The following is a 55,358-nucleotide window of genomic DNA, read 5'->3' on the forward strand; positions in this document are numbered from 1 at the left end:
ATGAACTAAGTTAAATAAACTCAACATTGTACATTGTTTTCTTTGGATACAAAAAATTTGTGTATTTTTTATTTGCAGTTAAGTATTTATTATATTGTGTATTTTCATGAGTAAAAGCAGATTTTTCAATTCTTTCAACGGCTTTTTTCATCAAAAGTTAGTTTACATTAAATCTTTAATGTTGTTTCAGTTGTTGTTGTTCTTAATGTTGCAGTTTTGATAGTCTTGATATCTAATACTCAATATCAATTCTAATAGTGTTACATTTTTAAAACATTAGCGAACATAACATGACGGAGAAATAGGACAAATAAAAACTGAGGACTTTTCATCGTCCTCTGCAAGCACAACATTTGCTACAGAGCTTCTGTCTAAGAAATTTGTCCAAACTACCAACAAGAGAAATGGTAATTGTCGATGATTTGCATTTAGTTTTAAAATTGTCTTAGCATATTGTTGTCCATTTTTTTCTAAGTCAGTATCTAATGACTTGGGAGTTCTCAGTTTCATTTGGGTATACTTATTTTGTTGTATGCATGTTGATATTTTCAGTATTACCTGAATATTCTGGAGAAATGGTATGGAGATAAAATATCAGATCCTGTAAAACGTGAAACCCATAGATTATTGACAGAGTATTTTTCACTAGGTGAATACGATGTTGAAGAGAAATTTTGATCTTTTATTTTAAGAGTTACGTTGATTCCTTAATTTAATGATTTGGGTCGCAGTTTTACATGTTTATCTACTTTTAGAGTTTCTTAATTTATGTTTAGTAAGGCATAACTTCAAAGAGGAGTAACTTTTATTTATGCTTATTAGAACTTTATTTTAAGTTTATAAATTCAAAGTATGACTTTATTTTCTTCTTTTACATTTATGTTTGAACACAAATTTAAATGCCAATAAAGTAAACAAGGAATTTTTATTGGTAAATTTGTTCACATGAGTTAACATATATAGCTTATTTAACTTGTAAACTTTTTTACGTAAAACAAATCTAGAAAAGTGTTACGAGTTTAAGTAAGAATGATTTAAACATATGTACCTTAAAATAATAGTGTTTACTTAACTAGATTATACTTAAATGGTTATGACTAAAAAACATTGTAATATGTAGTAATACACATTTTGCAGCAGTTTTCTTTCCACGACGGTTCTTAAAAAACCGATGCTAAATGCAAGGCTGATTGCAGCCCCAATCCCTAACCATCATTATCTGTCGGAATTGTTGTAGTGACATTAATTCCTCATCGGCTTAAAAAAAAAAATTTCATCACAGTAGCATTGGTCATGAAATATATTTTTGTCTTTGAATAATAATAATAATAATAATAATAATAATAATAATAATAATAATAATAATAATAATAATAATAATAATTTATAAATAAAAACTAGAAATAAATAACATTAATTGATAAATTTAATTAGTCAAACTTTGTAATATGGTTATATTATTAAAGTTCAAATGTGTAATTAATGAGTAGTCAATCAATAATATAATAAATATTCGGGACACAATAATAATTAAAATTATTTTATTTATTTTAATATTTATAAATATATATTTATTATATTTAAAATTATAATATTATTTTAATAGTAATTAATAAATATTAGATATGATAATTTTTAATTATTTAGATTGATTTTTTATTATTTTTTAAATATTATTATAAAATAAATATGATGAATAAAGATTTCACTCGCACAAAGTGTAAAGTGTTGGTTACAGACGCTATTAAATAACCTTTTAAAAATTTTGAATTTCTTCTATCTAAGTATTGAATTACTTTATATTAACATAATAACCAAACATAGCAAGTTATAGAAAATTTGAACACAAATAGATCCATTATCTAATATTCGACATTTACTTATGATCTCAAAACTATATTATATGTCAAAATAAATTGGTAAGATAACGTATAAAATCATTTAAAAATTTTATGAAATTTTATTCAAGTGAAGTATGAATATTTTGTTAAATTATCGTATGTGTATATTAAATATATTTTGGACATGATAAAAATTATTTCATAATAAAATAAGATTAAAATAAAAGATTTAATGGAATTAAATTAAAATTTATATATATTTTATATAAAAAAAATTAAAATTTAGGGAGACTAATGGACCATTGCTCTGTTTCTCATAGTGAGGTTCCGTCCCTGCTTATAGTTGTCTTGTACGTATGTGTTTTATATTCAACTATTTTTTAATAAAAAATAATTTTTTATAAATATTTGGATACACTTAAATATCATTACGTGTTAACGTATATAATATTATTTTTGATCTTTAATTTAAAATAAATTTAAAAATAGTATATATTATTATTATTTATTAATATAAAAATTATCTTACATAATTTATATAATTAAAAAAGATATTAAAAATTAATTTGTATTTTAATATTAATAAAAGAGAAAAATTAGAGGGTCATTAGAATTTATTATTTTTGGTCACCAATTAGTCATACTTAAACTAAAGGAATTGAGTTGATAGTTAAAAGTGATGATCAAAAAAATAAATTCTGATAGTTCTTTAATATTTTTCATAATAAAATTATAAAATATTATTATTGTAATATCCTTATTAGAATATCATGCTTAAGTCATGATATCACTAATAATAAAGATATTATGTGTATCCATTGTATTACTTATTTATATATCAATAGGAGCCTTTAAAAATTAAACTTAAAATAATATAAGGCATTTTTTTTATGCATACCAACATACATTTCATATTCTAATTATGAGAAGGTGCTCAATAATTATTACAACTCAAATAGCTACATTCATTGTTATGAATAAAATACATCAAATATACTTTTATATACATATTTTTATATATATAACAAATAATACAATTTCTTACCCCTCGTAAAAGAATGAATTCTAAAATAACAGCGAGAGAAAAATAATTAAATTCAAATTCACTCTAAGAAAATAAAGTGATGCACGTCCAATGCCTAATAATCTCTGTAAAGGCTTTATTGTCAGTTTCCTTAAAGATATTGGGATATAGAGGGGTGAGAACCAAATCACATTATCTCAGTAAAAAAGTTTTAGAATTGTCATAAGAAGATACAAAACATAAATTGCCTTATGGCAGTTAATCAGTGCTTGTCGTATGAATATTTCTCTTAGAAATTCCTTGCCTTCCAACTTTTATGATTAAACTGCTACTCTTTCCTAACTCATATTCCTCAATACCATTTTCTTCTCTAAATTATCATTTTCTCAAAATTAACTAATTTAATTTCACTGTTATTTACTTTCCTTATATCTGATCATGAGCTATGTTACTCACTTTCTATTTCTTTTCATATTTACCATCCAATCAATCTCTTTCTTAAAAAATTACATAAGTTTGCTACGATTCCAAACCATCAATCTCAATCACAAACAAGCAAGCAATCAAACAAACAATTTCACATATTCTAATTACACAAGTACAAACAAACACATTCAAGTAATATACAAATAAATGCAGTATGATGCATGCCTATCCTACTGACTGTGAACTCACGTGTCAATTATACTTCCAGACGTGACACATTCGGTAACTAAACCAGACATAATCTTGTTGTTTCATATCCCTAGGAGGAATATAATCGAGGGAGTGTGCCCTACCACCTCCTGAAAGTATCACCATGGGAGAATAAATTAAGGAAGAGTGATCTACTACCTTCCTCTGTGAGGTCGTGCCATATAAAACGAAGGAAAGTACTTTTCTACTTTGTAATCATAGAGAATGTGGGCGGGACAAAACCACCACTCCCCACATCCCCACTTCCAAAGTAGACAAGCAGGACAAAACCATTATCCTTGCCAGGTACAGGTGTCTAATCAATAGTCATATCTCATAATCATGCAAGCGAGACAAAACCTCCATCCTTGCCAATTCAGTTGTCATAGCACAATCACAATTATAATCAAACATAACCATAGTTATAACCAAGATAATAATTAATATCATAAATCTTTATAATCATATTTGTCACAAAAACAATCATCCTTAAACTGTGAGCGGGACAAAACCATCGTCCTCACTGTAGGCAGGACAAAACCTAACAACGCACTGAGCAAGCAGGACAATACTACCAACCTTGCCAGACAAATAATCAATATCATTAATCATTTCTCAATTAGAATAATCATATCTCATCACGCAAGTAGGACGAAAACCACATCCTTGCTAATTAAACAATCATATCACAATTCAAATAACATACTTTCTTTAATCATATCCGACTTTTTCTTTTTAAAATCATACTTTGATCTTTACTTTTAACAATAATATATTAGGTCCACACTATGCCTGAAATTACATTCCTTACTCAATTATTCTTAAATTCATAGTTAGGCTCCATATCCTTCAAAAACTCAATCAGACGTCATATTCTGTTGTCAGATAATAAAACATATCATTCATTCTTAAATAATTCTTAGGTTGATCCTAAGACTCAAATTCCACTTTTGGTCCTTAGTACATTTCTAAATTTAACCAAAGTCTCATTCTTTCAAATTAATCTGACTAACAAAAATCTTAAACCTCAAGGGTCGTAATACCTCAACCGACCCAAGAAAAATTCACCATTCTCGGTTACTCTTTTCTCAAGTATAGTCTATGTACATATATAACAATTACTCATTAACCATAATTATTATTTATGTTAATCAACCGCATATAATCATCATGACTTTTAGAGATAAAAAGTTTAAAAACTTAGTAAAGTTTGTGCTAATTACTCTCACTTGTAGTCTTCGAAAAATTTTGACATAATCTCCCTTAAAAATTGGATTTTACCACCATTAAGGTTCTCTTAAATTCAACCAACCTCTCATATCATATATCCTCAATCCTCCACATCAATCAAATATCTATTCAACTTCTTCATCCTTATATTATGCACAAAACCATAAACTCGACGTAATAACCGACCATTCAACTTGATTTATCAAAACTAAAATCAAATATGAATAGTTTCTTAGATTTATGAGATAAATTCCAAATTTCAACCAATCATAACAAGGTTAACAAACACTTCACTCACTTTCAAAGTTTTGCTATATTAATTATAAGCCAACCAGGCCGATACTTTTACTCAAATGAACTATATCACTCATCCAGTGGCCCAAGCAATTAAATAATCACAACTCATACTTTCAAATAAGAAGCAAGATATTCACAGATCCTAATCCACCCACCAAGAGGTTTTAACCATTGTTTTCGATTTATTTTATTACTTTAATATCCATCCTCATTTAACCAATTCTATTTCTCTAAAACAGTCAAATTTAATTCATAAGACTCACACAATTACTAAAAATAATTTTTAGCAACCACGCGGTGGCGACGGCATCTCCAACAATTCAAAGAATGAGAATCAGAGGCAAGAACATCCTTACTAGCAGTAGCAGCACCAACCCAACTAGCTTCAGTAGCAAGGACGATGGCTTGGTTCACCACCATCGGTGACTGCAACCGCAACCTCCAGCGATGGCGACAATGGCAGCAGCAACGAACGGCTCCCTCTTTGTCATTTTTCTCTTCTCTCTCACGTGCAGTGACGACGATAGGACCTTTGGCGAAGGCAGCGATAGACACAACGGGGGCACGAGACATCGCCTCATTCTCCTCGGTCATGTCTTCTCTCTCAACGCCTCTCTCACACACCTCATATTCGATCTCTCTCTCTCTCTCTCTCTCTCTCTCTCTCTCTTTCTCTCTCTCTCTCTCTCTCTCTCTTTCCACCATTCGAAAATGACGGTGACCGTAGCTCCTAGTCCCGCCGGCGGCATCTCTTCCCTCTTCTCCCTATCTTCTTTCTTTTTCTTCTTCTCGTTTTTCCTCTCTCTTTGTGTTTCTTTCTTTCTTACTTCCTTCAGAGAGTATGTGTTCAGAGAGTATGTGTGTGTGTTTGAATTTTAGGGTTAGAGTTTGGTTTGGGAAAAAAGAGGGGTAAGAGTAGTTTGAAAATTTTATAAAAATTAGGTAATAAAATAATAATTAGAATCAAATCTATAAAATAAAAATCCTTTTTGAAACACAAAATATTTATTTGTCAACTTATAAGTTGTTTTAAAATAACCACTAATTTAAAAGTAGAAATAATCTAATTAAATTTTTGTTCGTTAAATTAAAGTATTAAATCCTAAATCTCAATTATTCAAATTAAATCATATAAGGTCCTCATATTTTTCAATTACTAAAAGTTTAAATTTTAAATATGCCAAATACCCATTTATTATAAAATTGGATAAAAATTATATTTAATTCAAACTCAATGTATCAAAACTTGATTTAGTTACATTTGATAAAATAATTTCTGAAAATAAAATCTTCAACAAATAAAATAAATCAAAACCAATTCATAATAAACTTCCAAAAGTTTGGGATCTTACAATTACAATTTGTCTAAAAATTATTTTATATTTTATATATTGTGTCTCTATATTTCACAAAAAACTTAAAATTGATATATCTGTATCGTGTACCATGTCTTTGCTTCATAAATTGATCTATACATTGAAATGTTTAAATTTAATATATTCAACAATTTAAATGTGACAAGCCTTAGACTTAGCGTCAACGGATTCCTACACATATAAACGTGATTAGGGATGTCAATGGGGCAAGGGATGCCTCCCTGCTCTTTGTCCCTGAACCTTAATCCTCACCCTGTCCCCGCCCCGATTCTCGCCATGAGAGAATATATATTTGCTCTCATCCTTGTTCTCCGCATTCCTCACAGTCCCCTTGGAGCCTTATTTCTCGTCTCCCATTCATCCTATACAAAATGACAAGAATTGTCTCAGAGCAAGAACAGCAAGAACACAAGAAAACAACCACAGCAAAATACAATAAACGCAGTGCAATAGATTCAGCAAATAGAAAGAATTAAATAAATTCAGCAAATAAGAATAATTAAATAGGAACAATTAAACAAATTCAACAAATGTACACCCAAAAAAATTCAATAAACTCATATCAAATCAGTAAATAAACACAACATTCAGCCACTATGGCAAAAAATCAAGGAAGAACAGGAACAGAAACAAAGAGAATCAAATAGAAATACGAATAAAAATAGAGAATCAAACAAACTTACATCAAATTCAATGGAGGAGGAGGAGGGGCAACCAGTTGTGACAACAAACGCAAGTGAAGGAGATGGTGCAACAACAAGACCCGAGTGATAGAGCAGAGACGGGATACGAGCAAAGGGGACAATGACAACGAACGCGAGTAAAGGAGATGGCACAACAATGGGACACAAGCGGCGATGTAGAGACAGGATGCGAACGAAGGGGACGACAACGATGAACGCTAGCGAAAGGGACGACATAATGGCAAGACACGAGCGGTGGAGCAGAGACTAAACGTGATATGAAGGGAGATGGCTGTTGAAGGGAGATGGTGGAGCAGTAAGTGACGATATATGGTTGCTGATGTGGGGTGTCGCAGTAGTGTCTAGTGAGAAATGGGAGAGCGCAGTTAAAAGAGTAGGTGATGGCACAGTAGTGTACAAATTTGGATTATGGTTTTTATTTTATACATATATATGTAACATGTGAAAAGACTAAAAAATCTATAGTATAAATAAATTATCAAGGATAATTAAGTAAAAATTTACATATTTTGGAGATCAATAATAACGGAACAGGGATCCCCCGCTCGGGTCCCCATGCCTGTTTCGGGGGAATTCGGTCCCCATTCCCGTCTTTACGAAAAAAATTTCTATCTTCGGGTCCCCATTCAGGGCGGTATTCACGGAAATCCTTATGTCTTAGAGAATTTTGCCACCCATAAACGTGATTCTCTACTCTTCAAATGGAAAAAGCAATCACATGTAATTCATGTGTATCCAAATTTTTTCTTGTACTATTTTAAAATAAAAAAGACTTTGCAACAACCTCATCATTATTTCATTTTTCTCTTTCTACATTAAAAACATTTGATAGTAATAAATATAGAAGAATATAAAAGGAGATAACATTCATTTTAATTTCTTTCTTTAATTTCTGAAGGGAAGAAGCTCAATAGTCACAAAAACAATGAGTCTAGGCCATTGGATTGATCATTGATGTTCAACATCAATGAGCACGTGTCACTTCAATCTCACTATAAAACCCCCATAATACCCTCATTCTTTCCTCGTACATTCTCTAACTTTGTGCCTTCCTTGGTACACAATAGTACCTCTCTCACTTTGTCCATACTAACCTTTTTTCTCTCTAAGGTTTCATGGAGTTTAATCAAAATTTCTTTGAGGATTTCACTTATCTTTCTGGGACTATTTATGAAAATCCATGCATAAAGACAGAGATATCCACCATGGTTCCCATGCAACAAAAATCCCTCCTTGTATATCCTCCATTGAAAAATGAAATTTTATACAAGAACGATTTCCACCATCTTCAATCCTTAAAAGATATTACAAACACATTCTGCTCCATGGCATTTGTACCAAACAAGAACCAAGTGGAGGATATTCATGCTTTTCCAAACAACCACAATAGCTTATGGGATTTATCTCAGAAAAACCAAGTTCAAATTGATGATGCTTTCGTACCATCATTAATTTATGATGCATCTCTATTGGTGCCAATGAATTTCAAGCTCCAGGATGAGCTTTCAACCTTAACTCCAACGGAAAATGCTCACTGGAACAATATTCAAAATCCTTTTCTCAACAACCAAATGCCCCAAAAAAAGGGACTAAGGAGGAAAGGCAACATTCAACAAAGTGTTACCGAAATAATCAAAGGCCAGTGGAGTGCAGATGAGGATATGTATAACATATAATCCAAATTTATTCTTTCTCTCTTTTTCTCATACACAGATAAATTGAAGCAAAATGCTATTACGAACCGTTAGATAATTTGATATGTTTAATTCAATCATCTAACTGATTTATAATTCTATCTTCACGTGAAGATATTTTTATGGTAGTAATAATCACCTTGTTGAATGATGCATTCAACAAAATTCTTCTTAACAAAGTCAAATTTTCAAGAAATATTTGTTTTGCTTTCAGTGATATTTATTATTCTTGATGAAGTTCATTAATAGGTTTTTCAATTTGTTCCTTTTGTTGATATATGCTAAGAATTTGGGTTTTTATGTGTTCATGTAGGTTACTAACACAGCTAGTTGAACTCTTTGGGTTTAAAAATTGGACCTACATAGCAACACTAATCAGCGGTAGGATAGGAAAGCAATGTAGAGAGAGATGGTTCAATCATCTTCAGCCGGATATTAAGGTTAATTCTTTTCCTTTCTTATTAGCTTGTCTACATCATCCTCACTCTAACAACTATGATGTTATTTTATTTTATTTTTTGTTTCAATCCCACTTTCCATCATTAATAATAAATATTATTTTGACGCTAATATTTTTTAAATAATAAAATATGTATTTTGTTGTTTTGCTGCCTTCTTTTTTTTCTCTTTCTCTTTTTCTCTTCTTTTCTTTTCTTCTTCCTCTTCTAGTTCATGATAGTTATTTTTTTATGTTTTGAAAATCGAATTGTATATTGAACCATTCAAACTATTGGCAATTCAAAAGTTTAAAATTTTAAATGAAATAATTGAGTTAGAATAATAAATACACACAACACAAAACATAGATAATAAAATTATATTATCTAATTATATAAATATATGTAAATAATTTAAATAATTCTTAATTATTGAAATAAGAGAATTATAAATTCGTATTGAATAATTACAAAAATAGATTGAATAATTCACTTTATTGATTAAAATTAATTATATAATCGATGGTAATATATTTAAAATTATTATATATCCAAATTAAACTAAAGTAAAAGATTTTTTTAATATGAATTATCATCATTTTCAAATATAAAATATAAATTTGTCAAAGATTCTAAACCTACAAGTAAAAGTATGAACCTTGGTTAAAATGAAAAGATAAATAAAAAGAGTGGTATTTTTTTTACAGTAATGAGCTATGCTTGGATATTTGGCCCATTACTCATTGATGCTAAAAAAGAATAAAAGATAAATAGGTCTCTAATTTTTTTGTTTGTGGGTATTTAAGTTCTTTAATATTGAAAAATATATTTAACTCCCTCAAATTTAGCGATGGTAATGAGTCTCCATGAGACGAATACTAGCCCACTGTCTCCCACCCCATAAGACAAAAAATTTTCCGTCCTCGCCCCATAGCCGTGGCGGGTAACAGGTACCCACCATCCGCCAGATATTCAAGTCCCCATAGATATTTACGGATTTTTTTAAAAACAAAACAAGGTAAAAGAAAACAGCAAAAATTAACAAGAAACTTTAATTTAATTCCAATCTATATAGAAATACTACAATTATGTAGAACAATCAAATAATTTTAATTACATTATAATTAAATCAGATTTGTTTCCATCCATTCTAAATCATTTTCCAACAAAATACAATTTATAGTATAATAAAATCAAATATATTCATGCATTATATTTATAAAAACTACACAAAAGATATACAAATCAAACATTAACAATATGTATAAATCAATACAATCTTTATATATATATCATAGACGATGATGATGATTGTTGGGAAAAAATCAAAATTTTTTGGATAATTATATAATTAAAAGAATGCAAATAGCTTGTTGGCCACTGATGATGACAAATCTAAGGGTGATGGACCAGAGGCACGACTGTTGACGAAAAATCTGAAGAAGCTGGTAATAACATAGACATGGATGGAGTAGCTTCGTCTTCGTTGAGCAGAGGCGGAGGTGGCAACAATGCTATGAGAAGCAAGGTGAGCGACGGTGAGGGAAAAAGGTCAGAGATGTCGGCGAGGGAGGAAGGGAGAGGAAGAAACACAGAGAGGATGAGATGGGATTTAGGTTAGGATGTGAGAGTGATAGTGAAGGGATGAGTGAGTGAGTGAGGCAGAGGCTTGCGAGAATTAGGTTTCCATCATAATACACACACACACACAAGGATATTTATGTAAATTCATTCCCATGGGTATTATACGGGTATCACGGGGAGGGTACCTTTTCCCCTGTCCCCGCCCCATTTATTAAAGGGATACTCATTCCCCGCCCCTGCGAAGGGGGGATGACCCCCAAACATGTCCCCCGACGGGTAAATTCCTATGGATACTCATCCGGCGAAGAAAATTGTCATCCCTACTCACATTTGAAAACACGTGACATTTATATTCTTTAACAGTGATGGGTTAAAAAATATAACGAAAAATGCTAACTAGAGGGAGATTGATGATGTGTCAGTTATGGTGATGATGTGGATGGTTGGCAAAAAGTGAAAGGGCAAATACACCTCTGGTGGCTCAGAACGACACCATTCTAATCCCTCACCCCCACTTTGTTTCTTCATAATTCCAATAACATCCATAATTGACTCCAACAATTACATCAAACCCTACGAGAAAACAAAGATGCTCTTTCTCCCTAAAAAAAGAAAGTCTTTTAGTTCATACTTCATAGTGCTACTGTGCTAAGTTGAAAAATGGTGATTGGTGAATGTGACGCTTAGATTTTTTTTGGCGAAAAAGCTTCTATTGTCTATAGAGGGAATGAAACTTTTCGATGTTATGTGTATTGGTGTTTAAACAGATGAGACAATACATGGTGTTGTGTGATGTTAATTATTTAATGTTTTGTGTGTGTAAAAGAAGCAAAATTTGTTTCGAGTGAAATGATTTTAAAATTTTTGAAACATGAGTTAGGGTTTGAATATAATTTATAGGGTTTAATGTGTGATTGTATTATTCTATAATGGGGTTTACATAGCATCATTATTGAAGGTTTGTGTCAAAGTTGTGTGAAACTTAGCTTTTTGTGGTGTATATATTTTTAGAAAGTCAGATACACTTATTGAAAACTTTGTTTATATTATGCTACTCTTATTAATGGGATTATAATTCTCTTAGAATTGCTTCTTTTGATAATATTTGTGTTTTGTTTAGTTATTTTTATTGAAAAAAAATTGGAATTATGACAAAACGCATTTAACATATATAACCAACTTGACAAATTTCATTACAATAGCAACAAGTACCACATTCATTTTCACCCATTTAAGACATATACATCAACATATACAACAAATAAATTAATCACAATTGATCACAAATTCAGGTGTTTCATCATTTTTGAAGATAACATCTTTTTTCCAAAGCATTCAATTTTCTTTTCAACTCTTTTCTTTCAAACAAATATTCTTCAATGTCTCCACATTCACCGTCATAGTTGGTACCCAAAGTTTGAGTCTCTATATCCCCAATTTTTCCTAGGTGCACATCAAGTTAAAGAAAAAATTACAATACCGTTGTTTAACCTGCATCAAAATGCCATACAACCAACCAATTATACACTTAACAATTTCATCCAAATATAACGCAATATCAACTTATCTTGAAGTATGGACACTCAAGAAACAGTCTATTGGTGATTGTTCTGGACTTATAGAGAATGACATAGACATCGTAGAAGCACTTTGGCGCAATCCCATCTCTCTCATCTCCTATTGGCACAACGCAATGACTCGTGGTTGAAACGGAGCTCTCTTGTCTGTCTCCACCACGCCTTGTGCTTGAAGAGATTTTATCACTGGCCATAGACAATCCTTCTTCAACTCCCTCCCAAACAAGTGGCAGAAGTAGAAACAATGGTTTTGGCTTCAATAGACTTTGAAAAAATAGAGCTCACTGTCAAAATGGCAACATTTTACGTAAAGAACCTATTTGTCCTCTTGTAGTTGCCAACCATCCACATCATCATCATAACAAACACATCAGTAATCTTCCCTCCAGATAAGTATTTTTCATTAACTTTTTTAATACTAACCCACGAAGGGATATAAATGTCACACATTTTCAAAGATGAGGGAGCTAAATATATTTTCCAATACTGAAGGGCTTAAATATTCGTAGGCAAAAGGTTAAGAATCTATTTATCTTTTATTCAAGTTTTTTTTGGAAAAACTCTAATTCCATTAACCAACTTGGGTTGGTCTAATAGTTAGCTTACTAGTCTTTTTAAACAAGTATAAGTGAATTAGTCCGTAACCTGCTAGATATGGGATGCCATGAAAAACCGAAAAAATCTTCTAATTTTATTATGTATTGCACACAACCCCAGTAGGTCTTCAAATTGTGTTCTAGAACTTTTTGTGGAAAAATATTAAAAACCTATAATTAAACTGAATTGGCTGATTAGCTTGTACCCATGAGCAAAACACTGCTTCTCACTCTCAATCCAAAAACAAAAGTAGATTAGGATGTCAGAAAAGTAGACCTAGATGGTACCAGAAATGGACAGGCGATGCAATCTGGACATCGACAATCGACACCCTAATCTTTTTCGTTGTTTGAGTATAGAGAAAAGTTAGTGAAGAAAACACACACACACTTATTGGAAGCTTAATACTATGAACGAGTGAGCGATGTGGAATACGATTTCTAATTTAAAGCGTGTGAGCACATGCATGTGTGTTGATAAGGATTTAGTAGGTCTGCATGTGATGATATCTTTTTCCATATCTTCTTTCACACGGTAAATAAGCCCCTCTAAAATCATCAAAGAGAATAAGTCTAAGAGTAATGGAGGGTTGATTTAGGCCTGTTTGGATAGGTTCATAAGTGACTTTTTTTTAACTTTTAACTTATGAAAAGGTGTAGTATTAATGTCTGGTATAATTTTCAAAACAAAATTGCAATTTTCTAAAAAACTATTTTAGTGCTTAAGGAGAAGTTAAAAAAATGACTTCTCTCATAATAAAAAGTCTTTTATCACTTTTCTCTTAAAATAAATACTTTTAGAATTAAAAAACCAAATACAAAATAACTTATTTATAAGTTATTTTTAATATAAATATTTATTATTTAAACTATTTCTTTAAAAATAATTTAATTAAGTTGTTTACCCAAACTGAGTCTTAGGAAGTAGTATCATAATTAGTACTCAAACTCTCCTTAGTTAGATTACGGGTCCCTGTGTTATCTTTTCTATACATATGAGAGATCTTTTTTTTGGTCAAGTAGATTGGACAACCTCCAATCCTAAGTATCACAAACATACCAGAGATCTTCACCTCCCAATCTCTCCTTATAATGTTGCGGATCCTTGTCACTAGCAACCAGTGAGTCCACCTCCAGCAGCACCTTGCGCAGTCCCAGCAATGTGGGTCATGGCATTGGCCCAAACCCAATCCATTTAGTGGTTAAAGTTTTCGTTTTTACTCTAGAATATATCAATTTTAGAAACTAGTTTTGGGAAAAAAAAATAATTGTATCATATATTATCGAACTATTAATACGTACTCATTCGTAGCAACTTTTTTTAATGAACCTCTTCAAAGAATATTGATCCAAAAAATACCCATGAATAATTGAGTTTAAATTAATACTTTAAAGTCCATTAAGATATGGATCAGGTTAAACCTAAATTTTTTTCATCATTTTCTTTTCATTTTTGTTGTTTTTGAACAAATTTTAATATTATTTTAACTATAAATCACTACATCGATAAGACGATAAGATATTCTTTATACAAAAATGTTGGATCAAAATAAAACTTTTAAAAATACCGTTTATCTCTGAATTATATATTGATCCATGATCCATCAACATCTATTATATTCTTCTCCCCCTTGAATAACTTGCCCTTTCATTCATAATGGATTCAAAAGTATTGCCCAGAAACTCAGTGATGTGCTTTGTTCCATCACCCACAATATTAAATAAAGTTTTATAATCGAATGACAATATAAAATGAGTTTGCTTTGCAACTTATTAACATTAAAATTGACAAAAAATATGCACATTTAATATCATAATCAATTTTACTCATCAATTATTCCATAATGTTCAATTTAAAAGATAGGGAGATTGAATGTTTTGGTAATCTTAGGAAGACAATAATTAAAGTTACGTTATTTAACATAACATTATAATTCTATGTGTATAACATTTAGAGTTAGGTATACATTAGAATCGGTTATTAAAATTAGTTATCAGGTAAAATATATATTGAAATATAAAATATACATTAAAAATAAATTAAACTATACATGTATTTGTATATAAATATATAGTGACTGATTTTAATATACAAATAACATTTTTGTTAAATAAAATAACTTTGGAGTATTTGGATTAATTTTTTATTTTCTCCCAAATATTATATGGATCGTGTCTATTATGATTTATTGTAGTTATGTTTATGCATTTATGCTATTTGTATCTTGTCTTTTATTAACTTTGTCTATTATGATTTTCTATTTGGATTAACTTTGGACTATTATGTGTAGAGTTTCATATATTGTATCTATATTATATTGAACCTTTATTTTATACACATATAGAAGGACTCCTGGGATGAAGAAGAGGATAAACTACTAATTGAAGCTCACAAGCAAGTTGGAAATAAGTGGGCTGAAATTGCAAGGAGGCTCCCCGGCCGCACTGAGAACACAATTAAGAACCACTGGAACGCCGCTAAGCGAAAGAAGAGTAGCAAGAGACAACCCAGGAAGAAGAAGAACCAGACTTACTTTGGGGAATCATTGCTTGAGCGCTACGTCAAAGAGGTCACTGCAGCTGATGCGGCAAAAAAGCAGCTAAAGAAATCCATGAAACAGTTGAAAATAAAGAATGAGGATTACAACCTGCAGCAGAATGCATGCATCACTGGGTATGGTGGCAATATACCAGTGAAGTTCAGTTCTAATGAAATTGGGAATGGTTCTGTTCTGATTGATGGCACAGAGAACTATGTTCCAATGGAGCTTGATATGATTGGAATTGAGGCCTACATGAACTAGGCGTGGATCTCGTTTAGTTGGTAAACTAGAAATTTCATGCTTTTAATAAAGATGCATTTATATGCAAGGTCGCCGGATATGGAAACTGTTCATCTCTGTTTTGTTCTGTTTTTTATTTTTATTTTTAGTTTTTTAATCTTGTGTATTGCGGCATGGATTTTATTTTGTAATGTGATGTCGTACCTTTTTTATTCAGTAATTTTCGTTCTCGAATGTTCTTTTGAGTATTTTTCATTTGGATGAATTAGTTTGTGTTGATTTTTGGTGCAGAACTGCAGATACAGGGCTATAAGTCCATCTTTCCCCATGTTTTTATGTGTGTATCATGCTAGAATATAAGTAGTACTTCATGGCTATCCTTGGTTTTCTGATAAAAAATTTTGGCGCTAAAAATCTATTTAAGCTAAACTCCGTGTTTGCAATTCACATGTAACTTATTATTCTACTCTACTTTCTCCATGTTTTTAATGCAATTGTTGAAACAATAAGCATCGAATAAACAACTTTTTACTTATTCTACGAGCACTGAAGAATCTATATTTGTTCATAATATTGTCTAAAATATCATATTAGTTTATATAATTTTACATGAAATAGCACTAAAGTAGTACAGAAAAAAGAATTAAATCGTTCTAAAATAAGTAAATAACACCTTCTTGTAAATCACAAATTTTTCAAACAACCGATTATCAAACATTGAACTTGTGAACAAAGAAATTATTATTAGAAACAATAAAAAATAACTTTAGACTATTTGAAAAAACTCCAAAACAAAGTAATATAAATCACTCAAAGAATTTATACTAATTCAACTAAGACTTGTCTATTTCGCAAATTTTAATTCCTTTACAAGATAGTCTTTACCACAAATCTTCTCGAGTTCGACTTCATACTCATAATATCTAGCTTTTACACAACTATTCTTTCACCAGATCTTCTCATGCTAAACTCAAATATCGCTGTTAATTCAATTACAATACAAATGATTGAGTGTGTTATAAACCTATCATAGATTCAGAAACCTGATTTTCCATTATATTAAATGTTATTGAAACACTCAGAATATCTTGTTTTTTCTAGATGCATGACAAAAGGAACCAAATTTAATAACAACAAATAACATTTTTAGAAGAGTATTTTTATAAACAGAATATGATGAATGAACACTTTGATAATGCGACAGAGAGGATGATTTCATTTTTAGCACTCCTGTTCTTCTATACTCTGATTTTCGTTGAATTTTCTTTCATAGCTAAGAAACGAATAGGATCCATTAGAAATCTCACTTTTCTGGGCCAGAAGGACTTGCGTCAAAAAGAATGTTTTATGTTTCAGCCAGCTTTCTCTTTGCAGAGCAGTCCCCTGCCAATACTTGTGCAAACTCGAAACGTTTCGAATTCGAAATCTTTGTAGGTGTTGAGCTTATGGTTGTACCTGATATTGACTGGTAAAATAGGAGAAAATCATTTTTCAAGAAGAAGCATAAAGTATACAGATAGGAAAAATGGAATTTATTATCATGAAAACCATGAGGCAGAGACCTGGGTAAGGTTTGATCACGATTTCCCAAAACCGACAGCATTCCTTCTTTCCCTCCTGTTTTGTATCTTTTCAGGACTTGGTACTCCAATCAGTTGTTCATACTTCATTTCCAAGGCCTGTAATGATTATTCCCAAGCATTAAAAACATTTGTATCTGAAGATGAATGATTTATGCTTCTATTATATTCTCCTAACAATCATATCCTAAATTACCAAATAAAGAAAGAACTGAATATTTTTTTAAGATTCCAACACATTAGGAATATCCACATTGTACTTTGGTCAGTATTTAGGATAATGTCCAAGACAATTTCAGGATGTTATATTATAACATAGTGTAGACATGGAAGATCTTACACAGTTTAAGCACTAAAAACGTAATAAACTATGAAATGTTTGTTTGTATTTGAAGCAATGAAAAGCTTCAAAACATTAGATTATTTGAAGAAAATATAGAAATAACAAATATATGGAAATAAACCTCCCTAGAGGACTGCCATCAAGCATTAAGTTCACATATGTACAATGTGAGAGATAGGCTGGACAGTTTAGGATAAAAATTGGATACCAAATGACCTTTAATGGGGACAATTATAGTTATAGATATCGATGTATAGATACAAAAAACTATGAATAATAAACTTTTAAGTGAAAGAGAAGCTATGGTAGTCTTGGTCACATCCACCAAGATAGAATACATGACATGATTGATATTTTCAAATAACGGCATACCTTTGCCTCATTTACTATCTCTTTGAAATATTAGTATTATCTATGTCATCATGATGTATTTCTCAGGTCATGGGAAATCAACTATTGACAGAATACAAAAAGAAAGTTCAGTTGTTCTAACCTGTAGCTGTTCACGGATATTACCGAGAACTTCTTCAGTCATTCTCTCAAAGAAAAGAATCCCCTGCACAGATTATTATAGGTAAGCTGTACCCACGTGTTAACCAGCAGGTAGTGACACAAAATCACGTCAGTAAACCAGAAGCACCAAGCCAGTAGTTCACGTAGAAGGTGCCTAACAGCCCTGTTCTCAGCTAGCATGGGAAATATGAGAGTGGATGATTTGGTGGGATTGGTGAGCCATATAATGTGGGAATTATTAAGTGTTGACAGAGGACTCAGCTGGATTGTGCTAATGCTATTATTAAATTGACAATTTGACATTTCAACTACACATATGATGGGTCTTACGAGGAGTTACACTTTAAAATTAGTTGGAAAAGAATTAGGGAAACTTGACCCCTTAGTGCTAAACCATACAAGTCAATCATGGATTCTATTGCTAAGTGGTTGACCCCAAAACATTATAGCAGAATGGCCGCTATTTTGGGGGGACAACGATAATTGTATGCATGATGCAATAATTGATTAAGTTTGAAACACAATAATTGGTTGTAATTCAATTCAATTCTCACTTTATAAATTATGGGTTCTAAATTATTTTTTATTGTAATTTAATTCAATTTCATTTCAAATTAACTCCATCCTTTTCTTTTTCTTTTTTTGGCATTCTACACACACCCTATGCATTTTGTGTTCCATATAATACAGGCAATTGAAGTGAAGAACATTGACTAAACAAAACCTAAGTGTTTTGGGTTTCATGTTCCTTGTCCATTGATGAAACATCAAGGTTAGTTGAAAATAATAAATTGAGGAAAAACCATTCATGTGAAACCATTTAACTAATAAAGTTGAAACTAACCTGCAGATGATCAAACTCATGCTGGAATACTCGAGCAGGAAGCCCATCCAACGAGAATGAAAATCTATTTCCATTTACATCACGTGCATCAATCTTCACTGATTCAGCTCGCTAAACCACAATAATAAGAAATTTTAAGGAGGTGAAAGAGTGAATAAATACTTCAGACCATCAGCAGAATAATCATCAAACAAATGAGAATGACAAGTAGGTTATGTTGTCTCAGTTGAGCACAAGTTGACAGTCCTCAAAACAGCAGACAGACTTCATCTACAGAAGTCATGACTTAAGTATGGATAACACTTGAACTAAATGAAATAACAAATTTAAGGACACAATTTGTGCTAATAACTTTTTCAAGGGGAAAATAAAATCCCACATGTCAACACTGAAGCTCACTAGAATGATCACTCGAGTGTACTGATGTAACAATTCATTCAAGGAGGAGCTTAAAGAAATTGCTACAACATAAAAGCTTGGTCTTAGCTTTCATGGGAAAAGCTTGATTATATATTTTATATTAATTACTAGGAAAAATTCTTTCATTTCAGCACAAGAAAAATTCTAAAACAGTCTCATTCCTTTGTTGTTTGTCATGGCAAGAAGAAAGGAACACAACGATAAACAAATATGTAGACAAAAGATATTTTATTGAAAGAGAACAAGGTATCATAAAATAAAAGAAGGAAAATATTCCTAGGTGGATAAACCATGCAACAAACTATGCTAATCCTTTTGTATGATCAATAAAGGAAAACCACTAATATCCAAGTAGATAACCAAAGAGATACAAAATAGAAATCCTTTCTAGAGTCAAGTCACCAGAAAAGCACAATGCAGATTCAACAAATTTAGAATTATCGTTATACCAAAAAGGGCCATAGATAAAATTAACTTTCTACTTTCCCTTTACAATTAATTATACAAAAACTAAACACACATAATGAATTTTATTTCCATAATCAGGAAAATGGAAATGACATTCATTTATCAAAAGAAAATAACAAATGAATTTTTGTTTGGTGAGAGTGAGAAAGTAACTATAAGTAGATGAAAGACAAATAAGAGACTAGTTTCAAAGTTCATAAGAGAGAAGTGTTTAAAAGGAAGGTGAAAATATGAAGTTTTATGAAAGGAATCATTTTGGGCAGGCAAAATAAAAAAGGGCGCAACTCCAACAAACAAACTATTATAAAAGCACACAGAGAAAGAGAAATTGTGTTTTCTACCTTCACATCAGCATATATTCCAGGAAATGATAGACACCCTTCATTTAAAATTGACAGTTTCTTTGAGTATTTGCTAACTCTTGGGTTTACAAGAACAATTTCCTCTCCTTCCCCAGGTTCACCCACTGGATTGAACACCATCAGTTGAACATTAATTCCAACTTGGGGTGCTGAGAGACCAATACCATCGGTTCTGTAGAAATGAATGGTGTTATCATTTGTAAGATTACAGTAGCCCTAGAAAGTTTTTACTGTTAGTTTATTTCAAGACTTAAAAAGGTTACAAAGGCATCTATGAGTTTGACAGACCCAGAGAGAACCAGAATTTGATGGGAAGAGAGAATAAGAGCTAACCAAAGACAGAACAAGGAAATGAAGAGGACAAAACTGTTAGAAATCAGGATAGAATCTATCATATCAGAGTATCAAATATGATCTGTTAGGATTAGTATTGATTTTTGTCATTTTTTCCTTATTAGTATTAGGGTTTTACTATTATTATAAATAGATGCCAGTATTCCTCCCATGTAAGACACAACATCATACAAGAGTGTATTCTTTCTCTCATTTGCTGAATTACTCTTTTCTCTCTTATTTTCCTGGTTGATTATGGATTAAAAAAAAAACTGGGATATCAGAAAGTATTATAGAGTGGGCCTAACTCCACTGCATAAGCTAGCTAGATGGAGTAGAGGGTTGCCCAAGGCAGGCTTCCAGAGCTTATCTCTAGACTCTAGGAAATTTGGCACTGTTAATGCACCCCCTCACATGACACATGCACGAGTGGACAAGGACTTGGAAAGTGTAATTTGATTGATGTGGCATATATGCAATAGCCAAATAACAACAATAAGCTAGGCTCTAATGCATCATCCACCAACCTATGTTATATACTTGTATATACCACTGTTTTTCTTCATTTTTTCCCCAGCTTTCTATAGCAAGTAGGGAATAATGTATCGTTGTCTAACATCACTATTGTGTGTTTGGGACATTCTCCAAACGTCCCAACTCCCAAACAAAATACAGCTTGTGAACCGTCAAACTTTCCATCAAGTTAAAATATAGTTCCTTTGCTTAAAATCAGTAAAAAACAACTGTTTTTCTAGACAATGGAGTTAAGAATTACTCTATGCAACCATCTCAACACAAGTCACTGATGCTACTTTAAAATTATGATTCCACCTAAATCACCATTTTTGGTATCTAACAGAAGTTAGGGTTACACCAAAATCAACAACCAAATATTTGTATATAAATAGTTAAATACATGTGTTGTTTAACTTATTTTCAATGTGTATTTATATTCTAACATGTATCTTATTATAAATAGATGATTTTTGTGGTTGATTTTAGTGTATAAATAGCATTTTGTTTCCTAAAATATCTCCCAAATGAAAGAAAATCAAAGTTGTGTTACAATAATAAAGCAAACCATTCAAACAAAGACTTAGTACTAAGGGAGGATAACATTACAGTGCTTACTTATACATTACATCAAACATCTCGCGGGCAAGACTCTTAAGATTATCATCGAAGCTAACTATGCGTTTATTTTTGGCCCTCAATTTCGGGTCTGGATATTCCACAATTTTCAGTGGCGCCTCGAATTCAATATCACCAGCTATAAAAAATAAAAAATAAAAAAACACGGGCACAATCATACAAGGAATGAGGTTTGAACTCAAAGTGAAAGTATTAGAAAAAGTGGTGGCGTGGGGATGGGGTTCGGTGGATCTGAGTAGAGAAACTTACGAGAAGCGGCTTCATCTTTTGCTGCTGAGAAACCAATCTTGGGCACCGCGCACAGAGGAGGCAGGGACCGGTTTGTAAAGAAGCAAACCCGGTCGAGCGAGGTAAGACGGTTGCGTGAGAAGGGTGGAATGGCGGGAAGCGCAGAGGTAAAACCACCATGAATATGAAGGTGACTTGGGCGGAGAAACCGCGCTGAAGCCATAGTCGGACAAGGTTTGGTTGCACGATTGCAAGGTTTCTTTTTAGGCCAATGCTAAGGCGATGAAGCCGAATATTTTCAGCAGGTGAGAAACTGAGATGGAAGAAGGTGATTCGCGGTGCCTTCGACTCGCTACAACCACATTTTTAAAGAAAAATTTTCAAAAAAATTTTTAAAATTTTTTTTATTTTTATTTTTTAAAATTCTTTTCTTTTAAATTGAAAAAAATTCATCCACTGATACAGTGAATTTGCTTATTTGCTCTTATTTTTATACATTTTATATTATATTAGTATATTTTTTATTTAATTCACATCATTTAAAATTTTAAATTATAAATTTTTTTAATTTAAAATTTAAATAGATATAATTTAAATAAATAATTTAATTTAATTTAATAAAAATAAACATAGAACGCAATCGCATTATTGTACTCATGCTTAATTATATTTATTTGGTTAAAAAAATTAATTATTTAAAATCGATAATTTTAAATTAAAAAATTAATATTCTTGTATTATTTTTAAATTAAAAAATTATAAATAAAATCACTCATTCAATGGACTAGGCATTTAGTTTTTGGATAAATAGTTAATAGCAATTTAAATTTTTTAATAATATAATAAATCAATTACATGCTTTCACACAAAGACAAATGGATAATTTTAAAAATATTATATTAAAATAGACAAATTATGTAAAGATGAATCTTAGACTCATTTTAATTTAATAAAATTTTTAAAATATATAACATTGAATTCAAAATAAAAGATCATGGAAGTAAGATATAATATTATATCTTCCAATACATTATTAAAATATTTAACTTGTTAAATATGAAATTATTTTTTATTATTATATGTTAGAGAATATATTTTTATTATCAAACTTGTAAAATGTACTCGGTATGAGTATATATAATAATAATAATAATAATAAATGACCTATGTTTATTTTTATTAAATTAAATTAAATTATTATTTTAAATTATGGTTATTTAAATAAAAATTTCATAATTTAAAATTTTAAATTATATAAATTAAATGAAAAAAATAAAAAATATATTAATATAATCTAAATGGTACGAATATAAGAGTAAATTAGCCACACTAATGCAAACTTATTAATTTGAATGAAATTCGTTGATGTAATGGACAAATTTTAACAAAATCTGCAAGTTTGTGGATGCATGGGCGAACTTGTTCTAATTCTAAAAGAAATAGATTTCGAAAAATAAAAAAAAAATTGGTTTGTGAAATTATTATTTTTTTATTTATTTCAAAAAAAATTTCCATTTTTCGGCAAAGTCTATTTGGATGAGACCTACTTTTATTAGATTGTTAACTGTGAATTTTATTAAAGGTGCTTATTCTGGTATCTATATAGTCGTTTAATTTATTAAAAATAAATAAAAATTGATATTTAATTTAAAAAATATAAAAATAAATAATTTTTAAATATTTAATACTTATTAAGAATCCAAAATCCATTAATTCGACACCAAATTTGAAGATATCAAAAATTTGTTTTTATTAAATTAGGAGTTAATTATTTAACTCCGCCTATGTTACACTAGCGGTACATAGCCGGTCCCAAGCCCGGATAAAGGAGGAGGGTTGTGTTAGGTCTTCGGCAACCAACATAAAATTATAGCCGAACCCCCATAACATGAATCAAAGACATTATTGCGCTAAAGCTAGGTCGTTGCCCGGAAGCAACGCGCCGTATGGCTCGAGTACGGTATCAAAGCAAGAGCCGCTGCATCGGTGCCCGGATGTAGTGTTAAATGAGCAAGGGTTCTCGCGTTTTCGTGAACGGACGAGGGTAAATAAGCTAGTTCACAAAGTAAAAGGTAAAGGTCGAAACGACAGAAGGTTGAGATTTGGGACATGGAACATAGGCACTCTAACAGGAAAGTCCATGGAGGTGGTAGACACCATGACAAGGAGGAAGATTAACATTATGTGCCTACAAGAAACGAAATGGGTTGGTGCAAAGGCTAGGGAGTTAGATACTTCTGGTTTCAAACTTTGGTATACAGGAAAAGTGAAGAATAGGAATGTGGTTGGAATAATTGTGGATAAGCAGTGGAAGAAGGACGTAGTGGATGTTAAGAGGGTGGGAGATCGGATCATCTCTATCAAACTTGTGGTGGAGGGAGGTGCTTTCCATGTGATTAGCGCCTATGCACCGCAAGTGGGTTCAGACGAACAATACAAGATTAGGTTTTGGGAGGATCTAGAGAGTTTGGTTCAAGGCATACCTTTGGGAGACAAGATTTTCTTAGGAGGAGATTTAAATGGCCATGTTGGGAGAGAAGTGACTGGATATGGGAGTATTCACGGAGGCCATGGTTTCGGGGTGATCAATGCCGATGGTAAAACTATTTTGGACTTTTCCTCAACCTTTGATCTTTTCATCGCAAATACATGTTTTAAAAAGAGAGACGAACATCTTATAACCTATAAGAGTGGCATGACAAGCTCTCAAATCGACTTCTTCTTGTTGAGGAGAGTCGACCGGAAATTTTCCATTAACTGTAAAATTATTACGGGAGAGAGTTTGACAACACAACATAGGGTGCTCGTCATGGATTTTCGCGTTGAGCAAAAGTTGAGGAAAAGACATCATACGAAGAACCCAAGGACGAGGTGGTGGCGGATGAAAGGTGAGGAACAAAAAAAGCTTCCTAAGACGGGTAGGAGAAGAGGCAAAGTGGGATGGGAATGGAAGCGCGGAAGAGATGTGGAGGGAGATGGCAGAAGTTATTAGAAGAACAGCAAAAGAAAGTTTTGGTGAATCTAAAGGAATAGGACCAAGAGACAAGGAGTCCTGGTGGTGGAATGCGAGTATACAAGAAAAGATAAAGATAAAAAGGGAATGCTTTAAAGAGTGGTCTTTATGCCGCAATGCAGATAACTGGGAAAAATATAAGACGGCTAAGAAAGAGACAAAAGTGGCTGTAAGTGAAGCAAGAACAAGAGCATATGAGGGTCTCTACCAGTCTTTGGGCACGAAAGAAGGAGAAAAAGGTATATATAGAATCGCAAAGAGCCGGGAAAGAAGAACGAGAGATTTGGATCAAGTTAAGTGCATAAAGGATAAGGATGGAGAGGTGTTGGCTCAAGAGGAGAAGATTAATGAAAGGTGGAAGAGCTACTTCTACGAGTTATTTAATGAGGGACAGAAGACTCTTCCGAGCCTTGGTCGATTATGTACAAGGGAAGAAGATCAAAACTTTGACTACTATCGAAGGATTCGAGACTTCGAGGTAAAAGAAGCTCTAAAGCAGATGAAAAATGGCAGGGCAGTAGGACCTGATAATATCCCGATTGAGGTTTGGAAGGGTCTTGGAGAAAAAGGCATCAACTGGTTAACCAAGCTTTTTAATGAGATTTTAGGGTCAAAGAAGATGCCTGATGAGTGGAGAAAGAGCACCTTCGTACCTATCTACAAGAATAAGGGGGATATACAAAGTTGCAGAAACTATAGAGGGATTAAGCTTATGAGTCATACTATGAAGTTATGGGAAAAGGGTGATAGAACGGAGGTTGAGAAAAGAGACACAAGTAACAGAGAACCAATTTGGATTTATGCCAGGCAGATCTACCACTGAAGCGATATACCTATTAAGAAGGATGATGGAGAGGTATCGTAGTAATAAAAGGGATCTACATATGGTGTTTATTGATTTGGAAAAAGCGTATGATAGGGTACCAAGGGAGGTCTTATGGAAGGTTTTAGAAAAGAGGAGAGTAAGGATCGCATATATTCGAGCAATTAAAGACATGTATGACGGGGCCACAACTAGTGTGAAGACTCAAGGTGGTGCGACAGAGGAATTTCCTATTGGTATAGGATTACACCAGGGATCATCCTTAAGTCCATACCTTTTCACATTAGTCTTGGAAGTACTCACAGAGCACATCCAAGAGCCTGTGCCATGGTGCATGCTTTTTGCCGATGATATCGTCCTTATGGGAGAGTCAAGAGAAGACCTAAATAAGAAGTTGGAGTTATAGAGAGAAGCTTTAGAAGTGTATGGTCTGCGCATAAGCCGTAGAAAGACGAAATATATGGAATGTAAGTTCAATCTGAGAAGGAAAAACCCCAATATAGAGGTGAAGATTGGAGAAAACATCCTACGAAAAGTTAAAAGTTTTAAGTATCTTGGGTGCATCATACAGGATAATGGAGAAATTGAACAGGATGTAAATCATAGGATCCAAGCAGGTTGGTCAAAATGGCGGAGTGCATCTGGTTTTATATGCGACAAAAAAGTGCCTTTAAAACTTAAAGGTAAATTCTATCGCACCGCTATAAGACCGGCTATGCTGTATGGTACGGAGTGTTGGGCGGCTAAAGGGGAGCACGAACATAAGCTGAGTGTGGCAGAGATGAAGATGTTGAGATGGATGAGTGGTCATACGCGATTGGATAAAATAAGGAATGAAGATATAAGGGAGAGAGTTGGAGTAGCACCCATTGTGGAAAAGATGGTTGAATCGCGTCTCAAGTGGTTTGGACATGTGAGAAGAAGACCGATAGAACATCCAGTCAGGAGGGTGGATGAGATGGAAGATGGACAAAGGGCGAAAGGCAGAGGAAGACCTAAGAAGACCATCCATGAGGTGGTCAAACGAGATCTACATGTAAACGGTCTCTTTGTAGACATGATACATGATAGAGCACAATGGCGTCGTTTGATTCATGTAGCCGACCCCACTTAGTGGGACAAGGCTTTGTTGTTGTTGTTGTTGTTTGTAGGAGTTAAGTATTTACTTTTAGTATTTATTATTTAGGGTTAATAGTCAAATTAGTCTTAAAAGATAAGGTATTTTTTGAATTTGTCCCTAAAGATTTTTTAATCAAATTAGTCCTTCAAATATCACAATTAATCATACCTATTCTTCACACAATTTTCGTAGTGATTGATGATGTGAAATGTTAACGGATAGCATGCATGACGCATAACATGTTCAATTAGATGTTGACTAAATATATTTACGAAAATTTATCAATTTAGTCACTGGTCATATTAAAAATAGGATATTTGTAATTGAGAAAAATGACTAAATTAATAAATTTTCATAAACATATTTAGTCAATATCCAATTAGACATATAAGATATTATATATGTTATTAATTAATATTTTACAATATCAATATTTAAAAAAATTATTAATAGAGTGACAAATATAATTAATTTGCAATCTTTGAACTAATTTGATTGAAAAAATTTTTAGAAATGAATTTGAAGAATGTCTGGACTAATTTGATTATTAATTTTTATTATTTGATAATAATTTGTGAAAAAAATATATTTAAACATAATAATAATATATTAAAAAAAAAAAAACAAACCATAGGTAAGAAGAAAGTGAATGTTTAGGCCTTAGGGTACTTACAAATAAAAAGACCAATTGTCCTTCTCTTTTTCTTGAGCACTCCTTTTAATGGTGCTTCTGTTGTTTATGCAGAGACCCGTTTAATACAACATATAAATAGACAATTTTTCTCACCCTATGCCTTTCCTTTAACAATTGCAAATTTGCAATTCCAATCCAATGAACGGGTTAAAGGCTTAAAGCTCCTAGCCCTGATCGCATGAACATTCACGAAAAATAGAGCCAAATTTCTTTCCATCCACTAAATCCTGTCGATTATTATAGCCATCGTAAAAGTAGGGTTAAACGGACGCCCATTCTTTCTTCTTTTAAAAAAATAGTTTTATTAACTAATAAATATAGATTATTATATGAAAAAAATCAACAAATTTTAAAAAGCCATTTATTTCATTTCAAGCTCACAATATTTTTAAATAAAAATATATTAACCAAATACATTATTATCCTTAATTGTAGTTAGTAGAGTAAAGAAATTCCTACAAAAAACTGTTATATCGTTCAACCTTCTGAGTTTTTGCAAAAGCCTGCAAAGTCTATTTCAATAAAAATATCACGTATTGGCTAATTTAAAAAATTTTAACAATGAGAACAAAAATATATATACTAAAATAAATTTTATTGAATATTATTAATTATACTAAAAATATAATGAAAATATAAATATTTACAAGAGTTATGTAAACTATCATTTTTAACATGCTATTCATTAAATATAATTTATAAAAAATATTTTTTTATTTCTAAAACTTAAACTTAAAATCTCATAATGAAATTAAAAATATTTTTTCATTTAAATTAACTTTATTTTTATACACATTTAAATTTAATAATAAAAGAGTAAATCAATCAACACATATTTGTCTATTGATATACTAGTATTTATAATTTGAAACAAAAATTATATATAAATACCAGAAAAAGTTAAACCTATATATAAAAGGTATGTTGCTATAAAATAATAAAAACTTAAATTTATTTATATATATTATCACTAAAATTATATTATCACTATTTATTAATTTTTTATTGAGTTAATTCATTTAATTAATTTTAATTTTGATATTAAATCAAATTTAACAAACTAAATATTGTTACATGTTAAATTTAATAAAAAAATTAATATAAATTTTAAAATAAAATTTTATAATTTTTTGTGGAGATAAAAATATAATTATACTAGGGACAATAATATATATTTATATAAAACTATTACATTATTTTTTTTCAAAATTTAGTGGGGGGCAAGTGTCCTCCTCCTTTGAACCTCAATCCGTTCCTGATAACACACGTCTAAATACAAGTCTATTTACATAGATTCTTCATGTGCTGAAAATATTCAATTTCATCATTGTGGCATAACCTTTTATTTTATCGTTAAAAAAATACTATTGCTTATCAGTAGAAGAACCAAGGTGTTCTTAGCAGCGATAATGATGATGATGCAAGAGTTAAAGCCATGATTAGTCATTACCAACTCTGATATCATGTAAAGGTATTGAAAGAGATGAAAACCAAAGAGAAAATTAATAGAATGAACAAAGAATATGAAATTGAATTGATAGTGGAATGAATTAGTTTACACTTGAAGCTACCTCACTTATCTACACACTAAGAATGAAGGATAACACATCAATAACTAACACTCAATTGAACCTATAACAGATTCTCATTTCATCTAACTATGTAATGTTAACTAACTCTATTACATATCACACATGTCACCACGTCCTCTCCATTAACATTTCTCCCTTTTATTTGGCCAAAGCTACCAGTAAGCACGCAGACACATATATATTGCATCTTTCATTTCTTCTCCTTTTATTTTTTGTTCTTCATTTCATGTTCAAACCCAAACTTTATGACTTTTCGTGCTTTCACAAGTCTAAGACGTATTGGAAAAAGTTGCTGATCATGTACTTGCTTGCTCAACTATACTCTCTATGTTTTTATTTTTTCCATAGGCTTTCTCCTTCCAAATATTTGAAACTTCTTCAAAAGTCAATCCTTTTGTCTCTGGCACACAGAAAATCACAAAAACTATTGCAACACAAGCAACAACCAAAAGAATCATAAAACTCTCACCAAGCCCAATAGCATCCACAAAAGAAAGGAAGCTAATAGACATGATGACACAACCAACCCAATTAATTGTTGCAGACATGCCACCACATATTCCTCTAAACTCTTCAGGGTATATCTCTGTGTTCACAGCCCAAGGAACAGGACCCATTCCGGGTGCAAATAATATAATATACAAAGCCAAACCCGCAACAGCAAGCCATCCATAAACGAAACTCGGGTTGCCATGTCCTCTAACATAACATGAAGCAGAGAGTAGGATCAACGATCCAACCACACCTGTTAAGCTACTAAGTGTAAGCTTCTTTCGCCCTACAATGTCAATAAGGTAAATGCCAATAATTGTGCCACCGGCATTAATTGCAGAAACAATGAGGGATAAGAACAAAGCCGATTCGTTTAATTTGAAGCCAGCCAATTGAATGATTGTTGGGCTATAGTACATTATAACACTAATACCGGTAAGTTGTTGGAATGCTTGAAGTCCAGCGCCACATATGAACGCAACTCTGATTTCTTTCAACTTAAATACATCAGTATATTTGTAAGTAAAATACCCACAACTTAATTGGCCCTAGAATCACTCACTTATATAAAAGACACTACTATATTTTCATCTCTCAAACTCACTAACACTCACAAAACAAGGAGAGAATTTCAAAACATACACATTTCATTATGAAACACACAAAATACATAAGGCATATATGTCTTTATATAGACAAAGTTTCATACTAAAAGTTCATGATTCTACTAGCTTCTTAATACACATATTTATCCAATTTTGCTTCTTACTTTGACCATTCAAATAAGTAATTTCTAGCACATCTTGAAAATTCTTCATTAAGTTTAGTCATCAATCTTGAAGCTTCCAATACACTTCATGACTCTTCTAGTATGGAGGTGATGAGTGCAACTTCCTTTCAATTCCAATTCAATTTGATTTTGAACTTCTTCATTGTTGTAGAATGTTGTAGTTATACTACTCTCTTGAATGTTCTTCAAAAATCTTCAAGCTTCCAACATTAGCTTCTAGCAATATCTAGCCAATTGATGATTATTGTATTCAACTCAAACTTTACTTCTTCAATTCTTTAACCATGCTTCATGAAAATTCTAATCTATACAAGTTGATTTAAAATTTTTAATCAACATTGCCTCCCTTAAATCAAACTTGCAGAATTAATCATTCCAAGCATCTTCTTCAATTTGTAAAATAATTCAGTCTTCAATGGCTTTGTAAATATATCTGCAACTTGTTCTTCAGTTGGACAGTAATCGATCACAACTTCTTTTTCATTCACCAACTCTCTAATTTTGTGAACCCGAATATCAATATGCTTCGATCTTCCATGGAATACTGGATTTTTGCAAAGTGCAATAGCTGACTTGTTATCACAAAATATTGTTGTTGGAGTACTTTGTTTCTCGTTCAATTCCTCAAGAATTCTTCTTAGCCAAACTGCTTGTGTTGCACAACTTGCTGCTGCTATATATTCTGCTTCTGCTGTAGATAGTGCTACTACTGGTTGTTTCTTTGACGACCATGAAATTGCACCAGAACCAAGATGAAATACAAATCCTGAAGTACTTTTTCTTGTTTCTATATCTCCGGCCCAATCACTATCAGTGTAGCCAACAAGATTTACTTCATTAGTATTCTCATAATAAATTTCATCATTTAAAGTACCTTTGATATATCGAAGAACTCTCTTTGCCGCTTGCAAATGGTTGATACAAGGCTCCTCCATAAATCTGCTAAGCAAACTAACTCCAAACACAATATCTGGTCTAGTCGCAGTCAAGTATCTTAGACTTCCAATCAAGCTTTTGTAGTATGTGGGATTTACTGCTCTTCCTTTATCTTCTCTCAACAATTTGAACTTCTCTTCGACTGGAGTAGAAACTGGCTTTGAATGCTCCATCTGAAATTTCTTCAAAATATCATTTGCATATTTCTTCTGAGAAATGAAAATTGCATCATCTCTTTGAACTACTTCAATACCAAGAAAGTAAGACATCAAGCTCATATCTGTCATTTCAAAGTGCTTTATCATAGCCTCCCTGAATTCTGTAATTATCTTTAAATTGTTCCCAGTAAAGATCAAATCATCAACATAAAGACACACGATCAAGATATCTCCAGGTTCAACGAACTTGATATAAAGAGTATGCTCAAACGGACATCTTCTGAAACCATTCTCAATGAAATAAGAATCAATCTTCTTGTACCATGCTCTTGGTGCTTGCTTTAATCCGTACAAAGCTTTCTTCAATTTATAAACTTTATCTTCTTTTCCAAGAACTTCATATCCTACAAGTTGCTCAACATACACTTCTTCTAAAGTGCCATTTAGAAATGCAGACTTAACATCCATTTGATGTATCTTCCACTTATTTTGAGCCGAGAGTGAAATAATCATACGAATAGTATCTAATCTAGCAACAGAAGCAAATACTTCAAAGTAGTCGATACCTGGTTTTTGTTTGTATCCTTTTGCAACTAATCTTACTTTGAAACGATCAACTTCACCACTAGGTTTGTACTTAGTCTTGTAAACCCACTTTACTCCAATTGGCTTCTTATCTGCTGGTAAATCTGTCAGCTCCCATGTGTCATTCTTTTCAATGGCATGAATCTCCTCATCCATTGCTTTCTTCCAATTGTTGTCTTTAAAGGCTTCTTCAAAGTTCAACGGCTCACAATCTGAAAATAGAGCAAAATTTATGATTCTTCATCGGATGAATTGTTGTCATTGCCAACTTCATAATCTGCTAATCTGGCAGGTAGTCTCCTCTTTCTTTGAGGTCTTCTAGATGATTCTGGTTGTTCAGTTGTGTCAGGTTGTCTTTCTTCTACTTCGTCACATGTATTTGGAATTATAGTCAGCTGCTTTTCTGTCTTTGTGTTCCAGTTTCACATGTCTTTCTCGTCGAACGTCACGTCTCTGCTGATGATTACTTTCTTTGTTTCTGGATTGTATAACTTCTATGCTTTTGAGTCTGTGCTATAGCCAATAAAGATACACTTCTCGCCTTTGTCATCTAACTTCTTCCTTAATTGATCTGGTACATGGGCATAAGCGATACACCCAAAGACTCTGAAATGATGAATGGAAGGCCGCTTTCCACTCCAAGCTTCCTCTGGAGTTTTATCACGAACACTCTTTGTTGGACACCTGTTTAAAATATGAATTGCTGTTGCGACTGCTTCTGCCCAAAACTCTTTAGGCATTTATTTTGACTTGAGCATGCATTTGACCATATCCATGATGGTTCTGTTCTTTCTTTCAGCAACTCCATTTTGTTTAGGAGTATATCTAGTTGTTAATTGGTGTTGAATTACGTGTTGCTTAAAGTATTCTGAACATGCAAGATATTCTGTTCCTCTGTCTGTTCTGAGAATTTTGATTTTATAGCCACTTTGTTTTTCGACAAACGTCTTGAATGTTTTGAAGGTTTCACATGCTTCTGATTTTTGCTTCAGAAAGTATACCCATGTATATCTACTAAAATCATCAATAAAAGTGATAAAGTACCTGCTACCACCATTACTTGGAACTTCTACAAAACAAAGATCTGAATGCACAATTTCAAGTAATCTTCTAGCTCTCCAAGACTTTCCTGTAGGGAATGGATCTCTGTGCTTCTTTCCCAGTTGACAAATCTCACAAATACAATTGGGAATATGAATTCGTGGTAGACCAGAAACAAGTCCTTTTCTTGACAGGTAGTTTAGGCCAGAAAAATGAAAGTGCCCAAACCGCATATGCCACAACCAGTTATCATCAAGTATCACAGAATTCATGCAAGAGGGATTAACATGTTGAATTTTTAATGGAAACATTCTGTTTGAAGTCATCTTTGCTTTATCTATGAACCTTCCGTTGTTGTCAAACACAGTGCAATAACCATGATAAGTTATCATCTTATATCCCTTCTCAGATTATTGCCCCATACTTAGTAAATTGTAATCAAGTTCAGGAGCATAGAAAACGTCAGAAATATAACTCAGAGAACCATCCTTCAATCTAATTGGTATGTGCCCTTTTCCTTCAATAGGGATCTTTGTACTATTACCGAACTTCAATAATAGTTTAACTGAATCATCTATTGAAGAAAATAACTCCTTTCTACCAGACATATGATTACTACAAGCATTATCCAAGTACCATATATTTTCATCTTCAGCACATAAATTACTTGTAAAAAGTAAAGTCTGAGTACCCGGATTATCATTAGCATTTTGATGCTGATTTTCTGCAACGTGTGCTTGATTGTTATTCACCATTTTGAATCTGCAATCTGCTGCTTTATGTCCATACTTTCCACAATGAAAGCAGTTGAAATTGGTTCTTTCTTGATGAAAATTTCCTCGACCTCTTCCTTGGTTGACAGGCCTGAAATTCGTTCCACCTCTTCCTTGATTAGGTGGTGTAAAATTATTGTAACTTCCTTGGTTGTCATTGCCACGACCTCTAACTCTGAAACTTCCTCTACCTCTACTTTGAAAATTAAAACCACGACCTCGTCCTTCTTGTGTACGGTTTGATTCTGCAACGTTGTTGAAATTCACTCGGCTTTTCAGGGCTTCCTCGGTTGATTTTTCAGACTTTTCCAGTATTCTACTGATGTGGCTTTCCATGGTTCCTTGCAACTCTGCAATCGTCATGGTGTCCATATCGTGTGACTCTAGTATCGTAGTCACCACATGGTCATACTTCATCGGCATGGTGCGAAGAATTTTCTCCACTACTTTGCTATCGGGCATATCTTCTCCATAGACTCTCATCTTATTGACAAGATCTGTAACACGAGTAAAATATTGCTCAACAGTTTCTGAGCTTGACATCTCGTACCTTTCATATTCTCTTCTTAAAGACTGTAGCTTTGCTTTTTGAGCTTTATCTACGCTTTTGTATGACAGCTTCAACGTGTTCCATGCTTCCTTTGCACTTTTGGCATTTGCTATTTTGCCAAACACCATATAATCTACTCCTTGATGAATTTGAGATAGCGCCAATTGATCTCTCCTCTATTGGGCAGCATCTGCTCCTTCTTGCAAACCTGGTTCAATGAAATTCCACAGGTTCTGGGCCTTCAAATGGGTAGACATCAAAGTCTCCCAATAACTATAATCAAGTTTCCCATCTAACTTGGGACCGGACCACACAATATTGAAAGTGTTTGCCATACTGACTCTATGAATAAACAACTATGTGAGAACTCTCCCACACCTCACAAACTCTCAAACACCAGGCGCTGGATTAACCAGCTCTGATACCAAATGTAAGTAAAATACCCACAACTTAATTGGCCCTAGAATCACTCACTCATATAAAAGACACTATCATATTTTCATCTCTCAAACTCACTAACACTCACAAAACAAGGAGAGAATTTCAAAACATACACATTTCATTATGAAACACACAAAATACATAAGGCATATATGTCTTTATATAGACAAAGTTTCATACTAAAAGTTCATGATTCTACTAGCTTCTTAATACACATATTTATCCAACTTTGCTTCTTACTTTGACCATTCAAATAAGTAATTTCTAGCACATCTTGAAAATTCTTCATTAAGTTTAGTCATCAATCTTGAAGCTTCCAATACACTTCATGACTCTTCTAGTATGGAGGTGATGAGTGCAACTTCCTTTCAATTCCAATTCAATTTGATTTTGAACTTCTTCATTGTTGTAGAATGTTGTAGTTATACTACTCTCTTGAATGTTCTTCAAAAATCTTCAAGCTTCCAACATTAGCTTCTAGCAATATCTAGCCAATTGATGATTATTTTATTCAACTCAAACTTTACTTATTCAATTCTTTAACCATGCTTCATGAAAATTCTAATCTATACAAGTTGATTTAAAATTTTTAATCAACAGTATTTAACTTTAACCTTATCCTTTTGTTCTTGCTCCATGTGAGCTTCAAGAATATATATTTCGTCTTCCAACCGAGGAGATGGGTATATCTTAGAAAGAACATTGGTGGCCTCCTCCTTCCTATTCTGCAAGTTAAAAGTAACTAAGCTTTTAATTATTGTACCCAAAAGAAATCAATATAAGGATTAATTTTACCTAGATTTTATATGTGACTATTAACATAAAGTTTTCTTCATATGAAAATAATAGCTGATAATTGTTAGATGATAATTTAGTTAAGAAAGATAGTATAGAAAACTAATTTTTAGTTAGCTAACATTAATCAGTTTTAGATTTTATGTTTATAATTTAAGTTTTAGGATCTAAAATTTAAGATAAACAAAATTAAAAAAATTGGCTGATGTTAGTTTAAAAAAAATTGGTTTTCAACATTAATCTTTAGTTCAACATGTCAAATTATCTAATAGTTATTACCTATAATTTTTTCATAAAGAGAACTTCACATGAATAATCATTGATCTTATATCATCATTTACCTTCAAATATAGCCATCTGGGGGACTCAGGAAGGAAGACCATAAGAACCAACTGAATAACAGCTGGTGTACCTGCAATTCCAAGCATCCAACGCCATGTTCCAGGAACCTGCACACATAATTTTGCTCTTAGAAAATCAAGATGGATGAAGATAAAATTATCGCTATTGGTATTGTTAGCTAAAGAGTTGGGTATGCTTACTCTAGTCAAACCATAATTGATGACAAAGGAAAGAAATTGGCCAGTTGTGATCATAAGACAATTGACACTAACTAATCCACCTCTTATTTCAGACGGTGATACTTCTGCGATATACATAGGAGCAGTAACAGAAGCGAAACCTACACCTAGGCCAACAAAAAACCGGCCAACTATGATAAGAGTGGGATTGGGTGCGATGGCGATCAAGAGTGATCCTACTGTGAAACAAATATCTGCCACAATAGTGGCAGCCTTACGCCCTAAAGAATCATTAATGTAACCACCAAGGGCGGCGCCGAAAATTGCACCAACTAAGGCCATGGCAACTATTAGTTCCTGCAAACATAACAAAATGAGAACATATAATTGCTGCAAAATGGTACTCTACTCTAGTCGTGCTGTGTCATAGTCATAGTTACATGAACTCACAATTTATCTGTGTAGTCAAATGTTATATATATATATATATATATATATACTTTTCCCATTAAAAATTTTAAATGTTATGTATCGCGTACCACCTATCAGTTCTCCTACCAGAACATATTGCGTTCATATAACTATGGTCACAATTACAAGCTACCAAATTAAAAGAAAATGAAAAAAAAGGCACTCTCTCTTTTACCTGAAGAAAACTACTGTTCTTTACAACTTCAAAATCATCTTTTATGTACAAGAGAGCACCAGATATCACACCTACGGATGAAAACAAAATATGTGCTATATCATTTCTTTCTTCTTTTTTTTCTTAATTAATGAAACGGTAGAAAATACGCATATATGTATAATGTACCAGTATCATAACCAAATAGAAGGCCACCAATATCAGCTGCAAAAGTAACTCCAACAATGTAAAAATTTTGGGAAAATGATCTTCTACGCTCTGGATGTTTCTCCAAATAATCAGAGCTTCCTGCTTTAATCGACACGCACATATCAGCCATCATTTTTGCTAGCTTGCTTTTATCAACTAGTTGTAAATTGCATGTTAATGCGTGAGATCTAACATAGTTTTATAGATAATAAAGTTGTTAAATTTAAAAATTTTGTTGGATTTCTTGTTCCTTTAAAAGTCGATGGGCATATGTATGATAACAACATTTGTTTTTTTTATGAAGGATTAGTTTCATGTTGATGTGAACTTGCAACTAGATTACTCTCCCTTCTTTTTATTTCCTTTCATACTTTTCGTTATTACTCTATCACAACGAACATGTACTCAAATAGCTAGATATGTTAACATGATTACTGTCATTTTGGATCCTTAACTATCATAATTTAGATTATTTTAATTCTTATATATTGATACTATTTAATAATTTTTTATTTTTGTCTAATCAAATATATTTATAATATTCATGAGCCTTTCAAGCTATAATGGGTAGTTATGTGAAATTTATTTGCTGATGTATTGATATGTTAGTTGAATGTCTATAAAAATTTCTTTCACAGTGATATTTATATAAATTAAATCCAAATAATTAATACATGTGAATCATAAAAATTATTTGCATATATTTTTTTTTTGTGAAAATGTTAAAGATAATAAAAATGATACTTTATTCTATTTAAAAATATGTCGTTAGTCAATAAATTACGACATACATATATTAATCATGTTGTATTCTATATTAATTAGTTTAAATTAACGATAAACATGAGATATTTAATTCTATCCTTCGAAAACAGGAGATATTTGCCTCTTCGAATAAAAACTTTTAAGGCACATGTTATAGTTTATAACTATTCATCAAATTTTTTTATCCTTTTTTATTATATTTTTTCTTTCTTTTTTTTTGCTTTTGCGTAAATTAAGAGGTTATTGGTTTTTATTTTGTTATTAATTTTTTTTTTACTATCATGAGTTCTCACCCCATCGCTATGAGTCTGGTTATAATTATGTTGCAGGAAGAAGAAATTACAATGAGAACAGGCATCAAGGTTGGAACAATCAAAGATGGGAGGAGCCACAAGGATTTGATCAACCCTCATGGCAACAACCACCTCCAATGGACTATCAACAACAAATCCATGATGCATATCAAGGCAATGGCTATGGTGAGCGCTCTTTTGATTATCAACGACCACCACCATACGCCTATGAACCCCCTCCTCAACATAACTTTGGACCACCAAACTCATAAGCCCCTTTCCGCCATTCACCTCCATATGATCCTAAACCTCAACCACCATACCAACCACCTTATGAGCCATATGAATCATATATAGAACCACCCCAATTCCAACCCAATTACTCACAAAAACCACCACCTCAATATTCACCATCCCCATATCCATCAATCCAAGAGCACTATGATCCTATTTATGAAAGTCGAGTGTATCAAGAGACAAAGGATCGTCTCAAGAAAACAGTGGATTGATGTCAGGCAACCATTCATCAATTGGGGCAAGCAATAATGAGTCAATTAGCTTCCTGACGCTCAATTATACAAGGATCAGCCACAACTCCATGTGGACAGTCTAGTGAAGAGCGTAGCATGAAGGAGATACCAGAAACCCCAGTGAACAAGACAGAGAATAAATTCGTACTAGAACGAGTAGAAGAAGCTGTTATTGTTCAAGAAGAAGAAGAAACGGTTAAAGACTTAGGAGATGCAGAACCTCCATGGAAAAGTCAAGACATCGAGCCTCCTTCCAAGACGGTTGAAATTGGTGCTGAGGAGGGTGTACAACCTCCAAGGCATATCACAGTTGAAGACTTGGAAGAGGTTGCTCAAGTGATGGAGATTCAAGAAGAAGAATGACAACCTCCCATGCCCTTGGAAAGCAATGAAGAGGAGATGGAATTGGAAGAGAGCCACCAAGAGGAAGAAGTTGAAATCGAAGAAGCTTGCAAAGAGGTGGTAGTTATCCGAAAAGGGCACAAGGGAGTGGAGCTTGCAATTTCATTAAAAATACCTCCCCCTAAGTTGCCATCATCCTTCACAATATTCAAGTGGGTAAAATTCATATCCCTTAGCTTTCTAATTCCACTTGAATATGGGCTACTAGAGACGGATGGTCAACTTAGAGCTCTTTGTGACATTAAGAGTAAGAGAAAGATGGCCAGTGGTAAGAATTGTCCTACAAGGTTCATCATGGTTGGAAGCTTTAAGTTTAAACGTAAAGGTTGGTATAGAGCTCAACTGAATGGGTCTAGGAAGTTGTTTGGACGCTTACGTGAGAATTCAGACTGCTTGCCACCCGGATGGAACAATATTGCTCAACCAAAAGATGGGTTCAAAGGCAAGGTCTGGGACCCCGGAATCCATTCTACCAATCACCACTCTTGGGGCCTTGTCACTTGCTTTAACTTACTTGAAGGCTTTCTGTGCCTAGTTTGGGACCCCGGAGGCTACTGGAATTCTAAACACTGGTGGGGATTCCTGGATCAATACAAGCACAAGCCACCCTAGTAGAAAGCTCATCAAATGTCCAACTTAATGACTATAACTAAAAGTGCTAGGTGGGAGACAACCCACCATGGTATGATCATTCCTTTTTCATTTTTATTCAGTTTTATTTGTTTTCAAGTTTTATTTTATTTTATTGTATTGAACCTGGAATTTTGCATAACATTCATATTAGCACTGCATACTGCATACTTGCATATATATATATATATATATATATATATATATATATATATATATATATATATATATATATATATAAAGGGGCCACGCGACGCGACAGCATCAGCGACGCATCCGCGTCACGAGGAGAGGGGAGAAAATAAAAAATGAACAGAGAGTCACGCGAGAGCGTGGCTGGAGGCGTGCCAATGGCACAAATCGTCCCACGCGACTGCATCGCTGACACGACCGCGTCATATGGGAAAAATGGCCTCCCACACGATCGCGTGCCCCACGCGGCTGCGTGCCCTAGATTTCGACGTAATAATGGTGCACAGCCGAAAGTTGTGCTGGAGTGGTGCTGGACTGGCGCTGGACGCGCAGTCCATCTCACGCGACCGCGTGCCTCACGCGATCGCGTCACCCACGCAATTGCGTCACCCAAAATTTGGCAAAATAAGATTTTGAACAGAGAGTTGTGCGAGCGCGAGGCTGCCCTCATGCCAGTAGCATAAATTGAGTCACGCGACCGCGTGACCGACGCTACCGCGTCGATTAACTTACAGCGCAAGTCGTACGACCGCGTGCCCCACGCGTCCGCGTCGCTTGCGCCGCACAGCTTATCCTAATTTGCCAAATATCTTATCTTTTCTTCCCCAATCCTAATTTCTTCTATCTTTTCTTTTTCTTCTTTCTTTCTTACTTTACTTCTTTCCCTTCTCATTCTTCTTATCTTTTATTTTATTTTACTTAATTTATTTGCATATCTCATTCATCGCATCTTAATTTTGTGCATATTGTTTTTATTTTCTTTTCTGAATTTTTTATTTTTCCATTAGTGTTAAAAAAAATTTTATTCTACTGTTGCATCTTTTCTTGAATTTATTTTGGTAACTTGTTTTACACTGTGGGATGATATTAATTATCTGCCAATGCCAATCTTTTATGATACTTGCACTCCATTTGCATTGGCATGAACTTGTATTGATATTTCCATTACCCACTCTCCTCCCCTATGTTACAAATTTTATACCACTGGTATGCCATGGCTTCTATTATTTTTTCACGTACATGTTGAAGCTTCCATGTAAATGAGACCCTTATCATTTGGCATTAGCCCACCCATACTTTATTTATTTTCTTCTCTTTATTTCTGGGTTACTTTTCTTCCCATTTTCTTTCAGGAAGGCCACCCAGAGGGGAACCGGAAGACGCTTACATGGGGAGACAAACAAGTCCATCTGCACAATCCTTGAAGAAAGGCATCAGTTGGAACAACCCGTCCACCTGCACATCTCAGCATGCACCGAGGACGGTGAAATCTTTAAGTGTGGGGAGGTCGATACCGATCTCCATGGGTTAGTACTTTCTTGTCTCAACACCAATGTTTAAATTTTCTTTGTAGATTAGTTGTTGCATTTGCATGTTTATTTGATTTTTGCATATTTTACCACTTGGTTGAAGTAATATTTTCTTTTTTAAGAAACTTTTTATAGTATTTCACTAATTTAAATTAAAAACTTTTTGAATAACTTGTATGAAGAAATTTTATTTTAGAACATGGTTTAAAGCTTGAACATACAAAAACCAGTGAGATTTTGAGCCTATTTGATTGGTTGCATTTTATCAACCAACATTTTAATTTTGTTGTGTGTTTTTCTCTCTAAAATTGTGATCTTTGTCTTGCTTGATTCTATATTTCCATTGTTTAATGTATGCATACACTTATATGATTGAGGCCTTGTTTCACTGAGCTTACATACCCATATGGCCTTAACCTTTTCATTATCTATTGCAAACCAATTTTGAGCCTATTTTATCCCTTTGTACTTTATTTTAGCACATCATTAACTCTAAGCGAAAAACAATAATGTCCTTAATTTGAATCCTTGGTTAGCTTAGACTAGTGAGAATGCTTATGAATTAAGTGTGGGAAAGAGTGGGTTTGGAAACATCTGGTTTGAGAATTGAGTATGTTAAAATTTTCTAAAAATGTGAAAGAAATGTTTAGGACATGTTCATGCATTCAATAAATTAATGATATGCATTGAGAAAAACAAAAAAATATATATAAAAAAAGAGAAAAATAAGTGAAAGGGGACAAAATGTCCCAAAGTAAGTGGTGAAAGCAATGCATATGAGTTGTACTTGAAATTAGAATGCATGAATATGTGGAAAACATAGTTAATGGGAAGTCAGATTTTATATTAGATTACATGGATTGTCCTAAGTTAGGTGGAATAGTTTATGTTAATTAAGGATTCAAATTTTAGTCCACTTGGCCAAATACAATCCTACCTTGACCCTAACCCCATTACAACCCTTAAAAGACCTCTTGATTTGTGTATTGGTGCATTAAATTTTTGTTGATTGTTAGATGAAGAGCAAGCTATAGAAAGCAAGATTAGTAGAGAATTGAGAGAATTGACCCTAGACACTTGAGAGTTAGAATGATATACACTACCAGTAAGGGTTCAGTGCTCAATTCTATGTTCCCTGCTTTCATGAGCTATCTTCTTCTTGCAAGTTATTTGTATTGTATTTTGTGATTTGAATTAGTGAAATCCAGTTCATATTTGTCTTGAAGAACTTATTTATTTTTAACCAAGTAGGTAGAAACATTTTGCATTTAGTTGCATTCATAGGTTGCATCTCATACATTCTATCATTCCTCTTCATTCCTTTATAGCTTCTCTTGAGCTTAGCATGAGGACATGCTAATGTTTAAGTGTGGGGAGGTTGATAAACCTATATTTCATGGTTTATTTTGTGCTCAATTGAGTGGTTTTTATCAACTCTTTACCCACTTATTCATACTATTTGCATGGTTTTACATTTGCCTTCCTAATTATGTGCTTTGATTGAAAACATGCTTCTTTGGCCTTAAGTTCCATATGTTTAATCCTCTCTTATTACCATTAGATGTCTTGATATGTGTGTTAAGTGATTTCAGAGATTACAAGGCAGGAATGATTCAGAGGATGGAAAGGAAGCATGCAAAAGTGGAAGGAATACAAGAAGTTGGAGAAACTGCTAAGCTGTCTAGCCTGACCTCTTCGCACTCAAACGACTATAACTTTAGCTACAGAGGTCCAAATGACGCGGTTCCACTTGCGTTGGAAAGCTAACGTCCGGAGTTTCAATTTGATATATAATTTGCCATAGTGACCGTGCAGATAGGCAACGCAAACGCGTCATCCACGCGGATGCGTTGCATCTGCGAAAATCAGCATGGCAGATTTCGCAAACAGCGAATCCTGGGCTATTTCCGGCCCAGTTTCAAGCTCAGAAAATATAGATTAAAGGCTGCAAAGTGGAGGAATGAAGGGAGACTTCAGATGCTATTCATAATTCTCTTTTTATTATTTTAGATGTAGTTTTCAGAGAGAGAGGTTCTATCCTCTCTCTTAGGATTAGGATTTAGGACTTCTCTTAGTTTTAGGATTGACTCTCAATCCCAGTTCTTTATTTTTATTTATTTTTCAATGTACCATGTTTAGATTGATTTTTTTATTAATGTTATTTGAGATATTTCAGATTGATGACTGCTATCTTTTATTTATATAAATAATTTGAATTTTCCTGTTGCCCAATTGGCTTATGAATGTCTTCCATGTTGGATTTTACTGCTTTGAATGAATTGAAGGTATTCCAGATATTTATGATTTTAATTTAGCTTTTTACATTCTTGGCTGTGGTTGATTAATTGGTGACCCTAAGGTTATCAGCTCCATTGTTGATTGAAAATTGGATTTCTTCATTTCATTAATTCATATTCCAATAACTCTAGCCTTTCCCAAGGAAAGACTAGGACTTGAGGATTCGAATTAATTCATCCACTTAACTTATCTTCATAGTTAGAGGTTAATAAAGTGGGAGAAAAATCCAATTCTCATCACAATTGATAAACATAATTAGGATATGACTTCCAGTTCTTATACCTTGTCAAGAGATTTTATTAGTATTATTTTATTTTACTTGTCATATAACATATTTCCACCTTACTTCCAAAACCCCAATTTTACCTTTTTCATAGCCAATAATAAGAACATACCTCCCTGCAATTCCTTGAGAAGACGACCCGAGGTTTAAATACTCGGTTATCAATTTTAAAGGGGTTTGTTTCTTGTGACAACCAAAACGTTTGTACGAAGAAGAGACATTGGTGGCAAAAATCTCAACGTCAGGTATATCTTAGAAAGAACATTGGTGGCCTCCTCCTTCCTATTCTGCAAGTTAAAAGTAACTAAGCTTTTAATTATTGTACCCAAAAGAAATCAATATAAGGATTAATTTTACCTAGATTTTATATGTGACTATTAACATAAAGTTTTCTTCATATAAAAATAATAGTTGATAATTGTTAGATGATAATTTAGTTAAGAAAGATAGTATAGAAAACTAATTTTTAGTTAGCTAACATTAGTCAGTTTTAGATTTTATGTTTATAATTTAAGTTTTAGGATCTAAAATTTAAGATAAACAAAATTAAAAAAATTGGCTGATGTTAGTTTAAAAAAAATTGGTTTTCACCATTAATCTTTAGTTCAACATGTCAAATTATCTAATAGTTATTACCTACAATCTTTTCATAAAGAGAACTTCACATGAATGATCATTGATCTTATATCATCATTTACCTTCAAATATAACCATCTGGGGGACTCAGGAAGGAAGACCATAAGAACCAACTAAATAACAGCTGGTGTACCTGCAATTCCAAGCATCCAACGCCATGTTCCAGGAACCTGCACACATAATTTTACTCTTAGAAAATCAAGATGGATGAAGATAAAATTATTGCTATTGGTATTGTTAGCTAAAGAGTTGGGTATGCTTACTCTAGTCAAACCATAATTGATGACAAAGGAAAGAAATTGGCCAGTTGTGATCATAAGACAATTGACACTAACTAATCCACCTCTTATTCATAGGAGCAGTAACAGAAGCGAAACCTACACCTAACTATGATAAGAGTGGGATTGGGTGCGACGGCGATCAAGAGTGATCCTACTGTAAAACAAATATCTGCCACAATAGTGGCAGCCTTACGCCCTAAAGAATCATTAATATAACCACCAAGGGCGGCGCCGAAAATTGCACCAACTAAGGCCATGGCAACTATTAGTTCCTGCAAACATAACAAAATGAGAACATATAATTGCTACAAAATGGTACTCTACTCTAGTCGTGCTGTGTCATAGTCATAGTTACATGAACTCACAATTTATCTGTGTAGTCAAATGTTATATATATATATATATATATATATATATATATATATACTTTTTCCATTAAAAATTTTAAATGTTATGTATCGCGTACCACCTATCAGTTCTCCTAACAGAACATATTGCGTTCATATAACTATGGTCACAATTACAAGCTACCAAATTAAAAGAAAATGAAAAAAAAGGAACTCTCTTTTTTACCTGAAGAAAACTACTGTTCTTTACAACTTCAAAATCATCTTTTATGTACAAGAGAGCACCAGATATCACACCTACGGATGAAAACAAAATATGTGCTATATCATTTCTTTCTTTTTTTTTCTTAATTAATGAAACGGTAGAAAATACGCATATATGTATAATGTACCAGTATCATAACCAAATAGAAGGCCACCAATACCAGCTGCAAAAGTAACTCCAACAATGTAAAAATTTTGGGAAAATGATCTTCTACGCTCTGGATGTTTCTCCAAATAATCAGAGCTTCCTGCTTTAATCGACACGCACATATCAGCCATCATTTTTGCTAGCTTGCTTTTATCAACTAGTTGTAAATTGCATGTTAATGCGTGAGATCTAACATAATTTTATAGATAATAAAGTTGTTAAATTTAAAAATTTTGTTGGATTTCTTGTTCCCTTAAAAGTCGATGGGCATATGTATGATAACAACATTTGTTTTTTTTATGAAGGATTAGTTTCATGTTGATGTGAACTTGCAACTAGATTACTCTCCCTTCTTTTTATTTCCTTTCATACTTTTCGTTATTACTCTATCACAACGAACATGTACTCAAATAGCTACATATGTTAACATGATTACTGTCATTTTGGATCCTTAACAATCATAATTTAGATTATTTTAATTCTTATGTATTGATACTATTTAATAATTTTTTATTTTTGTCTAATCAAATATATTTATAGTATTCATGAGCCTTTCAAGCTATAATGGGTAGTTATGTGAAATTTATTTGCTGATGTATTGATATGTTAGTCGAATGTCTATTAAAATTTCTTTCACAGTGATATTTATATAAATTAAATCCAAATAATTAATACATGTGAATCATAAAAATTATTTGCATATATTTTTTTTTGAAAAATGTTAAAGATAATAAAAATGATACTTTATTCTATTTAAAAATATGTCGTTAGTCAATAAATTACGACATACATATATTAATCATGTTGTATTCTATATTAATTAGTTTAAATTAACGATAAACATTAGATATTTAATTCTATCCTTCGAAAACAGGAGATATTTGCCTCTTCGAATAAAAACTTTTAAGGCACATGTTATAGTTTATAACTATTCATCAAATTTTTTTTATCCTTTTTTATTATATTTTTTCTTTCTTTTCTTAAATATTTGTGATAATTAATTAGAGAAAAAATCACTCTTCTTTTACGGTACGGTGTATATAAGAATTAGTTCCCAAATTAGTATTTAATATGCATATGAAAATTTATTAGATTTTACAATTCTAGAAAAGAAATATATTATTTTGACAGAAAATTCTTTTTCAAAAATTGTAAAATAATGATTAAAAATTGATAAATATTATTTAAAATAAGGATAAAAATAATAAAATCATAAAATTAAAAAACACGATTAAATAATCTTTTCATTCGAAAATACTTTTACTTTAAAAATTTTATGCATTGAAACTTCATTATTGTATTAGGATATAATTTATATTTAAATATATTAAATTTTCAATGAACCGAAACTACTTTAAGGCGACAAATATTTTGAAATAGGAGTGTAAGTTCCGTTGAGTATAAAAAAAATATATTTTGAAATAGAGGTGTATTATCTTCAAACTCTAAACTGATATATAAATTATGTTGAACAAAAATATCAATCTAAAAAGATGGCTACGGATTTGTTACTCCCACTTTTATGTGGGAGTAAGGTTAACTAACATAAAAATATTTGTAATGGCCGCAGATTCCTTACTCCATATTTCATATGGGAGTATCATTAACCCATCTAAAAATAATTATGAATTGAACCCCATTTTTTATTTTTAAAAAAAGTAATAATTAAAAATTGACCCCATGTTTATTAATTTTTTTTACACGTTTTTTCTCTTTTATTTTGATCTGAGATTCAAAGTGAGCCATTTGTTCTGGTAGGGTTCTGCCCTTCTTTCAACCACTATTGCGATTGTCTCTTCCTCTCCCTTTGCCGTCTCTCTCGTTCGTCATCTTCGCCGCGCAACCAGCTTCCCCTGCCGCTGCGCAACCCGCTGTTCTATTAGGTGCCATCTTCACCGTATCTCTTGTATATGATATATTTGATTGCTTCTTTCCAAACTCAGATTTTATTTACTTTATTTTGTTTTATTGCTTTTTCCATGGCAATTTTTTTGTGAATTTGAATGAAGTTTAATTTCAATTTGTGCTTGATATATGTTAGAGGAAACTTTGTTTCAATTATTTATCAGTGATTCTATTTTTCTTCTATTTTTCTGGTTCATAAGTGTTGTTTCTTCTTATATATTAAAACAATTCTGAGTCATCACCCCAGGTGTATTGGTGTCATGAAAATGTGATAGGCTAAAATGAATGTATATAGGAAAATATAGGAACCAAAGACCTTATTAAGCCATAATTGTAGAATTGTGATGAATGTTAATTCAGGGAATGATATGACTGGCAATGAATGCATTAGAGAGAAAGTTGGAGTTCCATTTATTTCGGAAAGATGGTAGAATTAAATGATTAGATTATATGAGAAGATTTGTAGAATCTTTAAGAGGAACAGTAGATCAGATGAAGGGCATCCAGACAGGTAATCGTAGAAAAATAAAAATTATAGATAAAACCATAAAGAAAGTCTAAATTAAATGGTTGTCTTTAGACATTGTTCATGCGTAGCTGATTCAATTTTTAGCAAAAGGTTTTGTTCTTGCTATTGTACATGTTGGTTTTGGGCGGTGTGAATGTTAGTTACCAAAATGAAGAAATTAGAAACAAAAATGATGGATCTTAAAATTTTTCATTATCTAATAAATGATTGATCTTAAAGTTTAGCTGCATTTATTTAATATTGTGTCACATGGTATGAAAAATAGACTACAATGTAACTGAATATTTATTTACTTTGTATGATTTTGATAAGAAACAACCTAAGCTTGAGTTATATGTACAGATTGTATTGCTTGTAGGGGATGACCCTTCACAACACATTTGATATCATACATAAGATAATTTGCAAATAAAATTAATCTTTTAGGTGAACTAAAATTAATGATGATATAGTGGTATGTGAAAAGAAAATGTGTAGCCTGTGTACATAGCTCTTGGGTAGTTGAATTTTTCTTGTGTCTGAGTGCCATTGAGCTGGAATTTTAGGCGAATCTCTTTATCAGATGTGCAAAGCGATAAAGGAAATTCGTCAGTAACGTTGATCAGCTTTCTCCTAGAGTTGATGGTGTAAAGCTATCAGTAACGTTGACCTTCATAGTTTAATGAGGGTGACAAAATAGCGTCAGTATTGTAGCTTGAGGTTTCTATGATAGCTTTTGATTCTATTATAGTTCAACTGGTTGTGTTAAGTTGCTTGAATTCCTTCTCCCTCTCCTTCTCTCCACCCCTTTCTCTTATTTTCGTCTCTGGCCACCTATGGTTCAAGTGGCACCCACCTTGCCTTACTATTTCGAGGTGAAGCGTTTTTCATTTTGTTTTTTTTTTAAGAAAATTTTAAGGGAGTTTTTTTACAACGGTTAAGTTGTTTCCACGTGAACTCAAGCTTTAGAATCAGCCAACCACTGATGCTTATATCAGATTAGGCTGCCTACATTACACCCTTTGGGGTGCAGTCCTTCCCCAGATCTTGTGTAATGCAGGATGTTTTGCAGCGGGGTGTCTTTTTTTTTTTGTTGGGAAAAAGGGGTATCATTCTCAATGTGACTTTTGCCTATACTGTAATTATTCCTCATTAATGCATTTCTGACCCTATCTATTTGCTTTATCCAATGGCAGGAAAATCTCAAGGTAGTGATGCTGAATATATAAGGAAACAACAGAGGTGCTTAATACTTCTACTGAAGCCGGAGATAACAAAGCTTTGTGAACTTCTTTTAGCAGTATGCAGCTTATTTTCTATCTGTTAGGTTTGCAGTTTGTTTATCACTGTTTTGCTGTTGGTGTAACGTGATTTCTGAGATATTTTATAGAAAGGTTGATAGTTAAAGTAATATTATAATGTAAAAGTTTTCTATATGTTGAGACATATTACTAAACAAACCATACTTTGTAAAATATTCTGAAATTTATGATTTGACGCTTAGTTATGTAGAAAGAAATTCTATTCATTGAACTGGAATAATGAAGTCTAAGGTTGAAGGGCAGGATCTCTGCTATGTTGAAGAAAGCTCTTGATGAAATCTATTATACATGTATGAAAGCAATTCAATAATACGAATCAATTCCACTAAAACAGGTTTAATGCTATTAGATTTATAGCAGCAAAAGTATCCATTTTATGGAGACGTGTGTAACCTATGTTATGCAAAGATAGCTCTTGGCATTTTCAACCTCCCACTAATTAAATATGACTCCAGCTGCATTCTTTTCTTTCTATATTCTTTTATAATTCCAGATCTGGACCACAAGCCAGCTAAATTATGTTAAAAAAAAATATAGCATGTTACTTATTAAGTAATCACTGACAATGAAATGAAGTAGCATAAAGTAGAACATGTTTAATTGTTCCTTTTGCTTTATTACCTTATCCAGATAAATGACATGATAAGTTTTTTAAAGAAATATAGACACTTTACTATTTAATTATCTTTGGAAAATTTTATAGTGCTTATGATTTTTGCTTAAAAAGTAGGGATAAATTTTTTTTTAATTCTATTTGTAAAATTTAGACAATATAGAAGACAGTCATTTGAGCGTATCTAAATAGAATTATGTTTATATATAATAGATCCTGTGGGCTGCGTTGTTCCGTTTCATTTAAGATTAAGAATAGACATAATCGGATTCGCTTTTTACATATCTATCATTATTTTAGACTCTAATCTGCATTGTTCCGTTTCATTTAAGATTAGGAATAAGCATAATCGGATTTGCTTTTTACATATCTATCATTATTTTAGACTCTAATCACCTCTTTGGACTTCTATTGAATCAAAAAATAGGTTTGATTGTCTATTTTTTTGATAGAATATATACAAAATATCCTCCTGATAATTTAAATCGATCTAATTAGATGTTCAACTTGGACCTATATAACATGACTGATTAATAAAAATACTCTAACACTCCACCTTTATCATATATTCCATACATAACACACCTATCTATTTAACTCTCTTTAGCCATTTACACACCATATTTGTAGTTATTACTTACTCTAAATATAATAATATAAGTAGCAAGGGACGACTTAATGAATGCTCAAATGGATTTTTTCAAATATATAAAGAGTCCCTTTCTAAAAGAAATCAACAAAGGTTGGCTAAAATAATAAAGAATGTGCATTTGGAGAGCGTGATCATCAAAATAAAGGTTAGATAGCACTCCACTTGCTAGTTACACTATAATATGAGCTCCTTAATTGCTTTTCGTTATGAACAAAGAATTCGTTTTTGTTATTCCAGTTTCTGCTGCTATTCTCCATCACATGGTTTTGTTCTTCTTCTACAACTACACCAGATACCAATTTTCCACATCTCTAACTGCACAGGAAACAGCACCTTTGAGTTAAACAGCACCAACCATACCAACCTCAAAACTCTTTTATCTTGGCTTTCTTACAATGCCACTAACTCTGCCAGATCCCACATTACCAAGGTCGTTTCTTCTGGTAACAGCAGCGTCTATGGCCTCTTCCAGTGCAATGCCGATATAATGCCAGAGAAATGCCAAAAGTGCATCGATCAAGCAGTGTATAATGTAACATCAGAGTGTACAACATCAAAGGAAGCTGTGGTTTTTGTTAAATTCTACTTCCTACGCTATTCTTACAAAGATTTCTTAACAATAGCAGAAGAAAGCCCTAAAATCTTCCGGCACAACCTCTTATAAATATATAGCAAGAGACAATGGCACAACTGAAGGTTATCAACTATTGGATGAAATGATCAAATACAATGTTAAATAAATATGTCAAATACTGCTTTAGAATGTAAGTAAATCAGAAGAGTCATAAATTAACTCATAAATTGATAAAAAATCCTTTCCAATAGCAAATATTTTCCATAAAAGTTAAGCGGACATATTTAAAATGAGCCAATACCAAATGATATGCTCGAATAACCATCAGCCCAGCATATTCTTCTGCAGCTCCAGCATTTGGTTGCAAAGAGAAGGAGTCAAACCCAGTGATGGTATACAGCAAGTCACCCAAATTGTTGCACATTTTCTGACACCAAATTTTATTGTTTAGACACAGAAAATAAAATTAAAAAAAATATCTTCTCTCCCATATTTTCAGGCCAAAGATCATTTATAAGAATCTAAAAAGAACAATTTAAACATCTAACTAGCTACCTGTAACCTTGAGCCTGTTCAGTTGGTGCAAAAGGGTGAATATCAGTGAAGCTGGCTATGTTACTGGCATCATCTCAGTTGTTGCATTCAACTTCATAGTACAAGATCCAAGTGGAATGTGGTGTTCCCTTTGCAACTGTTGGCCCAATCATGTTAATCTTGCATTCTGGACAATTCCATGGTCCTTCTCGTACATGCATTTTCATAACACCAATACACTGGAGTGATAACTCAGAATTGTTTTAATATAAAATTATAGTTCCATTATAAGAAGAAACAACACTTGTGAACCAGAAAAATAGAAGAAAAAATGGAATCACTGATAAACAATTGAAACAAAGTTTCCTCTAACATATATGAAGCACAAATTGAAATTAAACTTCATTCAAATTCACAAAAAAATTGCCATAGAAAAAGCAATAAAACAAAATAAAGTAAATAGAATCTGAGTTTGGAAAGAAGCAATCAAATATATCATATACAAGAGATACGGTGAAAATGACACCTAATAGAACAGAGGGTTGCGCGGCGGCCGGGAAGCTGGTTGCGCGGCAAAGATGAGTGGACGAAAGAGACGGCAGAGGGAGAGGAAGAGACAATCGCAATAGTGGTTGAAAGAAGGGCAAAACCCTACCAAAGCAAATGGCTCACTTTGAATCTGAGATAAAAATAAAAGAGTAAAAACGTGTAAAAATTAATAAACATGGGGTCAATTTTTAATTATTACTTTTTTAAAAAATAAAAAATGGGGTTCAATTCATAATTATTTTTGGGTGGGTTAATGATACTCCTATATGAAATATGGAGTAAGAAATCCGTGGCCATAAATTAGACCCGGTATTTTTGTTTTTGGAAAAACCAATAATTAAAATTTGTCTATCTGTTTTTTATTTTTTACACTTTTTTTTCGTTCAATCAAAATTTCTAAGAGATGAATCAGTTACCTCTGCTAGGGTTTATCATTCATTCTTCACCCTTCTTCGAGACAATCTTTTTAGCATTCCTCCTCCCCCTTATCTTTTTATATATTGCCGCTTTGTTTCTTCCTCACTACTAACTCCGGCCTCGGTCCTTCTCTCGCACCTCTGCTCTTGCGAACTACTCTTGTAAGGTTTTATTTTATTTTATTGTCTTTTCTATGAAAATTATGTGAATTTGGATGCTCTTGTTCTGGTAGAATTTCATGATAAATTTGAGACTCCATGCAAGTATAACTTGTACCTAACTCAGTATTTCTATCTATGTAAGGATCTATGTAAATAAACAATGCTTGTCCAGTCAACTGTAACAAAAGTGGAATTATTCAATGGATTTTGCAATAATTTTTGAGTATCCATGAACAAATGTTTCTGACCAGTAAAGATTGATGAACTATTTAAAATTGTTTCTCTTTAGTTGATAATGGCATAAGATGGTAAGCATTTATGAGGAATGCATTTCATGGATTTCACTTGGTCCGTGAAGCATCCACCCTTATATCCGGAACATGAAATTTATCATGCAACATTTTAACTGGTGTCTGAAGTTTTGATAATGTTTGGTAGTATTTGATATAATACAAATGTTCTAGGAATACTGGTTTGAAAAAATCTTGAAAATGAGGTGTGAATTGTAGCAAGAGACCTAAGTTGCTTGTAAAATTTGTGAAAATTTAGATGTTAGTAAAACGAGAATGATGTTAATATTTTACCTTCAAGATGGTGTAAGATGGTGTTTCTTTTTATAAACTTGTGTTTATTATGATGAAGTGCATGAAGAAGCTAGGTTGCAGTTCCTATATTCTCTAATTGTAATAAAGTATTGAGTAGCACTTTGTTTCTTGTTTGCATTTCAGAACTTGTACCTTTGATTTTTTTCATCATTATTTTCTTTTTGTGCTTAATTTGTGACATGATGTGATTTTTAGAATTTTTTGGTTTTGACAGAGGATATACTCATAATCTGAACTGCTTAATGCTATTTACATGCTTTTATCTCCTTTTTGAGAAGATGTTCTTTTAGACTGCGGAACAAATCTGATATTTCATGTGCTATCTTGGTTTATGTATACCATATGTATAAAGTGATGCACTAAAACTAAAAGCACTATGGTTATTACTTGCATTGTATAGCGATGATGATGATGAATTTTTTGACCGCACAAAGAAAACATCTTCTCGCCAGAAGCTGGTGACAACCAATCTATTGAGACTGCTGATACTCTTCTGGATAAAAAAGATGCCATTATCTAGGAGATGAATGAGAAGAAAGAGTTGCTTATAATTGAAAAGAATAAGATGTCATCGGAGTCTGCCAAACAAGATAAAGTTGATGATTCCCTTGATGCTTACATGTCTGGACTTTCATCCCAACTTGGCAAGAGTTATATTTGTTTGCTTTTTCTGGTTGCTTTCTTATATTTGCACATATTCATTGTATGCAATTGTGTGTTTTGATGTGTTTGAAAGTAATACTAGAAAATGAGTTGTCTCGTTCCTTCAAACTCTAACTTTATATGCAATTACAAGTCTTAAATTGGACATTTCATTAGCACACGTTAGCTTATCTTGCTGATTTCGTTGTTGCTGTTAGTTCAAGACAAAAGTGTGCAGCTTGAGAAGGAATTGTCAACTCTTTAGTCCGAGTTGGATAGGATTTGCTACTTATTGAAGATTGTTGACCCAATAGGCGAAGCTGTCAAGAAAAGGGAGTTGAAAACACAAGAACACAAATCAAACTAATCTCAAGAAGTTGCCTCTAACTTAAAAAAGAAACCACAAGCAAAAACCCAGAAAATCAATGAATCTTGTACTAAGGTCAATAAGAAGAAACCACTTGTGGAAACCTAGAAAATCAGTGACACTTGTGCAAAGGCAGATAACTCCATACAAGAAGGGAAACATGGAGATGCAACTATACATTTGGACAAGTCAGAACCTGGAAGTGACAAAGTGGAGGGTGAGAATGTTGTATACACGGTTCCAAAGCCGCAGTGGCTTGGGGCTGTAGAGGACAGGGTTACAGATGATAACCAACAACCAATAGCCCCTTTGCATGATACGGACGAGTCCAACCAGTTCATTGACTACAAGGACAGGAACAAAATTTTGGGTTCAGGTGATGATGCAAAGACTAGAGAATCTAATATTGAGTCTGCTGCTCCTGGTTTGATTTTAAGGAAAAGAAAACAAGTTGAGATGACGGGTGCAAATAGTAATGATGTCACTCGGCAATCGACTTCTGCTCCTGTGGGTGAAAAAATGACTGAGGATGCTGTGGCTTTATTATAAAGCACAAAAGGGGATTGTATGCAACTGATGATGTGGAAAACCAAGATGAGGAGAAGATGAAGCCTAAAAGAGTGCTTGGGCCTGAGAAACCATCATTTTTGAACGATCAGACAGATGACACATGGGTTCCCCCTCAAGGTAAGCATAATTGGTTTCAATGTCCTTACTATATGATTGGATTGTCATTTTTTCAGAATGTTCATATTTTCCTGTATCGTGTGTGCAGGACAATCAGGTGATAGACGAACTTCTTTGAATGACAAATATGGCTACTGAGCAGATTTATGCATAATGTTGCCGATTTCAAGAAATAATGGATATCAAGGGAGAATTCGGAAGAACCTGGTAAGATTCATTGAAC

The 55,358-nt window shown here is 32.6% G+C and overlaps 3 protein-coding genes across 4 annotated transcripts; 1 reads left to right on the forward strand and 2 right to left on the reverse strand.

The window, feature by feature from the left end:
• The first annotated feature begins 8,202 nt into the window (after positions 1-8,202).
• LOC112698276 (transcription factor MYB118) lies at positions 8,203-16,052 on the forward strand. The gene is made up of 3 exons (XM_025751593.3): positions 8,203-8,810; positions 9,155-9,281; positions 15,381-16,052. Exons 1-3 carry the CDS (start codon positions 8,263-8,265, stop codon positions 15,837-15,839), a joined length of 1,134 nt encoding a protein of 377 aa, XP_025607378.1. The 5' UTR covers positions 8,203-8,262; the 3' UTR covers positions 15,840-16,052.
• A 798-nt stretch (positions 16,053-16,850) lies between these two features.
• Positions 16,851-22,417, reverse strand: LOC112697308 (peptide deformylase 1B, chloroplastic/mitochondrial). 2 transcript variants are annotated; one of them, XR_011862585.1, is made up of 7 exons: positions 22,083-22,401; positions 21,813-21,951; positions 20,328-20,520; positions 19,099-19,209; positions 18,235-18,427; positions 17,381-17,497; positions 16,851-17,283 (listed from the first exon to the last, which is right to left on the reverse strand). XR_011862585.1 is itself a non-coding variant. In XM_025750433.2 (7 exons), exons 1-6 carry the CDS (start codon positions 22,282-22,284, stop codon positions 17,396-17,398), a joined length of 810 nt encoding a protein of 269 aa, XP_025606218.1. In that variant the 5' UTR covers positions 22,285-22,417; the 3' UTR covers positions 16,851-17,283; positions 17,381-17,395. The 2 variants fall into 2 exon arrangements, 1 of the variants encoding a protein (XP_025606218.1); XM_025750433.2 differs by having other exon boundaries at positions 18,235-18,297; positions 22,083-22,417.
• A 7,182-nt stretch (positions 22,418-29,599) lies between these two features.
• LOC112805862 (inositol transporter 1-like) lies at positions 29,600-45,730 on the reverse strand. Its single transcript, XM_029287418.1, has 6 exons — positions 45,580-45,730; positions 45,414-45,484; positions 36,407-36,742; positions 36,206-36,313; positions 35,684-35,794; positions 29,600-30,343 (listed from the first exon to the last, which is right to left on the reverse strand). The coding sequence occupies exons 1-6, from the start codon at positions 45,728-45,730 to the stop codon at positions 29,600-29,602; spliced, it is 1,521 nt and encodes a 506-aa protein (XP_029143251.1).
• Positions 45,731-55,358: the final 9,628 nt, after the last annotated feature.

The sequence above is a fragment of the Arachis hypogaea genome, chromosome 6, assembly GCF_003086295.3.
Source record: "Arachis hypogaea cultivar Tifrunner chromosome 6, arahy.Tifrunner.gnm2.J5K5, whole genome shotgun sequence".
Taxonomy (NCBI): domain Eukaryota; kingdom Viridiplantae; phylum Streptophyta; class Magnoliopsida; order Fabales; family Fabaceae; genus Arachis; species Arachis hypogaea.

Bases quoted from the DNA above. Each gene is read 5' to 3' on its own strand.
- LOC112698276 (XM_025751593.3), top strand. From the start codon at position 8,263: ATGGAGTTTAATCAAAATTTCTTTGAGGATTTCACTTATCTTTCTGGG. The intron at 8,811-9,154 runs GTATAACATATA...GTGTTCATGTAG, and splicing joins TGGAGTGCAGATGAGGATAT to GTTACTAACACAGCTAGTTG. The intron at 9,282-15,380 runs GTTAATTCTTTT...ATACACATATAG, and splicing joins ATCTTCAGCCGGATATTAAG to AAGGACTCCTGGGATGAAGA.
- LOC112697308 (XM_025750433.2), bottom strand. From the start codon at position 22,284: ATGGCTTCAGCGCGGTTTCTCCGCCCAAGTCACCTTCATATTCATGGT. The intron at 21,952-22,082 runs GTAAGTTTCTCT...TATTTTTTATAG, and splicing joins AAAAGATGAAGCCGCTTCTC to CTGGTGATATTGAATTCGAG. The intron at 20,521-21,812 runs GTAAGCACTGTA...TCATTTCTACAG, and splicing joins ATGTTTGATGTAATGTATAA to AACCGATGGTATTGGTCTCT.
- LOC112805862 (XM_029287418.1), bottom strand. From the start codon at position 45,730: ATGGCTGATATGTGCGTGTCGATTAAAGCAGGAAGCTCTGATTATTTG. The intron at 36,743-45,413 runs GTAAAAAAGAGA...TTATGTTTGCAG, and splicing joins AGAACAGTAGTTTTCTTCAG to GAACTAATAGTTGCCATGGC. The intron at 36,314-36,406 runs GTAAGCATACCC...TTATGTGTGCAG, and splicing joins TCAATTATGGTTTGACTAGA to GTTCCTGGAACATGGCGTTG.